Source organism: Esox lucius, chromosome 13, assembly GCF_011004845.1.
Source record: "Esox lucius isolate fEsoLuc1 chromosome 13, fEsoLuc1.pri, whole genome shotgun sequence".
In the NCBI taxonomy this organism is placed as follows: Eukaryota; Metazoa; Chordata; class Actinopteri; order Esociformes; family Esocidae; genus Esox; species Esox lucius.
Genome location: NC_047581.1, coordinates 3,926,804 through 3,998,892, shown reverse-complemented (window position 1 = coordinate 3,998,892; position 72,089 = coordinate 3,926,804). Strand labels below are relative to the sequence as shown.

The 72,089-nt window shown below is 39.7% G+C and overlaps 1 protein-coding gene across 1 annotated transcript; it reads right to left on the bottom strand.

Annotated features, from left to right (window-relative positions):
• Positions 1 to 22,618: 22,618 nt before the first annotated feature.
• On the bottom strand, positions 22,619 to 68,180 carry LOC105030200 (far upstream element-binding protein 3). The gene is made up of 18 exons (XM_010903910.5): positions 68,052 to 68,180; positions 61,903 to 62,014; positions 52,296 to 52,329; positions 51,834 to 51,883; positions 51,669 to 51,740; positions 49,869 to 49,926; positions 43,600 to 43,762; positions 42,558 to 42,656; positions 42,146 to 42,250; positions 41,945 to 42,047; positions 41,413 to 41,513; positions 39,054 to 39,195; positions 35,767 to 35,927; positions 34,344 to 34,414; positions 34,162 to 34,247; positions 26,092 to 26,160; positions 25,617 to 25,738; positions 22,619 to 24,271 (listed from the first exon to the last, which is right to left on the bottom strand). The coding sequence occupies exons 1-18, from the start codon at positions 68,145 to 68,147 to the stop codon at positions 24,263 to 24,265; spliced, it is 1,653 nt and encodes a 550-aa protein (XP_010902212.1). The 5' UTR covers positions 68,148 to 68,180; the 3' UTR covers positions 22,619 to 24,262.
• Between the last annotated feature and the right edge of the window lie 3,909 nt (positions 68,181 to 72,089).

Genomic DNA, 72,089 nt, shown 5'->3' with positions numbered 1-72,089 from the left:
CGTTTCGCTTCATTGTGGTGTTAATGTGAATGGATAATGCATGCTGGTTCTCATCGCTTTGGAGTTTATCATATCAAATGCACTTTAGGTTGCTGTCTGAATAAAAGACGGTGTCTGCTACACACGAGAAACGAGTGCACAATAAGCTCCCTGGTCACTTAAATTATCCCCCCAGCTTTTGTGTCACACCTCTGAATACAACACAAACAAAAGGGTTTGAAGACCAATCACGTGCTGAAATTAGTGCGGAGTTAAAATTAAATAAGGAGCTCCAAGGAAATGTTCAAGGAGCATTTAACTACTTGCACCAAATCTAGAAATGCTTCAGAAGGTAATATCTGGGTAATCACAGTTGGCAAAGTTGGTAGCCTTTTAATTTCACGTTTGCGTAAAACGAAATAAATTTTACACAAATAATGAATTGTTGGAGACATGAGTAGAAGGCACAATATAAATGTGTGTATGAATTATATTGGCTGCTCGAATAGTTTAAATGTATGCATGTTAAGCCTAAGGAAAAATTATCTAAAGATTTACTATAAAAAAAAAACACTTGAAACAATATCCTACATTAGTTGGATGATTGACATTACCATGCAACAGATAATGCGCCCCAGAATATATGTAAATATAGAGCTAGGACATTAATTCCCAACCAAGGTAGCAACCTTTATGGTAATAATGCATTTATTAAATGAATCCTGATGTTTAATATAAAACGAAAACCTTTTTATGATTGCTCAATGCAATTAACAGGTGTGGTGCGTATCCTCGCCGTTTGCACCCGTACCTCCTGAACAAAATCAGACAATCAACTGATCAGACATCGACTGCAGATCCTTAGCAACCGTGGAGGTGGCAAGACAATATTTTTTTTCGGTGGATAAACTTTAAGGACTTTTAACTATACTATAAATAAACATAAAGCCAATCAAATTAAAGCTAATATTTACATAAATGAAAAGGACGAAATAGCCTAAGCTACACACATCACACAACTCAGCCTAATGACAATGACAACCAAACACACTGACCTGCAATAAGTAAGGTTTGTACTGAAAAGTGCATGATTCAAAATACATAATCACCGCAGACAGATTTACGATTTCTCTAAAATGTATAGCAGATTCCTATATTATGTCATTACTTGGCAGCTTACCGTGCACAGCTCTATTACAAATAAACACTAAACTCTACTGCAGCATGTCTGGAAAGGCAGATGGTTAGTAGTGACCAGTAAAGAAAGGACTAACAAAAGCTTTTTTTCCTATTTGTACTATTCTGAATTTATTTCTGAGATATGTTCCTAATTTGACTTTGACTATGTGAATTATGAATTCCATTTTTTATAATGTTAGAATGTTAGATCTAATTATTATTTTAGAAAGTTTTTGTAACTGCACACATTTAACGTTTTTTAATGGGTACAGTTATATTTTTTTTAGCCCATGCTGTGTTTTTTGGTGAGTCCATGGATGATCTGCATGTAGTGGTGATACAGTATGAAAGGAACCAGCCAACGAAGCTCAGAAATGGAACAAGGACCCGGAATAAATTGTGATGCTACAACATCAAACAAAAATGAATACATAAGGTTAGGGTTGTGTATTGCAGTATTAGTGTTAAGGTTAGGGGTTCTGTATTATGGTTAGGAGTGCATTCAGGATGATTTAGGGTTATGGTTTATGGAAAGGCTGTAAACAAACCAGGGAATCTTTTTTTCTCTCTGTCACTCACTATGGATTTGAACTTTCAGCCTTTGAAGTCAGAGGGGTTGGCTTTAAATGCCCATCCAACATCACCATCCAAATCACTAGTCTATTTTAACATATTAATGCTTACCATTGCCCCTACTGGTTGTACCTAATGTAACATGTAATACAAATGTCAGTGTCCTGAATGTATGTATACTATACTGTATCTAGTCTAGCACACTAAAATGACAAAACATTTAAACTGCATCTTCCCTAAAGATTATTCAAAGAGGCAAATGTGGCTGTTCACTGTAAGTGAACTTAAAAACCTATAGGTATCAACAGGCCCATAGGCGCATGTGAAAAGTAGGGGGTGATAAAAAACAAGTGGAGGATTTGAAAACAGCTGCAAATAATGTCAGTGGGGGCCATAAAGGAGCACTACAGGGACCAAACTAATGTCCCCACCTCAGCCAAGGAGGGGAAATGACCCAGCTTCATAACCAGGGATTTAGCAAATCCATCTGACACATTTTACAAGGACAGGGGCAACACCATCAAGAGGGTATAGAGTTTCCAACCTGCAGAAGCAGACAAAGAGTTTGAATGCGACTTTAGCTGGCTCAAAACTTCTAACAACACAACAGTGTTATCATATGGCACTCACCTTCTTCCCTGGAATATCTGGGGTTTGGATAAAGTTTAATAAAAAGCTATTCAATACAAAGGCTAAAGGCTACCTGGGGCTTCAATATGTGAAGATTCTGGGTGGCGTCAATTAACAGGATTTTAAGTCTGACACATGGATCTGCAGGAGCTTGGTGACATTCCAGCTTCTGATCTTCCAGATTGTCTGTGACTAGAAAAAGACTTACAAGTCTGTAGTCTGGGAGAGTCTAACTCATGTTATAAAAAGTTTCATGAATAAACTATTACACTTAAATGTGGGCAGTCTCCAACAGGTCAAGATTTAGAAGGTAAAATTCAATTTTTTTTTTAATTAACCTTTATGTAGACATGAAAATCAAGCTGTGACTAATGTCTCTTTTACGATGTCTCTTTTTACAAATTGTGAGTAAAAAAGGAATGAAATAATTTACAAATCTCATAAACTTTTATTTTATTCACAATAGAATATAGATAACATATCAATTGTTGAAAGTGAGACATTTTGTAATGTCATGCCAAATATTGGCTCATTTTGGATTTCATGAGAGCTACACATTGGGACAGGTAGCAATAAGAGGCAGAAAAGTTATATGTACAGATAAGGAACAGCCGGAGGACCAATTTGCAACTTATTATGTCAATTGGCAACATGATTGGGTATAAAAAGAGCCTCTCAGAGTGGCAGTGTCTCTCAGAAGTCACGATGGGCAGAGGATCACCAATTCCCCCAATGCTGCGGCGAAAAATAGTGGAGCAATATCAGAAAGGAGTTTCGCAGAGAAAAATTGCAAAGAGAATCTGGAACAATCTATGTGCGTAAGGGTCAAGGCCGGAAAACCATACTGGATGCCCGTGATCTTCGGGCCCTCAGATGGCACTGCATCACATACTGGAATGATACTGTAATGGAAATCACAACATGGGCTCAGGAATACTTCCAGAAAACATTGTCAGTGAACACAATCCACCGTACCATTCGCCGTTGCCGGCTAAAACTCTATAGGTCAAAAAAGAAGCCGTATCTAAACAGGATCCAGAAGCGCAGGCGTTTTCTCTGGGCCAAGGATCATTTAAAATGGACTGTGGCAAAGTTCTGTGGTCAGAATCAAAATTTGAAGTTCATTTTGAAAAACTGGGACGCCATGTCATCCGGACTAAAGAGGACAAGGACAACCCAAGTTGTTATCAGCGCTCAGTTCAGAAGCTTGGATCTCTGATGGTATGGGGTTGCATGAGTGCATGTGGCATGGGCAGCCTACACATCTGAAAAGGCACCATCAATGCTGATTGTTATATCCAAGTTCTTGAACAACATATGCTCCCATCCAGACGTCGTCTATTTCAGGGAAGACCTTGCATTTTCCAACATGACAATGCCAGACCACATACTGCATCAATTACAATGTCATGGCTGCATAGAAGAAGGATCCGGGTACTGAAATGGCCTGCCTTCAGTTCAGATCTTTCACCCATAGAAAACATTTGGCGCATCATAAAGTGAAAGATGCGACAAAGAAGACCTAAGACAGTTGAGCAACTAGAAGCCTGTATTAGACAAGAATGGGAAAACATTCCTATTCATAAACTTGAGCAACTCTTCTCCTCAGTCCCCAGACGTTTGCAGTCTGTTATAAAAAGAAGAGGGGATGCCACACAGTGGTAAACACGGCCTTGTCCCAACTTTTTTGAGATGTGTTAACGCCATGAAATTTAAAATCAACGTATTTTTCCCTTAAAGTGATACATTTTCTCAGTTTAAACATTTGATACGTCATATATATTCTATTGTGAATAAAATATAAGTTTATGAGATTTGTAAATTATTCCATTCCTTTTTTACTCACAATTTGTACAGTGTCCCAACTTTTTTGGAATCGGGTTTGTAAAATAAGAGATACATACACTGCTCAAAAAAATTAAGTTTGCATACCCTTGGATAATTGGTAATATATGTACCATTTGTAAAGAAATCATGAGTGACCAGACAAAACACATTTTATTTCTTGTGGGAATCATATTCAACTGTAGGTTATAACAGAATGGCAGGATCATAAAACAAAACATGGCAACATAGAAAAAAAATTACTGAACCCTGTTCAAAAGTCTGCATACCCTTAGTTCTTAATACTGTGTATTGCCCCCTTTAGCATCAATGACAGTGTGCAGTCTTTTGTAATAGTTGTCTATGAGGCCTTGAATTCTTGCAGGTAGTATAGCTGCCCATTCGACTTGGCAAAATGCCTCCAGGTCATGCAAAGTCTTTGGTTGTCATGCTGGAAAGTCCAAGAGCGTCCCATGCGCAGCTTTGTGCAGAAGAATGCAAATTGTCTTCCAGTTTTTTCTGATAACATGCTGCATTCATCTTGCCATCAATTTTCACAAGATTCTCTGTGCCTTTAGAGCTCACAACCCCCCAAAACATCAGTGAGACACCACCATGCTTCACAGTGGGGATGGTATTCAGTTCACTATAGACCTAGTTGACTCCTCTCCAAACATAGGTTACGCCCACTGATGTTTGCCATTGGTCAGTTTAAATGGGGTTTCCTGAATATTAAGTTACGCTCACTGATGTTCGCTATTGGTCAGTTTGGGGACATTTTGGTTTGACACACGGTTTGACGCTAGTTGTCATGTATGGGTATGACGTCATTATGTTGAGTGTGCTAATGGAGGAAGAAGAGTTAACGTTACAACTTCATCTCAGAGTCCATGTGATTTCATTCAATATCTTATGTCAAGATATAACACAAGGTTCAAGCATTGATAAAGAAAACAAAAGTGTATTTGCTTTGACTACATGTTGAAAAAGCACTCTAGTCTGATTATGCTTGTATCAATTATGTAAAATTAAATGGTATTTTCCAAGTTACAGTCTGAGACACTGGCGGTTTAGAAAGCTGCTGAGTGCAGTTATAATACAGACATATGCATACATACACATGCACAGGCATACTCACTATGCCTGCCATTGTCAGTTTTTTTTCGAGTAGCCATAGCTTGGTAATATGTGATACAGTAGAGGGCCATCATTAGGAGGTTGATGGTTGAGAATGCTCCTTATTGCAGTTACAATATAGTTGATCTGAGCTCTACATGTTACAAAGTGAAACAGGCCGCCTTTGCCGAGACCTGTGGGTTCTGCTGTGTAGATCTCACCAGTTTTCATACAAATCATTGTAATGGTTTCTCCTTCCTTTGACTTGCACTGTTCAATTTAACAGCATTGTTCTAGAAAGTTGAAATTGGTAACTGGAAGGGTTGAATTTTCTATAGCCTGTTGCAGAATGGTGGCAAGTTTCAATTTGCATCATGTAGAGGTCAGGTCAAAATCTGTTTACAGAAATATAAATCTTTCCAGGGATGCCTGAAACAAGCACATTTCTATTCTAGAGTAATGATGTGGTTATGGACTTATATTCCTCCCAACAATGTTTTAATTGTTACACTTGATTATCTGAAGTCCAATTTAACCCTTATCCTAAAAGTTTATTCAATAACATGAATTACAAGTAGAACAGGTCCAAAAGAGAACATCAGACCTTACTGAAAGTCAATTAACATAGTTCAAAAGCATGAAATTAATGGCATAACCTAAAAATACAAAATTAAATGATATGCCAGTTAAATAATTAAACATTTAATCACCCGATCAAATAATCAAATTACATTCCAACACTGACAAAACTAAACTATTTCTTTATGTACTGTGTATTTAAGCTTTGCCCAGATTCTGTAGGCTTTGGTTTCATCCCATCATGTTGTATGGCCAGGTGAACACTTCCAAAATACTGTCCAGTTTACTCTTGCTAAACAACTGACGTTTCCTGTCTCTTTGTCTCATCAAACTATATTGTGTTTTCTGGAACTTGTGGTTTTTGTTGTGAGGAAACCAGATTTGGTGATGGTTTAAAGACAGCTAATATGTAACCTCATAATTATCACTGAGTCCTCTTTGGTCCATTTCATCCATGAATGTTTCAGTGTCTTCAAAATTATTAAACAAAAACATGAATGTGGAGAGAGCTTCTTGTTCTTCCTCTAGTGCTGAGGCCTCTCTGAGCATCTGCACAGCATCCTATATTTCCTCATCATTCAGGGGTGAGGACTTGTACCCGGTCTCAGAAGAGGTCCGTGTTGGCATTTACCCAGGCAACAGCATCCCCCAGGTCAACAACGCATCTTGGCAACTGAAATGAAAGATCATAATCGCAGAAGTAGAGGTGTACAAAGTACAAAATAAAATAACTCAACTGTGTTCGGCTGTGTTCAACACTTTAGGGAAGTATCTATTTAAGATCTAAGTAACCAGGTAAAGGGAGTTCAAAACTTACCAGTGATCAATAAAATAAAAAGGAAGAGTGTAAATGATCAATTAAGGTCATTGGTTAGTTATGAACTCTGTTTAGGTTACTTTGCTCATCCTAACAAACTTCCAAAAACTGGTGAACACAGCAAAATACTTTACACCACTGCATAGAAAATGGCATTTTTTTGTTTACATTTATAAATAATGACAAAATAGTGTATGTGAAGCTAAAAAAAAAATGGATCTGTAACGAGGACGTGTGTGGAGGACGCGCGCCACCCCTCCCGACGTGGTGTTCGGCGCGCGTCATCGCCGGCCTTCTAGCCACGCCGCTCCTCCTCCCACGGCACTGTCATGTCTTGTTATTGCACACACCTGGTGTCCATTCCCTCATTAGGTTGCCTATATTAGTTCCCTTGTTTCTGGGCGTCTTTGTGTGGTATTGTTCTATGTTTGGTGTTTGTAATTGCAAAGCTGTTGCACGCTTTTGCGCGCTTGTTGTTACGCGTGCCATTTTATGTTATTAAGAAAGAAAGAAGAGTAACTACCTCCCTGCGTTTGGCTCCCTTATTCACACACCTCGACACACCTGTGACAGGATCTTGCCTGCTTGCATATAGTGAGAGGTGCATCATGCATCTTTAGCTAATTAAAACATACTCTAATTGACTCACAAGTAGCCTACCTCTTCACATAGCTAGCTATCTAAACGTAGCTATAAGGGTTGTCTTGTTTTTTGTGTTCTGTCACTGGAAAGCTATTCGAATCTCAGATTCAAAGAATTTAGTAGATAAGAGATCTTAGTGAACACGTTAACTGTCCCTTAATATATAGCTAGATGTTTTCATATGGACGCACTTACCGAAATCTTCGTCTTTGACCCTATAATTCGTCCTTCATAAACGCATGCACTAAATCAAAACCGTGGAAACCGTGAATGGGCGTAACTTAATATTAAGGAACCCCCATATGCAGTTATACCCTCTTTGAAATGTCCACTTCTTAACACATGAATGAAATATATTAAAGATCAAAATCTTGACTGTACTATGTGTAATACGTTGAGAATAAAATGACATAACAACGGTCAATGGCTGAATTCAATTGAAATTACAGGCTTTTCCAACTTGGACAGTCTCATGGACAGTCTGGGGCACTACTTGGCAGCATCGGATGCACCGATGCATAACGTTCCAGAGGTTCTTAATGTGAGGGCCAGTCAATGGCATCAATGCCTTCATCATCCAGGAACTGCCTACACACTCTGGCCACATGAGGCCGGACATTGTTCTGCACCAGGAGGAACCCAGGACTAACTGCACCAGTGTAAGGTCTGACGATGGGTCAGAGGATTTCATCCCGTTACCTAACAGCAGTCGGGGTACCATTGGCTAGCACATGGATGTCTGTGCGACCCTCCAAGAATATGCCTCCCCAGACCATCATTGACCTACCTCCAAACCAGTCATGCTGGATGAAGTTGCAGGCAGCATAACAGTCACCATGGCATCTCCAGACTCTTTCACATCTATCACAGTCACTATGAACCTGCTCTCATCTGTGAAGAGAACAGGGTGCCAATGGCAGACCTGCCGATTTTGGGAAATGCCAATCGAGCGGCATTGTACTGGGCTTTGAGCACAGGTCCCAGTAGAGGACGTTGAGGCCTCATGCCACCCTCATGGAGTCTGATTCTGACAAATTGGTCAGAAACATGCACACCAGTAGACTGCTGGAGGTCATTTTGTAGGGCTCTGGCGGTGCTCCTCCTGTTCCTCCTTGCACAAAGGAGCAGATACTCCTTCTGCTAGGTTGATGCCCTCTGTTACGCATGCAGGTACCCTTGATCAAGAACTGGAGATGCGTAAGCTTGACCAAGAGTTGCGTAAGATGGAACTGGAGTCAGAGACAGCGAGGGTAGCCTCTGCTAATGCTGTGCCTGCTAGTGAGCCATCCTCACCAGCAGGGTCTTCTACTACTTTTGACATTAGCAGATAGATCACCTTGGTACCAGTGTTCAGAGACTCAGAGGTTGACTCTTATTTTAGTGTGTTTGAGCATATAGTGGTAACATTGAAATGGCCTGAAGAGGTATGGTGCTTATTGCTCCAGTGAAAATTGACAGGCAAAGCCCGTGAGGTTTTGTCAGCACTACCTCTTCAAGACAGTTTGAATTATGATGTGGTCAAAGCAACTGTTCCTTGTGCCTACACACTTGTTCCTGAGGCATATCGACAGACATTTAAGTTCTCATAAAAAGTCTAGACCCAGACTTATGTGGAGTTTGCTAGAGACAAGGGACATCTGTTTGACAAATGGCTCACTGCTTGTAAGGTGACTGATTTTAATTTTCTTCAAAGTTACTCTTGTTGGAGGAGTTTAAAAATTGATTACCTGAATGCATTGTTGTTTTCCTAAACAAACAGAAAGTGCACTCACTGTCGGAAGCTTCTGTATTGGCAGACTAATTGGTGTTGACGGACAAGAGCGTATTCTTGGCTCGTACGCAGAGTAAGGCTGCGGAGCCACTGGCTCCTAGCCCTAGTCAACCAACAGTACATCAAACTCAGCCGAAAGATGTACGTCAATGCTTTTATTGTCATCAGCCAGTACATTTGGTTAATGAGTGCTTCCTACTGAAACGTAAACAAGGGATGCCTCTGCACACCAAGCCGCCAACAGGTGTTGGGCTAATTCGTACTGTTGTTAGGTCAAAGAATCGACAGGAGCCACATGGTAAATGTGGCTTGAAGGTCCCAGTCCCAGATCGCAGTTATGAACCATTCATACTTGAGGGATTTGTTTCCCTATCAGGTAATGATGCATCTCAGCATCCGATTAGAATCCTTAGAGATACTGGTGCGGCTCAGTCATTCATCCTATCTGACTTGTTGCCCTTCTCCAAAATGACATACTGTGGACAGGGACGCCGACGGGAATGACAAGGCCCGGGACAGTATTTAACATTTAGGACCCAAACCATGGGCAAACAAATGAATTAGTAGTAATTAAATGACTGTCCAAAAAAAGTCATAAAATGTTTATTGTTTAATGCTTTAATTCATAACTAGGCCACATTCAAATCCCTTTGTTTTCAACACAGGTAATTAATTATGTCATATCATTTCAATTCATAACCTACTCAGTCCCAATCAGCTATTACTGAACTGCTAAAAATACACTCACCTAAAGGATTATTAGGAACACCTGTTCAATTTCTCATTAATGCAATTATCTAATCAACCAATCACATGGCAGTTGCTTCAATGCATTTAGGGGTGTGGTCCTGGTCAAGACAATCTCCTGAACTTCAAACTGAATGTCAGAATGGGAAAGAAAGGTGATTTAAGCAATTTGGAGCGTGGCATGGTTGTTGGTGCCAGACGGGCCAGTCTGAGTATTTCACAATCTGCTCAGTTACTGGGATTTTCACGCACAACCATTTCTAGGGTTTACAAAGAATGGTGTGAAAAGGGAAAAACATCCAGTATGCGGCAGTCCTGTGGGCGAAAATGCCTTGTTGATGCTAGAGGTCAGAGGAGAATGGGCCGACTGATTCAAGCTGATAGAAGAGCAACTTTGACTGAAATAACCACTCGTTACAACCGAGGTATGCAGCAAAGCATTTGTGAAGCCACAACACGCACAACCTTGAGGCGGATGGGCTACAACAGCAGAAGACCCCACCGGGTACCACTCATCTCCACTACAAATAGGAAAAAGAGGCTACAATTTGCACCAGCTCACCAAAATTGGACAGTTGAAGACTGGAAGAATGTTGCCTGGTCTGATGAGTCTCGATTTCTGTTGAGACATTCAGATGGTAGAGTCAGAATTTGGCATAAACAGAATGAGAACATGGATCCATCATGCCTTGTTACCACTGTGCAGGCTGGTGGTGGTGGTGTAACGGTGTGGGGGATGTTTTCTTGGCAAACTTAGTGCCAATTGGGCATTGTTTAAATGCCACGGTCTACCTGAGCATTGTTTCTGACCATGTCCATCCCTTTATGACCACCATGTACCCATCCTCTGATGGCTACTTCCAGCAGGATAATGCACCATGTGCATCATTTCATATTGGTTTCTTGAACATGACAATGAGTTCACTGTACTGAATGTCCCCCACAGTCACCAGATCTCAACCCAATAGAGCATCTTTGGGATGTGGTGGAGCAGGAGCTTCGTGCCCTGGATGTGCATCCCACAAATCTCCATCAACTGCAAGATGCTATCCTATCAATATGGGCCAACATTTCTAAAGAATGCTTTCAGCACCTTGTTGAATCAATGCCACATAGAATTAAGGCAGTTCTGAAGGCGAAAGTGGATCAAACACAGTATTAGTATGGTGTTCCTAATAATCCTTTAGGTGAGTGTATTTAGACGTTCTCTTTTAGATTTGTCCTTCCATTTCTGTGCTCCTAGTTTTGGTGGCATGGTGGCAATGTTTTAGCCAGATAGCTACAGTTCTGTAGTTAGACAAATTTGTTTGGTTGAATTAGAGCTCCACTGTGTAGGATTTTTTCAGTAAAAAAAACAATTACAGCATTTTGCAATTACTCATCCGTCAGAAAGTGATTCTGCACCAATGCCCGATAGCGAATCACGTTCCCGAAAAATAAAAAATGAAAAATTGAATTAACTGTTCCAAAAAAAGCACTAACTCAGAGTTCGATGACGTTCTTCTTAGCCTTGCTAATGTTAGCTTAGGGTTTCTGGTAGCTAGCTACAGAGAGTTGGTCTAAGCCTTCTTTCGGTTTGCGATTTTTGTAGTGTATGTTGTAGTAGACAAGGGAGGAACTGACGGTTTGTCATCCTGGTCTCTAGCTGCCATTATAGTTTCTTACAGTAAACAAATTTCTCCCCTTACGGCAGAGGTGTCAAACCGGTTCCACGGAGGGCCGAGTGTCTGCAGGTTTTCACTTTCATGTTGTAGTTGATTGATTAATTAGATCACTAATTGGTTGGTTTCTACCCTCACCTGGTTGTTTAGGTCTGAACTGGGAACCAATTTAAAGGAAAAACCAAAAACCTGCAGACACTTGGCCCTCCGTGGATCCAGTTTGACACCCCTGCCTTACGGCATAGTTATGCTATATATAATATCATCCAGGTAAAATAAGCCAAGGAGGAAAGCCTGCCTCGCAGAAGGCGATTGGCTGGAACAGGATTGGCTGGGAAGTAGCGGCATGCTCCAGAAATGATAAAATGACATTCCACCCGCACTTAATTAAAAACATTTTTACTGAATAAATCCTATCTAGTGCAGCTTTAACAAAGTAATGTTGGCACTGGTGTTTAGGGTATCACCCTGATTGGCTGTTGATGTTAGGGTCTCACTCTGATTGGCTGTAGGTGATAGGGTATCATTGATTGGCTGTTGGTAGAACAAACTATTTTTACAGAAAAGGGTTTAATCATAATGCTGTATAAAAAAAACAGCAAAGAGTAAAAAACATGAATCCCTTCATCAATGCAATTCTTCTGTTTAAAAACTGTTAACCTTCTCGACAGTACTGAATACAACACTGACAAATTAATAACTATATGTAATCCAACCAAATGTGCCCGCCCCCAGGCCTGGGTCCGGGTCAACATTCACGGTTGTCCCCCCTCGTCGCCGTCACTGCTGTGGATCCAGTGTGTTAGTCCAGGGAATTGTCCCAGTGCCATTGCACTTTGTGAACGTACACTCTGAGCTAGTCAATGGTTTGTTCAGAGTTGGAGTACGTCCTATGTTGCAAGTAAAAGGGGTGACGTTTGTAATGGGCAACGATATTGCCAGTGGAAAGGTGATACCCATATTGGAGATGTTGGATAAAAGTGATCAGTCTCTTTTGTTGGAGCTGGCACAGAGTCATCCACATGTGGTCCTTGCTTCTGCCGTCACATGTGCTCAGGCACGACGAATGGGTGACGTGATAGAATTGTCGAACACTATTCTGTCTAGAGAGTTTGACCAAGAGGACAGCTTGTGTGCTACCTCTGGTAAACTGGTGGGGTCTGAAAAACAGCCCAGGATCGGGAAGAAGAATGTGGACCATGTTGCTGATGCAATACAGTTACCAGTAACTCATGAGCAGCTGATTACTGACCAAAAGGGTGACAAAAGCCTTGCTTTTTCCAGTGTTTTCTCAGTGGAGGAGCTTAAGAAGAAAAACATGGCATACTTCATTGATGGTAATCTTCTCATGCGGAAATGGACATCCCATGGTGACGCCGGTGGAGAATGGAATGCTATTTACCAAATAGTGGTTCCTACAGCCTTTCCACAAACTGTTTTATCCCTTGCTCATGATCACCAGTGGTCCGGTCATTTGGGAGTCACCAAGACTTATGACCGGGTTCTGCAACATTTCTTTTGGCCCGGTTTAAAACAGGATGTGGCTCAGTACTGTCAGACATTCCACACCTGTCAGGTAATTGGAAAACCAAACCAGGTTATTCCTCCCGCTCCTCTTTGTCCCATACCTGCCATAAGCGAACCCTTCGAACATGTGGTTGTTGATTATGTTGGACCATTACCGAAAACATAAGCCGGTAACCAGTTTCTGTTGAGGATTATGTGTGTGGCCACACAATACCCAGAGGCCATTCCTCTGAGAAGGATTACTGCTCTGGTGGTGAGCAAAGCCTTGATTAAACTATTTTCTGCAAACCATAGTGCTGCTTTTCCAATGAATTTTCCTGGAAGGATAGAGCAATGGTCCATTACCACCACCTGCAAACACCCACCTCACCAGTGCACCTTTTGTCACATTCATTTGCACCAAAACAGGTGACATTGATTCATAATCACTCATGCTTCTTAACTGGACACATTGATATCCATGAAGTTCAAGCGATCTGGTGTTATACTGTGATCACATGTTCTCTTAATTTTTTTGAGCAGCGTATATAAAAAAAACCCACAAAGAAAACATGGAGAAGCATACAGATGCATCAAACTTAAATTAGCTCTGAAAAGCTTTCCAAAGAATATCGGGCATGGTAGTCAAAAGCAGATTTACCTAATTTAAAATAGGACCTCTGTGGCTCTAGTTACTAACAAGTCTTGTGAACATGTCTGATAACTGCTGCTTTTCCAATGAATTTTCCTGGTAAGACAAAGTTTCTGCAAGCCCTGTATGCAAACATCATCCAATGTCTGACCTAGGCAATCAAAGACTATAGTAGACAGTGATGTGTATGAAAGTTTGTACCAGTAATAAAATGTGAAGATGCATCATAGACTGAATCCACGGGTTTCAATACAGAAGCAATAGCATGCCAATAAAAAACATCAACCTAATATAATGCTGTTATAAACGTGTCTTGCTAATTCATTTCTATGCTGAAAAAAAAAAGACATACATTTTAACATTTAACTTCTTAACCAGTTTAGAAATGTTTTAAAAGATTGTATTACCTTGCAAGGTATTTGTTTAAAGGAACAAGGTCTGTAAGAATACTGTCCAGGGTAGTCTTTTTGAGATCATCCAAACCCATGTTTTGGGAACTAGTGAAAAGCATATCTTTTTCATACTTGCTCTGCAACGCATGTTTCCCAGGAACTGGTCCGGACTCCTGAATTAAACATAGCCGCAATTCATTTGACTTTTTATTTTATTGACGTATAATTGTGCTTATTCTATGATATATGTTATATAGTGGTTTTATGTGCAAATACACAGTTATTGTCCAGATACATACAGTTGTGCTCATAAGTTTGCGTACCCTGACAGGCATTGTGAAATCTTGGCTTTGATTTTCACTTATTAAGATGTGTAAAATTCAGGGATTACTTGATACTAAGCCAAGGTCAGGTTGGCCAAGACAGATTTCAGCCAAACCTGCCAAAAGATTTGTTTGGGATACAAAGAAAAACCCAAAGGTAGCCTCAGGAGAAATACAGGCTGCTCTGGAAAAATACAGTGTGGTTGAAAAATACGACAATACTTGAAAAAAAATTAGCTGCATGGCCGAGTTGCCAGAAAGAATCCTTTACTGCGCCAATGCCACACAAAAGCCCGGTTACAATATGCCCAACAACACGTTGACATGCATCACAGCTTCTGGCACACTATAATTTGGAGTGATGAGACCAAAATAGAACTATATGGTCACAACCATAAGCGCTATGTTTGGAGAGGTGTCAACAAGGCCTATAGTGAACTGAATACCATCCCCACTGTGAAGCATGTGGTGGCTCACTGATGTTTTGGGGGGGTGGGCTCTAAAGGCACAGGGAATCTTGTGACAATTGATGGCAAGATGAATGCAGCATGTTATCAGAAAATACTGGCAGATAATTTACATGAAAGCATGGGACATGGGACGCTCCTGGACTTTCCAGCACGACAATGACCCTAAGCACAAGGCCAAGTTGACCCTCCGGTGGTTACAGCTGAAAATTATGAAGGTTCTGGAGTGGCCATCACAGTCTCCTGACCTTAATATCATTGATCCAATCTGGGGAGATGTCAAACGTGCGGTTCATGCATGACGACCAAAGACTTTGCATGACCTGGAGTCCTTTTGCCAAGACTAATGGCCAGCTATTCCACCTGCAAGAATTCGGGGGCCTCATAGACAATTATTACAAAAGACTGCACACTGTCATTGATGCTAAAGGGGATAATACACAGTATTAAGAATAAGGGTATGCAGACTTTTGAACAGGGGTCAGGTAATTATTTTCTTTGTTGCCATGTTTTGTTTTATGATTGTGCCATTCTGTTAAGACCTACAGTTGAATGTGAATCCCGTAAGAAATAAAATATGTTTTTTGCCTGCTCACTTATGTTTTCTTTACAAATGGTAAATATATTACCAATTCTCCAAGGGAATGCAAACTTTTGAGCACAAATTTAGCTGTAAGCAATGTCGTCTTGTGGCCTAAGACATTTTCAAAGTATTGTAGGTCCTGAGTACAAAACATCTGTTGAGGTAGATAGATGGAGTCTATTTATCAAGGTTTTTACTGTTTTCCAGAATTTGGCCAGATTCCCACAACACCCCTATTGTGTGTTTACATGATAGTCTGATTTTGCTTTTCTGACAAGGTTTACACAGAAATTTCTTAGTGGCTTCAACTTCTGCCAATTTGTATAAAATGTGGTATTTCTAGCCAATGCAAAATTAATCTTACATTTTGTGTCAATTATCTCCGAATTGAATCAGGGGTTGGATTTGTTTTTGATTGTTCAATTAAAACATTATATACAACAGGTTTAGACATGTGCTACATGCCATTCAATTTCACACATCAAACACGTTTCTATATTAGCCACCACTCATCTGTAAGGCAGACTATGTTTAAGTATTATTAAGACAACTGGTAGTGAAAGATTGGCAAGTTGTTCCGAATTATTGAACATCATAAACCACAAACTCCAAGGGGCACTCACCTTCCCTCAAAAATAATATCTTTATTTTCTGATTTTTACATTTGGGCCCGCCTTATAGTGGTCTGGGGCACCTAGATAAAATCTGAGTGCAGAATGTGTAGAGTACTGGGAAATTGCTTTAAAACATTTCTCTAAGCCTTATAAATATTATATATATATACATTTTTGTTATAATTTATAAATCCACCATGGCATAAAGTGTGATATGGTGCAGAATAGCATACAATAACAAACATTTCTGTCGGTGATGGACATAGTTGTTGATAAAAGTCATGAAGCTGGTTGATAGAGTGCAAAGAATTTGCAAAGCTCTCATCAAGCTTCTTTACGTTTTCGTGTTCCTCCGGGAATATTGATACTGGGGTCTTGCCAGTGTAGATTTGTTCACATTTGTGAAGGCTACTTTTGTCAAGCAGAGGCGACAAAGTTATTTTTAATCAACAACTCTGTCCATCACTGTTGTAGTCTACTGGAAAGTCAAAATGCTGTTGAACTTGAGATTCAAGAAAAGCAGGAGGTTTTCAATCAATTACATTTATTTATAAAGGCCTTTTTACAAAACACCACTGAGTATTGTAAAGAACTAACAATTCCTCTGTTGTATTTCTTACAAAATAACAGTTTAAAAAGTGCCAACCATAGTAATTTTGATTATGACACATTTTCTTATTCATAGCCTTTTTCCAATGCAATCAGATGTATTAATTTCACAACGTAGCTAGCGATTTGTTTTATTTATTCGCTCAGATTCAAGTGTACCGCAATGTGGCCCCGGATATGGTACTGTCACAAATATTAGTAGTGTTACAGCTGTTCTAGAAATGTTTTATCTTCACTCCGAAGTTGTACCAAGGTCTTTTTATTTTCTTATTCATGGGAAAAGTCAAAATTACAGTCATACAGAAATGGCTGAAAATTCAGCAGTCAAATTATTTGGATGCAACAGGCTGGTTTTGTATGCCTGTGCGATCGGACTGCACCCTATAACTGCATACATTTCCGAATACAGTAAAAACATACATACACCACTCTCCCTATTCTTATTCCTTAATATAGAATTTACAAACTATTCATGGTATAGTATAAGGTAGCAATATAGAAAAATAATAACAGAAAACAATACAACAGAAAAACACCACTGCCAACTTTTAGGGCAGCATTATTAACAACAAACTTTCATACTTTGGTTAACATGTTCAAAATTCCACCACACAGCCCTAAAGAAGTCAACCGTGTCCAGCCTGAATGACTTCCAACTAGTTGCACTCACCCCCACAATCATGAAGTGCTTCGAAAGACTAGTTCTGGCCCACATTAAGTCCAGCCTCCCCCCACACTGGATCCCTACCAGTTTGCCTACTGGTTGAACAGGTCTACAGAGGATGCCATCTCCACAGCTCTACACTTTGCCCTGACCCACCTGGGTCAGGGCAAAGGACAAAACCAACACCTATGTGAGAATGCTATTCATAGACTTCTGCTCAGCTTTCAACACTGTCACCCGTCTAGGTTGGTCAACAAACTCTATGACCTGGGAATCAACCCCTCTCTCTGTAACTGGACTCCTAACCAACAGACCCCAGTCAGTCAGGTTAGACAACTTCACCTCCTCCACCCTGATCCTGAGCACTGGTGTACCACAAGGCTGAATGCTGAGCTCTCTCATGTACTCTCTCTTTGCCCACGACTGGGTTCCTGTATACTGTTCCAACACGATCATCAAGTTCGCAGACGACACCGCGGTGGTAGGCCTGATTAGAGACAATGACTAGTCAGCCTACAGGGAATAGGTCATGCGCCTGGCGGCATGGTGCGCTGACAACAACCTGGCCCTCAACGCTAAGAAAACCAAGGAACTCATTGTGGATTACAGGAAGTCTAAAAGCTGCAGCAATTCCCGTGTCCTTATCGAGGGTACTGAAGTGGATCGTGTGTCCAGCTTCAAATTTCTGTGTGCCCACACATCCGAGGACCTCTCCTGGACCCTCAACACCTTAGCTCTGGTAAAAAAGGTGCAGCAGCGCCTGTACTTTTTGAGCCTGTCTGTCATCCAAGATCCTTGTGAACTTTTACTGATGCACAGTCGAGAGCATTCTGACAAACTGCGCCAAATTGAGGTTTAGCAGCTGCTCCATAGCCAACCTGAAGGTCCTGCAACGGGTGGTGAAAACCACCCAGCACATCACTGGTGCCCAGCTTCCAACAATCACAGACAGGGCACGCTGGATCATCAGGGACCCTTCACACCCATGCTACAAACTGTTTGCCCCCCTACCATCAGGCAGGCAGTATAGGTCTCTTCGGTTCTGCACCATCAGGCTCAGGAACAGTTTCTTCCCATCCACTGTAACCCTGCTAAACTCTGTGACCCATCACTTACCCCCCCACCTCTCAGGGACCTTGTTGCACTACTCCCTTGTACTATGTCACTGCCTTGCAAAGCCTGATAATGGAAGTTTTCAGTGGTTACAGGTATATGTCTACCTCAGGAACCTCACCGCTACTATCCTTGCATTTCAGTTGCACATGCATCTTGCACATTCAATTTGCCCCTGCACATTTAGTATTGCCATTGTATTTGCATTTTTACAGTTTTTATACACACGGCTAACTCAAAGACCTTAGTGCTGCTATCTCTGCATCATGGTTGCTAATGCTACTACAGTACTTCTTTGTTTGCCTTGTTTGCACATCTTGTATGCCATTTAGAAATGGCCATTTGTACCTGAACAACTGTTACATTTGCCCACTGAAAAAGAAATGATCAGCCTATAATTTTAATGGTAGGTTTATTTGAACAGAATAACAAAAAAAAAATCTAGAAAAACGCATGTCAAAAATGTATAAATATATATATATATATATACACTCACCTAAATGATCATTAGGAACACCATACTAATACTGTGTTTGACCCCCTTTCACCTTCAGAACTGCCTTAATTCTATGTGGCATTGATTCAACAAGGTGCTGAAAGCATTCTTTAGAAATGTTGGCCCATATTGCTAGGATAGCATCTTGCAGTTTTCTGCCCTCTATTTGCACTTCTGGTTAGATGCCTACTGCATTTTGTTGTACTGTACTGTTCAATGACAATAAAGTTGAATCTAATTAATACTCTGCAAGCAGAAGCTGTATCACATCACCCAAAGAACTGCCAAGAAAAGGCTGTCCCTCTGATTTCAGCACACAAACTAGGAGACTTATGAAAGAACCCACAGAGGCCAACAATTTATTTAAAGGAGCTATAGAGTTCAGTGGCTGGGAGTGGAGAAAGGTTGTACTGGTCAACAATATGCGGAGCTCTGGTTGAAACTGGCCTGTATTTGGAGGTGGCAAGAAAGAAGATATTAATAAAAAATACCATTATGAGTGACTCAGCTGCAATCTTGGAAATGGTCTGATGAAACCAAGATTCTGGTAACAGAAAGTAAATCATATAGAAAATAATTTAAAATAGCACTAATTTGTAGTCATATTAATTACATAAAAAATCATGAGAAATGCAATTCCCCCATGCAGAAATGGCATAGCTTCATGTTAGGGTGTCTTGTAACTACCTTTCAATGCATTACATTGACAGGGATGAATGTTGGCCCACTTTCTAACAGACGTGCTTCAACTGTGTGATTTGAGCGTTTGCTTGAGTGATTTGAATAATCATGTTTCAACATCTTTTTTCAAAATCCACATTCAGGTTTAGCTTTTTGACAGATGGCCATTCAAGTATTTTCTAGTACAATGTTGAATTTGTGGTTGACTAAGTTATAGAAAATTGGCAAGGCCCTGAAGCTAGAAAGAGATATCAGCCCACATAATCCCGCGCCACATAAAAAAAACATACAAAAATGTATGTTTTTTATTGCCCAAACGTCTGGCATTTCGGCATTTTTGCATGTGAAGTAAATTATATGTCACCGTGTGGGACTGTGGGTCATTTAACCTTGTCGAAGCAGGTGCCCTGATTCTAGTCTGTGAGCTTGGCAGATTACTGTCCGGGAAGGTATCTCCACTGGAAGCCTGAGGTAGGGAGAGCGGGAGAATCTATCAAATAGCACACCTCTAACTTTGTACAGTACTAATGCACTTAGTAAAATCAGTAAAAGATACTGATTAGTAAAATATACTGATACTTAGTAAAAGATACCAAATTAACCACAATTAATTCATAATACTGTGAATATATAGTTTTACAGACATTGTTGCATTTTTTCTGGTATGTGCAAAATCCTTAAGAATAATATAAAACAGTCAGCACACCACCACGGTCAACTGGTTTAGTCTTGACTCTTGGTTGACTGAGCTAGGGGATGGGAAATGAATTGATGCTTGAGTGCTAAATCAACACAAATGGATAAGGTCTAAGCCATCAGGTCCCAAGTTTAGGTAAAAGAAAAAAGAGAAACGCACAAAAGATAAAAGTTTGCAGCTATGTCAACTCTCTATGACTATAATATTGTAATGAAATAGGCTAGTATAACACTTGTTAGTCTATGTTGCTTGCAACGCTATTACATATAAGGCGACAATATTAAATTTTCTGTCCAACTGTAACGTTGAAGCACAGTAGGACACAAGCACAGGGAGAATGGAGGACATTTAATAAAGGAACTAAAACTATACAAATACAAAACTTCGGGGAAGCTGAACTTAAATAGGCTCTGTGATAAGGGAAAGCAGGTGTCTATGGCTGAAATTGATACCAACTAGCTTACATGACATTGGATATAATTTCAACTTCACCATTGTGTGAAGATTGCAGCAAAACGATTACAACCTAAGGAGCAGAATTTTTATTTTGTTAACTTTCATTGAGGTGACATCATAAAGGTTTTCTGTGATTGGATTGACTAGGTCCTGAGCTCAGTGTGGAAAATTTTCAATGCTATATGCTAACTTAAAATGCTATTTGGTATCTTTTGTGATATATTGATTATTTTGTGGTGTCTTACGCCTAGAATAAGCCAAGTAGGTTGTATGGTTCATTTGGTTCCAATTCTAAAAGTTTGATAAATTGTGCATTATGACATTTAATTGTGCAACAAATTTAGGTCGCATACTGTATTTCAATGCACATTTAGGGGCACTCCTGAAAGATTCTGGAGCACTCTCCGGCACCGGCCAGGACAAGGAGCTATATAGGATTTGTGCAGTTTAGTTTCATTTGTATAATTTTTGTTAGCAATAGGGTAATAGTGTAACAGCCGGCATGCAAAGGAAATGTTGCCACCTCAAGATTCAAAGCTGGGTCAGCCACTTGAAAGGCGGTGTCATTAACCACTACACCACAGAGCTGTACATTTGCTGGGTGTCAGTATGGGCTCTAGTCTCTATCCTGAACAAATCCTCTTTTGCCACTGGCCGTTTTAATAGTTAACTGGTCATTTGTGAATGACATTGAGTTAAACTGACTAACATTTCTTACTAATTGGTTTCTATGTCTTTGAGGTGTGACTTTTTGATATTGATTTGCCTTTTATGTATATATTTTTATATTTATATGGGGGGGGGGGGGGGAGTGGCACTGAACGGGGGGTTTGCCCAGAGAGCCATATAATCTAGAACCACCACTGCTTACAAGGTTGCAATTCTGTTCATTGAATTTGCATTAGACCGATGTCAGACAACTGTTCAGGCAGTTTACCTCTTCACCTCACTGTAAATGGCTCTCATCCAGCAAGTTACATATTTAATCTATGGTCAGCTACCTCAGGGGCACAGACAACATAAATGCAAGCTCATCTTTACTTACAACTCCACTTAAAAGGTTTCCCCTAATATCGCTTTTATTACTTCTGGCATCACTTGCCTACACTCACTACTCAATTAAGGAACACCTTTGGGGTCATTATGGAATAATTACTCATTTGTTATTGATGCCAAATGTGCTTTTGGCATAGGATCCACTGTCTATTAGCACAGTGCAAGTGCAGCAAAGCCGTGCCAGCAATTCCCCCGCCGACAGCACATGCAGCAGATCCTCTTGGCTTCCTGTCTCCAACTTTTAAAATGTCCATTTAGCGCCCCCGTTCTGATCGTCAATTTAAAGCAGGTCATCTGATGTGTAATTACTGGAAGGCTTTAAGGGGTTGACGTCACAAGTCAGCCCCAAATGGGCCCTATCCCCTTTTTAGTGCACTACTTTTCTTACCAAGTTCCATTGGGCTCTGGTCAGATTTAGTGCACTATGTAGGGAATAGGAGACCATTTAGCACACACACACTTTCTCTTTCATAGTATGACCATCTGGGGCTTGATGGCAACAGTCATCAAGGACTAGGCCACAAGTCGACAGACTTCCACAACTATGTTTGCTAATGCGTTTTACTGCATAAGCGAGGGGATGGAGCATGCATTTCACTAATGGACTTAATTAATGACAGCGCAGCAAACACATTGCACTTATAATATTTTTTTTTAAAGCAGAAAACAAGTTATTAAATTTGCTGTTCACATACATGCATCATCTGTTACTCGATATCTGAAATGTCACACATTTCATACAACAGGATAATATCACAATGATGCATCTTAAAGAAGAGGTTAATTCATACTTAATCTTTTAGTTTAGATTTTAATTGAAGCAGGGTACACAGCAAAACTGGTAGGGAGATTGACAAATCATTATACTTCAGACCGGTGCAGTTAACTTTTTAACAGTACAAAAATAAAGATTCTATATTTTCACCACAAAAGCAATTGTGGCAAATTACTTTGAGTCAAACAGTAAAGAAAGAATAGAAATGAACTAGTGAGAATATATATATTGCCTCTATTCATGTTTATGGCATATAAAACTTTACACTTAAGGTATCTAAATCCCACTGTATGCTACAGAAAAATGAACTTGTTAGTCCAGTGATATGGCTCTCTGGGTAACTCTGCAGTGAAGCTAATTTGCCATTGAAAAGGCAGCAAACATTTCAAAACAGGAATGTGCTTTACAATAGCCCAAATGGTATCAACTGCCCCAGAAACAAAACATTTACTTGACTTTTAAATACATGGTTATCTGTGCACATGAGAAAAATTTCCTAAAAATCTGAGGTTACAGTATGTCTTGTCATTAGAAAATATAGCAGATCATGTAATCATGTAACAAATCATAGCATACATTCTTGCTCACACAAAGACAATGTTCGCGAGTAACAGAGTGTACTGGTTGGGATGTGGAAGGAAAGGGGGTACCAAAAAAACACATTTGCCACACAAAAACAAGCATTTTAAACAGAATGAAACAGAGGCTTAGCAATCTTGAGCACAGAACACATATACTGGGTATACATTTGCACTTGGTGAGAGATGCAACATCAAATTTCGAAATAACATTTATCATATTTGAGCAGTGAATACATAAAATTGGGAGAGCATTCATTTGAAATGTACACAAATAATTCTTATTCAACAAATATACTTAAATACCCATGTACAGGAGGATACATACATAACAAGATTAAATCAAACTCATAATAATATCCCCACTCAGATCATTTTGAAAAGCATTTATTACACATAGGCTTAAAACTAAGATTTCTAATATAGGAATAAGAACTAATATTTGCCAACATAATTGTCTCAAAACCGAAATGAGATATTGCACCTCCCTGAACAGAAAACTAAACAAAAAGACAATGACACAGAATAACAAGATTAAATAAGAAATTACTGACACCATACCAAGAATTTAGTACAAAAGAAAACCTTTTTTCAACAATAATACATTAAATTTCAATCGCTCAACATTAAAAGTGTTCTACATAAAAACACAAATCACAGAGCCAAACACATGCTTAAAACATTATCTTTCACAAAAACAAAAAAAAACTGTCATTAAACTCAGTCCTCAAGACTGCTAAGCCAATACCATTTTATTGCAAAAAATACTAAACAAAATAGATTATACTGCATTTTGTTCAAAGCCACGGCACATTAAGTTCAAGTCTGATAAAAAAAGTTATTCTCAAGACCAGAGTGTATCCCAAAATTGCCCAGTAAAATATCAGTTAAAAAACAAACAAAAAAAAACAAAAAAAACTTGATTCATTGTTATTTTAAATTATTCTACAGCGAGTGCATTACAAAAAAGGAAAGGTAAGCCGCAAAGTGTTGAAAATATATTTTAGAAACCTCAATAGTACTGTTAATAGTTCTGTTTTCGTCTCAATGATTCCAAAATCTTCATTAGATGGGTGTCAACTCTAATGCTCCTAGAAAATAAGAAATGATATTTAGATTAACCATGAATTTATTCATACCACATCACATACCAATACACCCAAAAAATGTAATTACACCCAAAATAGTGCCAAAATTATTGTATCCTAAAAAAACACATATGGAAAAACTTTTCAATGGAAAATATTTTCATAAACATGTCAGCCCTAGAAATTCTTATGAACCAAATCTAATATAAGTATCATCACATAGATATATACATTATTTATTTCAAGGTCATTGGCGTTATTAGAAACTCTTAAATGGTCATCCTGGACTTCCTGTTTCACTGGGTTATAAATTAGGTGACCTAGATGCCCAACTCAAATCCAGTTAGGTTGTTGACCTAAATTAGGTAATGGCAATAAAAATGTTACACTAGAATACTGATTATTAGGGCTATAATTATGTTTAAATCAACCTAACCTAAGCTGTGAGAAACCTGCTTGACAGAGGATCCAAGTGCATTTTGCCGGATGCACATTGAGGATAAAATTTGAACAATTCCAGAAATTAGGTGAATGCTGGGTTTACCAAGTCTTCATAACTACAATAATACACCACCTTCATGTAAAAATAACTATTTGTAAATCCTTCCAAAAGAAACCCTATCACTCTTATCAAGACCAAAACGGCAATGCCCTGAGTTTGTCATCGGAACTTTGATTGGAACCAGGTTATGTGAACAGCTTTTTTGGCCAAACACCAGAGGTGGATTTTGCGTTAAGAGTGATAGTCATCAGTACAAAAAGGCAGTGGATATGTGATGCTGTGGAACTGATTAGCTTCCAAAGGAACCCAGAACATTGTTAGGGATAAATGGCATCATATCTGGACATTTTAGACCAAAATCTGTCTCACTCCGCCAGAATGCTTAAACTTAACCATAACATTCCTCCAGATACAAACAAATGTCCCACTGACAACAGAATCACATTTTTGTAATGGCCGTGCCAGTCCCATAGCCTAAACCTAATTGGAAATGTGGGGTGAGCCATAGAGGAGAGCCAATAAGCAAGCGCCAAGGACTGAAAGATCTGGAGAGATTCTGCATGGATGAATGATCTCAGATCCCTGGCTATGTGTACTCTCGCAAATTTCAAATAAAGTTACTCAGTGCTGTTATCTTGGGAATGGGAGGGTAAAAATATTTTGAGTATATTTTTTGAAATGTATGAGAATGTTTATTTTAATCATGTTACCTCAAAAGGTCAGATTTCTTATTTTTAGAGTGTAAAATCAACCTTTTAAACAACCATAAAAAAACAAAAAGAGAGGTATTTCGAGCCTGAGGATTGAAGCCACTTTCAGTATACCCACAGCTGTGCTGTACATTACCTGAAGACCTGGGCCCTGGGTTGACTGTGCACCCGGCCAGAGGTATGCTCCTTGCTGCCTGTAATACTCTGCCACAGCTGCACTGTACTCAGGGAGTGAGCTCTGCTGCGGAGTTGTCTGACCTTTTGGGGCAAAAGCAGGAAGACATTTTGAGAAAATTGTACCAAATAACATGAATTGCATTCTTTGTCTAGAGACAACAGACAAAATTACTTTGTCTATGTGGTTACATTTTGTAATTTAATTTTTACAATTCTCCCATGCTTTTTTCTATTAATGGACAATACATTATGCTTGGGTCTTTTGGTCTGAGCAAGGGCAGTTACATCGTGGTGGAATTGGATAATCTATGTGCCAAATGTATCAGATAATTTGTTAGGCAAAACCTCTGGTGGCGTAATTCCGAATATTACATTTGGTTTAAGAATCATGTGGGTATGACAAGTTATTTTTTTAACAGTCTTCAAGTACTTGCCTAGCTTTTTATAATACTGCTCCCATGCCTTAGAGTAGTCCATCTGGCCAGCCTGGGATCCGTTGTGACCTGTACCCAAAATAACACAACAAGTTACATGTGACAAGATAACCAGTGGATTTAATATGGACTCTTGAGAATTTGGGAGTGTTTACATGTCATATAGACTTTAGCACCAACCAGTGAGAAGGACAATTATTGGGGAATAGCATCATACCAGTTTTGTTTAAAGCTGTACAGAAGGCTTTCTGGCAACTGTTTTGTGTAATTTGTGGCATATTTCTTGGTTTCTCTAAAGTCACTAGTTCACGTGATAGTAGTCAAATGAGTGGATAAGCTAACCTGTACCAATCTCAACTGGGCAGCAATATTTATATCTTCACAGCAAATTAAAGTTGAACATGTTGCTACTAAGAGTTACTAAGGCCCACCCCCATCACCAGGCAGACAGGGAGGTTCATAACTAGGGATATGGTCCCATGCAGTTTTCACTAAAGCATGCCATAGTACAAACAAATGTGTCCAATCTTGTTAAAAACATTGTAACTTCCTAATAGCAGATACATGTTTTTTTTACTATTAGATTGTATCTTATGTCCTGTTTATACCCAGAACGAAAAATCCATCAAGCTTGGCCATATTGTCTACTCTATGCTACACCTGGAGGTTGATATACTGGGGTATTTGAAGGTAGCCTTGGATGGAACTGAAATACTTGATCGGGGCTACTTTTTCACGAATTACTGCATCAATGTGGCGTGGCATGGAGGCAATCAGCCTGTGCACTGCTGAGGTGTTATGGAAGCCCAGGTTGTTTTGATAGCAGGGTTCAGGTCAGGTAATTTGGCTGGCCAATCAAGCACAGTAATACCATGGGCAGCAAACCAGTTACCAGCCGTTTTGTCACTGAGGGCAGGTACCAAGTCCAGCTAGAAAAGGAACTCAGCAACTCCATAAAGCTTGTCAGCAGATGGAAGCATGAAGTTCTCCAAAATCTCCTGGTAGACAACTGCATTGACTCTGGACTTGATAAAATACAGTGGACCAACACCAGCAGATGACATGGCACCCCAAATCTTCACTCACTTCAAGCAACTTGGATTATGTGCCTTTCCACTCTTCCTCCTTCATTTGGGACTCTGGGACCTTGATTTCCAAATGAAATGCAACATTTACTTTCATCTGAAGAGATGACTTTGGACCACTGAGCAACGGTCCAGTTATTTTTCTCCTTCGCCCAGGTAAAACACTTTGACTCTGGTTGAGGAGTGGCTTGACACTACGTATGTGACACGTTGCCCATTTCCTGGACACGTCTGTGTGTAATGACGATTGATGCACTGACTCCTGCCTCAGTCCACTTCTTGTGAAGCTCCCCCAAGTTCTTGAATTGGCTTTGCTTGACAATCCTCTCAAGGCTGCAGTCATCCCTGTTGCTTGTGCACCTTTCCCTACCACATTTTTCCCTTCCAGTCAACTTTGCATGAATATGCTTTGATACAGCACTCTGAACAGCTAGCTCTTCTCAGGTTGACATTCCTGTATTGTAAATGTTTATTCTAATATTTTAAGGTACTGTTTTTTTGATTTCCATGAGTTGTAAGCCAAGATTGTATCAAAAAAGGCTTGAAATGTTTCACTTCATGTGTAATGAATCTAGAATATATGAAAGTGTCACTTTTTGATTTGTGGGCAAAAAATGAACTTATAAAGAACCAAAATCAAAATATTTTTTTAGATGCACCTGTATTTTAATAATGTTTTATACCTTATTGGAAAATCTGGAATGAGAGAGTTCTTGATGAAAAAGCAGTGGTCTGGATATGAACCCATGCAGCTGCAGTATATATGTACCAGATACAGAAACTGATGACTGGACTCTAGCCCAGGAACTTAATTGGAATCTTCTAAAAATCTGAAAATATTGTCTAGTAGCCTGTGTTCCATTAAAACCAGAAGCACTATTTAAGTGCATAATAACAATCGCCAAAAATATTTACACATATCTGCATTTTACTCGTTATGCAACACAAGTGTCAGTCCTATAAATTATTTACTTATTTTGCTGTAATTTCTACACGAGTAGGCTTTTCATGTTTGATGAGTTTAGAAAGTTGTCCCAATAATTTAAGCTGCAACAAAGTCATTGTAGCCCTGAATTTTACTTGGCATAAAACCAAGAGACAAAACACTCCCTCTTAGCAGTCCATAAGAGCAAAACATAAGGTACAAAACTCACTGTACCCCAGCTGAATTAACAAACAGAGTCAATAGTTTTATGTGTATACCAAATTATGTTATGGTAACAATTAATGTGTGATGTTTGTATGGATGTTAACCCCAACACGATGTCATCGTCAACAATTAACAACAGTACAGCTATCACGGACTATCACCACTGTTTTTGGTATTCTAGCTATGCTACCAGCTTCTACAAATGGAACCTAGCCATAAACGCTTCAATTAAGTATTTTATGGATTTCAAAATGAACAGTGAAAAATATGAAAATAAAACAAAAGAATAATTGCATAATTTCAAAGGAATAGGTGTGTATTTGCATTCTAGAAATGGTCAAAGATGGAATCAAATCTAGACACACTGCAGAGAAAAGATTTTCATTGACTTGGTGTTAGGCCAAAAATGTTTTGGTAGCTTGCCAACTGTTAGAAATCTCATGGTATAATTGTAGTATTTGGCTAAAACACAGTGTGTCAAAACAACCCATTTACATCAAAATATTTTTGTACCTGGATGGTGTTTGTGATGATAACATTAGCTAGTCACTACTAACTCATCTAATTTAAGTTCTACTTCGGAATAGAGTTATGCCCTAGGTACAGATCTAGGATCAGCTTCTCTTACCCCAATGTCAATCATAACCATTAATAGGGAAAACGTGCAACACTGATCGTGGTTCAGCACATGGCTCGAAATTAACAGCGTCCCATCATCCCGAGGACGATAAAACGTATGTCTGGGACAGGTCAACACAGACTTTGGGATGATTGCAGGACGATAGACCAGAAAATTAAAAAATATTTCACCAGTGGTTCCATACAAGCATGTTTAAACACAAGGCAAATCATCATATTTAGCTTAAAAGTTCATTAACTATGAATAACTAAATCACATTAAATCACAAGTGCGGCAAAGTGTTCATTAGGTAGATGGCGGCACATCCACAGAACACCATTCTCAAATGCGCACTTGATATGAGCAGTTTTTGCAATGTGACAGATGTATATATAGACTAGCTAATGGGGGAAAAAATGAAAGAGGGAAGATGCAACTATAGAATTGTGCCTTACTGTCTTTACACAGTCCAATGTTTTGTAAACCAAATAGAAAAGAAATGCAGGTTTCAATGGTAAATCAGGAAGTCTTCAAAATAATCAGCTTTTTTTCTATGGTTGGATTTTGCCTATAGGCCGAAAGAAAGCTAAGACAGTAAGTAAAACATTCAGGTTTGAAACAAGGCATTGTTATGCAATTATTTAGGTTATGTAAATGCATTATCATTATTATGAAGAAAAGCATTATACTGTTGGGCATTCAGGCATATTAGAATGTGAATTTCTGCAGACTGAGGGTGCGTGTTCCAGGAGTTCCTAGGATAATTCTGGGAGTCGCTATGGCAATTTTGATCTGTATCTAGATGACCAACCAGTCTGAGTGTAGCTCGCAAACGTGAACTAACAAATATTGTTGGAAATATGAATCATCGGGAAAAACCCAGTGTATACATATAGTATAGAATGCCACCCGCCAAAGTGGCTACTAAGTGTGATTGCGTTACACGCCACAGCCAAACTGTACCCGCATTTGGCGGGTGGGCGGATGCCAATGTCAAGCCCTGATATCAAGTATTTGATATAATATGTGGGGCGTCTGGTAGAGTGCGGGGGTTGGGGTACCACCTTTGCCTAATTTTGAGTGTATGGATAAATAAACATAACAATTTTTCAAAATTGTAGTCTCATTTCAATGAGTGACACAATGAGCTACGTCCCTACAACTCTCACGAGCACTACCTGCATACAGTGTTTTTTTTCTGGTCCATTTGTGTTAGGCCTATTGCCTTGCACGCCAGTGACCGACAGCGTGAACAAGACAGGCTATGTAGCACACCATAGTCAAGTTATCAAATAAAATGTAATTTCGCAAACAAAGAAATTGTGTCTATGGAAAATGCTGAGCAGCTAGTAACTTTGGAAAATCACTAGGCACAGTGGCTGGTGAGCAAAAAAGTTAATGTCAAGCACTGACTATAAATAATAATGAAACAAGGAAAGGAACCTAGTTTGGGCGGCCTGCGATTAGAAGGGATGCATGTTGTTGCCCTTGCTGGATTTGAATCGGGGTCTTCTATGTGACACAAGCATTGTGTTAAACTGACTAAAGTTTGTTATTAATTTTACTTTCACCACAAATAGCATCTATGAACTATATGCCTTTTGCCACTGGCTGCTTTAACAGCTTATTAGCCAGTAATAGACTTACTAGTATCTACAAAGTTACTATTTTGAATAGTCATAAGAATTGAGCAATTTCTAGCAAGACTGAAGATGAACTTTAGATATTCAATTTCATGGCACAACGTTTGTTTTTCTTTCATTTGTCAATGACATTGATACAATAACTACCAATATAGGTGACGATAAATGACATTTTCATCAAGTGAAAAGACGAGAGAATCGTGGAAACACCTCTTTTACTGCGCAAGGGGTTGTGATCTATATTACCCCAAATTCATGCATGGATGCATACTACGAATATCCATCAGATAATGACACCATATAACCATAAAAAGTTTTTTTTCGGACATACTATAACATAGGTACTGAAGGTAGTAGCCAGCAAAGTTTTTGTCTATCCTGAACAAATCCCAATGAATAATTTGTTTTAACTACAGCAAGGCTCAAACTCTGGTCACCACCATGGCAGTCCACATCGCTAACCCAATCAAATTCAATCAAATGTATTTATAAAGCCTTTTTTACATCAGCATACGTCACAAAGGGCTTTTACAAAACACCTGGCCTTAAACCCCAAGGAGCAAACAACAGTAGTGTTGAATTTCAGTGGCTATGAAAAACTCCCTAAGAACGCCAAAATATAGGAAGAAACCTAGAGAGGACCCAGGCTCAGAGGGAAGACCTGTCCTCTTCTGGCTGTGCCAGGTGAACATATTAAGATTAAAAGTGTAATAATTAATAAATGCTTATGGGCTGGGTCTAGAGAACTTAGTCCAGGTCGGAAGCATGACTTGATGGACAAGGAAAGGGACAACACGGGGGAGGTGTCAGCACAGTGGCAGCTGAAATCGTCAGGCATCGTCTTGATCTGCAACACAACCAGGAGGACCTTGGACAGGGACAGCATCGGGTCCCCCAAGCCAGGTACTCCGCAGATGTGGGTCAGGACCTCATGCCCTCCTAAGTTCAAAACGGGAGGAGACTGGGAAAATTCAGAAAATGCATTCCTCATATCAACAAGGATTTATAGTGGAGAAGGAGAACTTAGTGGAGAAGGAGTACTGACCCTACTCCCCCAGCACAATAATATAGCAGCGTAAGACCTTGGGACTGAGACGGGGGTCCAGCGACACTGTGGCCCTATCTGGGGGAGGCCCCGGACAGGGCCCAACAAGCAGGAAATCAATCCACCCACAACCAAAGAGACACCTACCAACTGCAACCACCCTGAATGAGGGCAGAGTATTGATAGCAGAGTACAGCCCAATTGCACAAGTGCGCAACAGAGTGACAACAACAAGCCAGTGACTCCGCTCCCGAGAGGCATTGGAGGGAGGGCATCCCAATGGCGATGAGAGCCCACCTGGCAAGACAGCAAGGGTGAACAGTATCAAGCCTACTGGTCACCTTCACGCCATCGGGCCAGGCTAAACCTAATCATAGGCTGTGCTGTAGAGATGAGTCTTTATTAGAAACTTGAAAGTTTGCACTGAGTTTGCATTTCTAACCTTAATTGGCAAATCGTTCCACAGTAGTGGAGCTCAATGAGAAAAGACCCTGCCTCCAAGCTATTTGTTTAGAGATTCTTGGTACAATTAAAAGGCCTGTATCTTGCAATCGTAGGTTACGTGTAGGTATGTATGGCTCGATCATTTTAGCGGGGTAATTAGGAGCAAGTCCATGTATTGATTTATAGGTTAACAATAAAACCTTAAAATCAGCCCTAACCCTAACAGGCAGCCAGTGTAAAGAGGCTAGTACAGCAGTAATGTGTTCAAATTTTTTTGTTCTAGTTAGGATTCTAGCAGCCGTGTGCAGCACTAATTGACGTTTATTTATTGATTTGTCAGGGTAACCGGAAAGTAGTGCATTGCAGTAATCTAGTCTAGATCTACAATATCTATTTCTCGTGACAGGACTAAATCAAAGGTGTGATTGAGGCAGTGTGTTGGACCGGAGACATGTTGGATAAAACTGAGTCAATTATGGCTTCCATATGAATATTGAAATCAGCAAAAATTTTAATACTATCTGCCATGACTACAAGGTTAGACAAGAATTCTGGAAAATCATTGAAGAACATTGTGTATGGCCCGGGGGGCCTGTAAATAGTAGCTATGTAAAACTATTTATCAGCCTGGTTAACTTTCATTAGTAAAACTTCAAAAGAATGAAACTCAGTGATATGTTTGAGAGTACATTTATATTTACTGTCATAAATATTAGCAACACCCTCTCCTTTTCGGGATGCATGAGGGATATGATCACTAGTATAGCCAGGAGGAGAGGCTTCATTTAGGGCAGTGAATTCATCCGACTTTAGCCACGTTGCACACAAGCCAATAACATCATGTTCATGATCAGAGAATAATTAATTCCCCGCAACTGCCTTTGGAGCAAGGTATCTAACATTTACGAGTCCCATTCTGGGATGCAAAGTGATAGTCATTTTTATTTGTGACTGAGGTGGAGGAAAGCTTTATCTTAATAAGGATTCTATTGTTAGCACTACCTTGTTTAACTTTTCCCAGCCTGGAACGAGTCACTGTGGCAATAGGTAAAACTGTACTAACCACTGGCTATGCTATCAACAGACTCCACTATGCTAGCAGGCTGGCTAACAGCCTGCAGCCTGACCTGCATCTCATGGTGAGAATATAGGAGTGAGACTCCAGTCAATGTTCCTAGATAAAAGAAGAGCTCCACTCCAGCTAGCATGGAGTCCGCCGCTCTTTATCAGATCAGGCGTGGCACTATTTCTGGGAGTCCCAAAAAGAGAGCCAGTTATCAACAAACTCTACCTCCTGCGACGGGCAGAACTCTGTTTTCAGCCAGCGATTGAGTTGCACAAGTCTGCTGTAGAGCTCGTCACCACCCCTAGCTAGGAGGGGGCCAGAAACAATTACCTGATGCCTACATCTTTCTAGCTAGTTTACACGCTGATGCTACGTTCTGCTTCGTAACCTCTGACTGTTTCATCCTAACATCGTTGGTGCCAACGTGAATAACAATATCTCTGTACTCTCTATACTTGCCAGTTTTAGACTTCGCTAGCACCAACCCCAGATTTGCGGCTATGTCGGTGGCTCTGCCCCCCGGTAAACAGTGTACGATCGGCAGCTGATTCTTTAGTCTAATACTGCGGGTAATGGAATCGTCGATGACTAAAGCCACCGGTATGAAATGCCTGCCGATCATTCGCCGAAGGCGTCTCGGGCCTTGACTCCGACTCCAGTGGGGAAAACCTGTTGAAAATCTCAGTTGGCTCTAGCAACAACTCAGGTTTAACTGGTCGACGACATTTCTTCCCAGTGACCAAGAGAAAGTTCTTGCCCGTCATTGAGGCTGCCTGGCTAACCACTATGCTATTTAACAAGGGGTAGTAAGTCAGTCACTCAGTAAGATACATTTGCTCTTCTTGACCGGCTCCCACTTACGCTGTCCGGCAAAAAAAGTTGGGAAATAAAGATATTGCTTTTACCCTGGTGGAACCAGTCGTGTTGCTGAGCCCACCGGATAAGGCTGGTTTCACCAGGCTAGAAGAGTTGAATATTCCAGGCTGTGTAGAGTAACTATAGTGCTACGGTGACTTACTAGGATCCTGCTGTCCTTGAGGCTGCCATGTTTGATAGGCAGTCCCCCAACCTCCGGTCATAAAGGTTTGGGCTCCACTGCCACAACTGATCAAGACAGAAAGCAGGGAGTGTTACAGTGCTAGAAAAACAATGCATAACAAACAGTTAAAAGGATGGTAATGAATGGAAGGTGTGCCTTACTTTTGATGAGTTGCAGGGCCTTGAGTGAAAGGGCTAAAGCCAAAGCCACCATTGCTTACTATTCCTGAGCCCTAGGGAACAGACATTTCCCAGTGTAAAGGAGAGTTAATATACATACATGAGGCTTCAAAAGTGTGCAGTTTCAAAACGCAGACCCTCTAACAATCAGAGATTTAATCAAATTTGATATGCATTCTAGTTATATTGAAATGTATTACATGGATCCATGTGCTGTAAAATGCACCCAAATAAATGTGGCATGTGGGACAGCAGGTGCTATAGAAAAGTTAACATTGGCGATTAATTTAAAAAAACGTAACTTCGTTGTTGCTGTTAGCGCATATTTCCTTTTTGAGCCTCAGTGCCATCCATAGTTAGAGCTTGACTTTAGCGGGCGCTGTCAGGATCGCATTACTCACAAGCACTTGTTTATCGGTAACTTTATTGGCGGTTGACTTGACCTGAGAGCGTCGCAGGCATTATTCCCCCCAATATATCAGTGGAAACTAGTTTAAAAACAACAGCCTAAAAACTTGTTATCAGGTTACACATTCATTAGTACAACAGATGTGAGGAAATTGGAACCTCTCTCTTTGCGTCCCACACCCCAGTCTCATTCCAAAAACCCATAAAATGTGAATGCTGGCTGTGTCTTGGCTAATTCTGTTGTGTGAGTCCCATTCTAACCACATTTCAGCCAAACTTAGGTGTGATTCAGTGGGTTAAATGCCTGAACACGCTGTAGCCTGCACATCCTGTCTCCTGATAAGAAGAGCTGATGTGTGTTTTAGACAGAAGCCTAATACAGCTATTATTGTCCTTGTTGCGTTAATTAACAAGATCATAGATCAGCAACCTTCTATTTAGATTCACATGGCCTACAGTTCATTGGGGCAAGTTATTGTGGTAAGTTATGGACTGACATTTAAGGATTGTGACAACTTGCATTAACTTAATTCCAAGTCAAGCACTATTTATAGTTTGCAATAAAACACAGCATGTCTTTAACATAATGCACTGCTTTTTAAACAGAAAAGTTTGTATTAAGGACAACATTTGAACACATTCTATAATTATGATTAATCGCAATTAACTACAGAAAACTATGCAATTAATCGCAGTGAATTATTTTCAACTGTTTGACATGCCTCATAATAAATCACAAATAAATTAACACTGGTTTAAACGTAAGAACAACTAGACTGTTTATCAACACTTAATCCATTTTATTTGTGGATGAACATGGGATATTTAAGTAAATTTGTGAGTGAGGGAAAATCTCTGCAACACAAACTCACCCTAAGTGACAATGGGCAGGCAGTGTGGTTTGAGCAGATCATTATAGACCATTGTTACAGTATCAGCCATATAAATTAATTAATAATTACATTTTGAGGTATCTTTTTTTAAAACAACTACTCACTCCGATCTTATCGTCAATGAGCTGGCGCGCTAGCTCCATCTGCTGCGGGGTGCCTCGGATAGAGAAGATACGAACATTGGGGTCGGTGTTGGGAGGGGGGTTCCTCTGCAGTTCCACATGGGCTCCAGACTGCTGGTTGATGTTCTTGATGGTATCTCCGCCTTCACAAACACCACAAAATCCCATAACAATGAATAACACAGGCCTCACCATCCTGTTAATCACAGGTTGTGAATAACAAAGGCTTCACCATCCGAGTACAGAACCCTTTCTGGTTTTGTACACATGCCAACCACTTCTTGATTTTCTTAGAACTGTTGACTATGAAAACTGAAAGGTATAGTATGACCATCTCGTACAGTAGGATCATGGCACGACGCCAGGTTTGTGGTTTTGATTCCCACGGAGGCTAGTATGCGCTACAGGGTGAGAGAGCTAGCGAATAGACTCAAATGGAAATGTAGGACACTTTAGCTTAGTTGATTAAAATCATAAGATTAAAATGGCACTTGTGTTCCTTAGTACCACTGAGTTTCCTAAAACAGATGTACTTCATACAACTGTGATACGTTCTTGTATCCCTGAAATCACCCAAAATAAATGTACTAAACGCAAGTTACTCTGAATAAGAGCGTCTGCATTAAATAATAAAATGTCAATGTAAATAATTTGTTAGTGGTGTTGTTTTCACACAAAGAATTGGAGGTGGTGCTGGAGCCCCATTTCTAATATCCTGATCAATAGCAGAGATGTCTGGAGTTTGTAATGAGGTGCATTTGTGGTATAAGTGAATGTTGGATGTTAGTTAACCAAAAGCGAAAGCCAAACAGAAACATATACCCCTTCCTTTTCACGTCTGAATTTGCCCTTTACATCCGTGAAAATTAGCGACAAAAATGAAGAGCACTTCCCGTCGGCCGGGAATAAAGGGAGACTAATGAGTGCCACCAGTTTGTGTGCCGTGTGGGGAGCAATTACATGTCAGGCCAAACAGAACCATTACGGCTGGGGAGTGAAAAAATTAATTCAACCGTATCCCCTTTTTTGGGGTGGGGGTTTGCAAGTCTGTGGCTCGTGAGGCTGAGGGCAGGCATTCACAAACCCCCCCCCCCCCCCCCCCCCACCTCCCGTGCCAAGTTGTCTCACAGAGTCCGGACGGCCACCAGTTCCTTCCACCTCAACTGAAAAGAGCTGGCTGGCTTCTCGAGTAAGGGGCCGTTGATGTCCGAACATCAATTACATGTTTGTTCACTTTTTGGTGACACACCATCAACCCCGCTTGACCTCGGGCTGAAAGGGCTGCAGAAACAGTCTCCGCCTCCCGCTGCCTCTTCGCCGGTGCCAATAGACTACCCAGGGGCCATTAACCCATTGTCAACCAAATGAAACTTCTGCATTAATGAAGCCATTATGAGGTCTCCAGTCAGAAGGATAGAGGAATAAAGGCAATGACTATTCAGTGCCATGGAGTGGGCCACAGTTAGTGGAGATAATAAGACCCTCTCAATGAATCTCCTGGTTCAGGCTTTTAGAGTAAGAGAGGGGGAGATTCGGACTTAAGGTTCATTTATATGGGGGAGACGCAGGACCACTAAGAAGCATATGTAAATATGAGTTAGGAGCAGTCTGACCCAGAGAATTTTGTCTTTCGACCTGCTATCATGCTTCTTTCGTCACGGATGTTGTTTATTGATTCAGAGGGTTAATAAAAACAATAACATGCAGCTGTTATCTGAGCAGTGGAATTTGAGACGTCAAAATTTGGAATCTATGAACGTTTTAGAGCATTTTCAGAAAGTAAATCAAGCTGTTGAATTAGCATTTCTGAAAAATGCAGTAAACAGCATAGGAAGGTCATGTCATTCTTTCAATGTTGTTGTGATAAAACCCTTCATACATTTACAACTGATTCACATACCCGATACCAGGATTTAGCAGTATGTTTAGATAATGGTTATACTTTCAAAACTGTATTCAGTTGCCAGAAAATATAATATATAATATTTATCTGACAAACAAAATAAAACTAAGAACCCCTTTACTATTGCTGTGTAGTATTGCAAATTGTATACCCTAGGGGATTGAGAATGAACATAGCTAGTTTTTTAGGATGGCCCCATCCTCACCGCTGGAATTTGGAATTCAGGGGGTTGATGTAGGTCTGACAGAAGGGCGAGCTATGGCACTGGCTGCTTGTGGCATCGTAAAGACATTAATCACTGTGGCCAAAAGGGTGCTGTGACAGGGCCCAGACCGGGCGCCTTCCATTCCATATTGGTCCGTTTCTTATGGTAATGTTGAGGACGGGGCCCTATGCAACCAGGTTTATTTGTCCCATTCACCTCTGCACAGAAGGCACTTGACATTTCTATTGCTGTTTTTTTTTTTTTTTTTTTTATTATTATAGGTGGATCCCACCCATCCATCCATCCACACCCACCGTCTAAACACAAATACCCCTGCCACGGCTTGCACACTCGCGGCCAATCGCTAAATGGTCAATGACTTTTAAATAGCTGGCAATAGAGTAAGCATGAATAGCAAATGAGCTAATTCAACTCTGTCACTCCTTTATTCGAGTCCGTCGGCTGGCAAACGGCTCTCATTAGCTAGACCGGGGCAATCTGCCATATGATTGAGGGCTGTTATTATGGGACTCAAACAATTAATGTCACATTACTTTACACGCATTATCCCCCTCATTAAGCACTTTACGTAGGCACAGAAAGCCATATATACACAGGAGTGCAGGGCGAGTGAGAGACTGAGTGAGAGTGAATCCATGGCCACCCAGGTGCTTCTGGCACATTAGAAAAACTTAAAAAGACTCTAATAGAAATGTGCAGGATAATAAAAGCCTAAACAATTATTAAATAATAATGCATTTTATACATCTCCTAGAAGTTGAATTTGACCGAGGACAATGACCACATTTCATATTATGATCTTGCATGTTTCAAATAAGGTGTTTCAAATTAGCTATTTCTTTTTGTCCCAGTGAGTCAACTTCAGTTTGACAAGGTAAAACCTTTAAGATACCAACCATTTTAAGTCCATATCAAATCTATAATGGATGTAAGCTACGACAAACATAAATGCAGCCAGTAGTAAAAACACATTTTTCATAATCTGGATTAATGACATAAATGAATGCCCAATCTGCATGTTCTAGAATGGTGTGATGCCACTAGTGTAATCCGGGGTTCTTCGTGACATCTGCAGGCGCATTTATAGCTTTGAGGTTTTGACACTGTACGATGTCTTCTTTGTGGACTGAGCTGCTATACCTTTGCCGATTACTAAGCCACACTTGTCAGCCGGTATCGTGTAGGTGACCTCCTGCAAACCCCCAGGGGAGCCCATGCCCCAGTCTCCGCGGCCTCTTCCCCTTCCTCTTGGTCCTCCGGAGCCCCCGAAGCCATCACGCTCCTGTTCCAATCACACATAAGACCTTGGCCTTTATTACTGCCACAGATAAATGTTGTTTGCATACATGATAAATGTTGTTTGCATGCTTAACCCAAGTATGGAGTGACATTTATTATGGTTGTCCTGCTAAATGTGTATTTCAGTATATGCTATTTCAATTAGTCTATTTTGTGTTTTTTGGTACTTTCAAATACATCTAAAGTGTAAAATGTTTATATTCTAATGGTTATTAATAAATGTTTTTTCAAATTAAAAAATTAAATACCCAAGTGTACGGTCAATGGGAACCAAAACCAACCAATTAAGCGCTGAATTCAAACTCACAACGAAAATCTAAGTAAACCACTGAAATCAAAGGCTGTTCCAACTTGAGTGATTTTCATCACGGCAACTCAATGTGACTCAGCAGTGTATGGCCCCCAAGTGCCTGTATGCACTCCAAACGTCTTAGCGTGCTCATGATGAGATGGCGGATGGTGTCATGGGGGATCTCCTTCCAGACCTGCATCAGGGCATCAGTGAGCTCCTGGACAGTCTGTGGCGCTACTTGGCGGCGTCAGATGGACAGACACATAACGTCCCAGAGGTTCTCAATTAGATTCAGGTCTGGGGAACGTGAGGGACAGTCAAAGGCATCAATGCCTTCATCATCCAGGAACTGCCCGCACACTCTGGCCACATGAGGCCAGGCATTGTCCTGCACCAGGAGGAACCCAGAGCCCACTGCACAAGCGTAAGGCCTGACGACAGGCCTTAGGACTTCATCCCGATACCTAACAGCAGTCAGGGTACCATTGGCTAGCACATGGAGGTCTGTGCAACCCTCCAAGGATATACCTCCAGTCCATCACAAAACCAGTCATGCTGGATGATGTTGCAGGCAGCATAACATTTACCATGGCATCTCCAGACTCTTTAAAATCTGTCACAGTGCCTGTGCTCAGTGTGAACCTGCTCAAATCTGTGAAGAGAACGGGGCGCCAATGGCGGACCTGCCAATTCTGGTGTTCTCTGATGAATGCCAACCGAGCTGCACAGTGCTGTGCTGTGAAAACAGGTCCCACTAAAGGATGTTGGGCCCTCATGGAGTTGGTTTCTGACAGTTTGGTATGCACACCTGTAGCTCACTCGACATACGTTTTTAGGGCTCTGGCAGTGCACCTCCTGTTCCTCCACACACAAAGGAGTAGATACCGGTCCTGCTGCTGGGTTGATGCCCTTTTACGGCCCTGGCAGGCATGAATGTGCCATCCCGGAGAAGCTGGACTACCTGTGCAACCTGAATGGGCTGAAGGTACTGCCTCATGCTACCAGTAGTGACAAGGACACCAGCAAAATGCAAAACAATAGAAGAATCAATCAGGAAGAATAAGGAGAGAGCAGCTTTCTGTGGCAACTACCTGCGAAACCATTCCTTTTTTTGGGGTTGTCTTGCTGTTGCCACTCCAGTGCGTCACTTTCTGTTGTCACTTTCATTTGCACCATAACGTGTAACATTGATTCACAATTGCTTATGCTTCCTAACTAGACAGATTGATTCCCCTCAAGTTAATTGACTTGTGTTATACTGTGATGATTACATGTTCCCTTAATATTTCTGAGCAGTGAATATCACATTTGTAAGCAGTATTGAAATACAGGTTGGAGTAACATTTTTCAGGTCTAAAATGGCAATGAGCGATTAATAATAAAAAACCACAGCAACATGGGTGGAGATTCACACAGCACCCTATTCCCTATATAGAGCACTCCCTTTTGAACCAGAGCCAAAAAGAATTGACTGCAAAATAAGAAAACTAAATAGTATATGCGCTTCCTTGGTGTTTTCTGTCCCAATTGTCTTTGCTTGCTGTGATGTGTGGGCACTGTGTATGTTCTTTACATCAAGTGTTAAATAGGAACAGCCACACGATCACCCTATTCAAAAGGCAAAGCTCCCCCCGAAAACAAATCACTGTCCTTCAAGTTCTCTAAACTATTATAAAAGTGCCCTCCGCTTCTCTCTGACATAGTGTCCCCAAACAAAATGAAGTTCAAATGAGCAGAAGAACAGCAGGTCAGTTTCAAGAGCCTACAAGTATTTGTCACTCAGTTTTTTCTAAAACCAATGACTGATTTGCATGATGGGACATTCAGGTAGGAGATTTCAGATGGATGATCATGGGGACTGTTTTCCCCTTTTAAATTGGGAGTCATTCATCCATTGTTTGTGAGTACCTGTGCTGTTTGGATGAGGTCGTTGATGAGATGGACAGCGTGCTGACATCGGTCTGGTTGTCCCATCACTTGGGCAATGCGCTCAGGGCTGATGCCGTCATCTAAGGGTGGGCGGAAAGGAAAGTCAGTCGACACTGGCTGACAGCAGGCATGGCAGCACAACAACACAGAAGCAAAGTCACCATTTCACATGCATACTACGAGCAGGTTACAGTTTCATTCCCAGATATAACAACTATTATTTCTCTTCTTCTATTAGAATAGTTTTTTTGCATTTATCATTAAGCAGATTCACTTATCCAGAGCGACATACAAGCGCAATTAAGGTTAAGTGACTTGCTCAAAAGATAACAGATGTTTTTACCTTGTCATTTCTGGCACAATGGTCCTAGGACTCTAAGATCAAGTGCTACCAAAGTATCATACTACATTGCTTGTCAATAGAGAAAATTGTTTTTGTAATTCCTAAAATGTCTGGGAGTCAAGGTTTTATTTTTAATAAATGTAGATTAAAACAGACACAAGCAGGCACCTGGTTTAAATTGGATCCTCACTCCAGAATCCCCCTGGATCTTCTTGATCATCTCCCCACTCCTGCCGATGACAATCCCCACAGCAAATCGCGGCACAGCCACCTTCAGGGAGGGGATTGGCCAAACACATTTGAATGAAAACATGAAAGATGTGTTGTGAAAATCACTTAGACATCCTGTGTAGTACATTGCATTCTTACATCCAAAGTGCTTCCGCCCAATCGTGATGCAAAGTCATTTCGGCCGCTGCGGAAGTCTCCCTGGTCTTTGTCACGGATGATCTCAATCACCAACTCCCGCGCTTGCTGTGAAGAGGAGGAGCAAATGGGATTCACATGGCCTAGGTGGGTCCGGCGGTTTAAGCTGTTGTCTCCAGTGCACACGTACAGCTGCAGCATGGCTAAAACCCATCATGCTGCTCTTTCAGTGAAAAACTCCCTCCTCTACCACTGTCAAATTAAGCTTCAAATTGCTTGAAAAGAAATTATCTAAAAATGTTCTTCTGCCCTTGTTCAACAAAAAACTTTTTAACCATATACTACTGTTTTTTGTAGTGCTAAACTACTATTACAAATCCCTACTGCAAAACCCTCACACCAGGCCTTCACTCACCTGGACTTTGTAAGGATCCCCGGTGATTCTTAGGGGTTTGTCCGCCCCGGTGGGCATGGGGCCATCTTGAATCATCATCATCTTCACTCCTATTCTCTCCTAAGAGAAACGTCCCACGAAAGACAGTCAGACAGGAAAGTTCTTTTTGACTTTGGCAACGCATGGAAATACTCTGAATGAACATGTTGTGCAAGAAATGTATTCTGAGGTCAACTGAAAAAAGAGCATTTCATAGTTCACGAAAGGGTATTTGTTCTGAATAAAATCCCAAAGAGCAGCTTCTGTGCGACATGATAAAATGGTCTCTACGTATTAGATATTACCATCCCAAAACAAGCCATGTAGTACTTGTTAGTTTGTGAAGATTCAGCACAGAATGACGGGGAAAAACAAATGGTTCTCTATAGAACATGCACTAATTAATCTGGCTCCCTGAAACTTTCCTGAACTTTCCAATGACACTGATGTATAATTACTTTGAACTAACATTTGTCATTATTATAACGGCGTTAGATCCTGTGAAGCTCACATGGTCAGAGCATGTTGCTTGCAATACCAGGGTTGTGGGTTCGATTCCCACTGAAAGCCAGTAGAGGGAAAAAAGTATAAAAATATATGCACTCAATAGTCTAGTTGCTCTGGATAGGAGCGTCTGCTAAATTACGTAAATTAAAATGCATTTTGCAAATAATGTACTGATCATGCAAAAGCACAGACAACATGTATTACTGGAACATGTATGAATTAATGTCACTGTTTTCTAGCCACAACCCCTCAACAGGACAGACACAAAAAAGTGTCTTCCTAAGAAATATTAGTGAGTCATTGAGAGAAGATGGAAGTAGGGTGCAAATGGAGAAACAAATCCTGTGCCAACGAGCCTTGTGTTATTTTTAACAGAGATAAACAAAACGGTGAACACAGCAATTCATAAATGTTAAAATGACAAGCTTTAAAGGTAGGGATTGGAAGAGAATACAGTGGAAACAAGAAAAGGATGGTTCTAAAGGAAATGTTTGCACGTTTGCATTGTTAAACCTACCTGCAGTTGTTTAATGGTATCCCCACCCCTCCCGATGACAAGGCCTACTTTGCTGGCTGGGATGAGCATCTCCTGGACTGAGCTATTGCCTTCTGTCTCGTTGTGAAACCCAGGGCCATTCCTACAGCGGTCCACAATTTGCCCAAGCATTCTCTTGGCCTGCCTGTTGGAGAGCAACCGGTTAAATATGAATGTAAAGATTCCATACCGAATTATAGCCAGTACCGATAAAAAATGTAATTATAGTTGTGTTCCCTTCCTGGCAAACATACACACAGACAATGTAACTCCTAACAAATTCTCCCAAATAACAATTAAAAATGTTAGTGAAATAATTTTGTTTGATATTTTATTTTAAAACACTGACCCAGATTTATTGTATGGCAACATTGAAAATAAGTATTCAACCACTGATGTGGAATCTCTCATTTTACAGAGATGTAAGATATTGCCTCCAACTGTTAACCAAAAAAGGGTGTTCTCATATCATTGTTCAGGCTATGAAATGGAGGAAACATATAAACTAAGAGCATTCAACATGTTAGAGATGAGGTAATAATAAATAAGTCAGGAAAAGGGTACAAAATAATAAGTGATGGCATTTGGATAAAAAGGATGTGTAATCTGCGTCACACCACCCAGGAACACCCAAGAAATATCTGTACTTCAAAATCAGTGCGGAGACTTATTACAGAAGGCAAGAATCACTTTGAAAGAGCTACATAGCTGGGAGCGGAGTAATAGGGCACCGATCAATCAAAAACTCTGCATGCAATGGGCAGGAAAGAAGCGGTTATTCAAAAAGCACCATCTGGGTGCATGATAGTAACACAAGATGTGATGAGAGAAAAGATTCCGTGGGCAGCTGAGACAAATAGAGATTGGCCAAAGCGCTCTGTGCGGCCCAATCCCAACAGTTCCCATTCTCCAGCACACACCATCCCTACAGTGTATGGCGGGGCCAGCATCATACTTTCTCTCCTTAACAGCAGGGACAGGGCATCTTATTAAAATGAAAAGAATTAACGGAAGAAGCAAAATAATGCAAAACACTGTGATAGAACATGCTTTAGTCCGCTGAGAGACTGAAGCTTGGAAATAAATTCTACTTTCAGCAGGACAATGATCCCATGCACAAGGTCAAAGCAATATTGGAGTGGTGCAAGAAAATAAGTTAAATGTACTCCTGTGGCTCAGTCAAAGCTGTGATCTTATCTCACTGAGAATGGGCAAAAATCACTGACATTGTATATTATGGGTGGGACGATATGAGAATTTCATGCCATGACTATCCTGGTCAAAATTATCCCGATTTAGGATTTTATCCCGATTAATAACAATCCCAAAAACAAATACTGGTTTCTAGCTCAAATCGGCTGACCAGATGTTCTTCCATAACATAAATATTGTTCTTGTGCATTTAAAAAGCCATTACAATAAAACAATATCAAAGGTTGTAATAATTAACTAACACTCTAAAAACATGTAAATATCTAAATGTATATGGTTGCCAGCTTCATTGACATTGCAGAGGATGTTTAGTGGCATTTAGAATTGCCATTTGTACTGCATTTGCCTTCATTGCACATCTATACATTGCACATCTGTATGTCAAATCTGTAACATACATTATACTTATAATACTTAATTAAAAGTACATTTTCTGCCCTCTTGTATTCGCACTTCTTAGAAGTTAACTGCATTTTGTTGTATTGTACTTGTTCAATGACAAAGTTAAATCTAATCTAAAATGTAGATGCACTCCACCAGTTAAATAAAACAAGTAGTCAGGAATACTTTGTTGACTGGCAAAATATTTTTCAAGTCACTTATCTGAGGATCGGGGTAAAAATGTATTAAATATCTAACCAGTACTGACCTGTGGGTGCATGCACATCCGTGCGCAGTTGATGTGCCTTATTAACTAAGGATAGGCCTATTTGATGTGTCGATTCTTAGCTCCCCGTTATGTTGTGCACATCATGTATTGTGCAGATCATGCAGATCGATAGTTATTTTTGCCTTCGAAAATGATATTCTATTTATCTTTTCTTTTCATTTTCAGTAGGAAAGCATTAACAATTAGGCTACAATATAAACAAAAGTATAATTAGAAAGAGATATAAATAGGATATACATTATACATATATTTCCTACAATTTGAATTTTAAGTTTTTTTCTGCATGCATCGTAGCAGCATGTTTTCTAGGATATCATTGGTTTTTTTTGAGCTCAACATTGTTTCAAGAGCTTATTTTCCATGGTAAGGGAATGGACAGGTATTTGTATATAGCGGGACGTGGAGATGTGATCAGAAACTTTTTTTTAAGACTAGTATGTGTAGTGGTTAGACTAGTACCTATAAAGGAATTGGAAAAATAATGTATTCTTTTATATCATACAATCCCAACTCATAATTACACTTAAGAATTTAATTTAGATTTTTATTGTAATTGACAATATTATTTTATTTAAGCGAGCAGAGCCATTCGGCTTCATTGACCATACATGGCAGAGGATATTTAGAGGCGCAACGTGAGATGAGATGTGCGCTCCACTTGTAAATACAACAAGCAGTCAGGGAAACTTCAGCGACTGGTAGAACTCATTTAATACTCAATTAATACTCATTGTCTATTGTACCATCCCTACTGTAGATATATATAAACAAAATGTGGCTATACGAAATATGAATTTGTTGGGGTTGAATACTAACTAAGCAACATTATTTACGTTTTCTGGCAGACTTTGGATGCTGCGGCATGTGGGTGGTTCACCTTTTTTATCATGACACATGATAAAACTGCGGTGTGATATGGGCTGCTCGAGAAGTAGTCTTGCAACATATATTACATCCTCAAATCCTCCCTGATATGTCACCTGAACTGTGGCCAGTGAAGAGGGCAGGTTAGCCAATGACAGGAAAGATCCCAACTGTGATATTGGGACAAGCTAAGACTGGCAAAGTCGTGCATCTGGTCACAATCCACAATATACAGTGGGGAGAACAAGTATTTGATACACTGCCAATTTTGCAGGTTTTCCCACTTACAAAGCATGTAGAAGTCTGTCATTTTTAAAAACCAGAAAATCACATTGTATGATTTTTAAGTAATTAATTAGCATTTTATTGCATGACATAAGTATTTGATACATCAGAAAAGCAGAACTTAATATTTGGTACAGAAACCTGTTTGCAATTACAGAGTTCATACGTTTCCTGTAGTTCTTGACCAGGTTTGCACACACTGCAGCAGGGATTTTGGCCCACTCCTCCATACAGACCTTCTCCAGATCTTTCAGGTTTCAGGGCTGTCCCTGGGCAATACGGACTTTGAGATCCCTCCAAAGATTTTCTATTGGGTTCAGGTCTGGAGACTGGCTAGGCCACTCCAGGACCTTGAGATGCTTCTTACGGAGCCACTCCTTAGTTGCCCTGGCTGTGTGTTTCGGGTCGTTGTCATGCTTGTTTTTATGACACACGCTTCTTCCAGCTCCTTCACATGTGTTAATTGTGTACGTGTGTCAATCAAACCAGTATTGGTGTGGTGACCCACTCAGTCAGATTGACACAATATACACTGACGAGCCAAAGAATTATGACCACCTTCCTAATAACGTGTTGGTCTTCCAAGGGCTGCCAAAACAGCGTTGACCTGCCGAGGCATGGACTCCACAATCCTTTATGTCCTGTAAATTACCGCCGGGGATTGGACTGGTTGGTCCAGTGCATCCCAGAGATCCAGGGAATTTGGAGGCCATGGCAAACCTTTGATCTCTTCAGCATCTTCCTCAAACCATTCCCAAACCACATGTGCAGTGGGACAGGGTGCATTATCCAACTGAATGAAGCTACTGCCATCATGGAATATCACGGCCATGAAGGGTCGCACCTCATCTGCAGTGATGTTTAGGTAGGTGGCATGTGTCAAACCCACTGTCAGTAGGTACTCACTATGGTGGGAGCATCCCACAAGCCTTCCCATTTCAGAGATGCTCTGATCCAGTCATCTGGACATGACAATTTGTCTCTTGTCAAAGTTGCTCAAGTCTTCACTCCTGTATCTTTTCCCCAGCATCCAACATGTTGACTATGAGAATTGACTGTTCGCCTACCATCTAATCCACCCAGACCTTGACATGTGCCCTTGTTAGGTGATTCACATAGCCTATTAAATCCTTGTTGTTGTACCAGCTGTGGACTTGGTTTAATTTCAGTCCAATTTGCAATTAACAATCGGTCTTAGTATTTCAGTGTCTGCGGTTTTCCAGCAGAAGCTGACAGCGGCCCTCTTGTATGCGGCGGTGTAGCTACTGAAATGAAGACTTGCTGAAACAAAAACTTTCTGTCTAGTTCTTCTGCAGGGGTTAGTCAAGGAAGGAGAGAGGAAGGCTTCATTCTCGCACTTGATTATCTTTGTGTTAATATCTAGTTTTGTAAGCCATTCTCTATCTTTCTGCTGTTGCTTTGATAAGTATATGTTTGATTTCTATTCCTGTCTTTTCCTCCACTTGTCAGCATCTTAGACTCTCCCCTCCCTCTCATGCAAACCCTTCTAACCTGCCCTTTCCTACATGTACAACCCATGTGAATCCCTGGCATCTGGCAGCCTCTGACATTGCCAATCTGCTGTCAACAAAGCAGACTTCATCTCAGCTGCTTTTCAATCACTTTACTTTTTGGCCCTGATGCAGACATGCATCAACACGCTTTTTCACTCCTTTCCTCCTTTGACCTCACTCTCTCCCAGTCCCCTTCCACCCACAAGGCAATGCACAGGATCTCATCCTCACGAGATGCTGTAACCCAGTTGATCTTACTGTAACTCCACTCCAGATCTCTGATCATTACTTCGTCTCATTCTCTCTCCCTGTGTTCTAACCCTGCTAACTAAACTCATTCCCAGATAGTAATGCATTGTCGCAATCTTCATTCCCTCTCTCCTTCTACTCTCTCCTCTTCTATTTTATCATCTCTCCCTTCTACAGCCTAATTTTCCCTCCCGTCTCCTGAGTCTGCCTCCTCAACCCTACTCTCCTCTCTTTCAACTACCTCTGTCCGTTGTCCTCTCGGCTAGCCCGGCTTTCCCCTCCCGCTCCATGGCTGACTGACTCACTGAGAGCTAACAGAACAGGGCTGCGGGCTGACAAGCGGGTCATTTTTTCATTTGCTTCTCTCTACCTTCTCTTTCTCTGTTTCAGCTGCTAAAGCCAATTATTATCACTCTAAATTTCAAGGATCTACCTCACACCCCAGGAAACTCTTTGCCACCCTTTCCTCTCTCGTAAACCCAACACCTCCATCTTTCACATCGGTAGACAACCTTGCCCACCATTTCGAAAATGAAGGCTGACATGATTCACTCCTCTTTCACTCAACCTGTTTAAACAGCAGCATAAATAACAACAGAACAAAAACAGATTAACAAAAATGAAAACACATTGAATCCGAGATCGCTGGCTGTAGGCTAACGAAAACATCCACCTCCTCTGGACTCGGCTAATTAATTATCAAAAACAACCAACATGTTTAACAAAACAGAAACTTAGTCGCATTTTTCAGACCTCAAAATAAAAGAAACAGGGCAGGCCTACCTCAGTCCTCACCATAGCGGACAGCTTGTCTGCTAATTTGTATTCAGAAATAGCAACATGCTGACATGTTGCAGGGTTAGTCTGGTGCGCAGTCTGTTAACTGGGACCCGCGGCAGAGAATACCCACTTAGATGGTAGCAATGTCCCAGGAATACAGAGGTAGCGCCTCGCAAGAGTGGCCAGCCTCGGGAAGCATGTCTGATTGGCTTAGTCTTGAATCAAGCATAGGTACTTTTCTGTGCTGAAGATAAAACTGACGCTGGAATAGCAGAGGCAGTCCTTGATTCTATTGCCCAATAGTGGTTTACAAGTCATAATATGCTTGTCATTTAATTGTTCAATTGAATATCCTTTCTGGACTTCACCACCAGTTTATTACAGGAAACACAAGGATAAGTAAAATCTTTGACTTACCAAATCATGGTTTAGCAGCCTGAACAAAATTTCAGTGAGGCGCACAAATAGAACATGCAGCTTGCATCAATGACACCAAACTTATTTTTTTTTATTTTTTTTACACAGCCAAGCAAAATTTTTCAAAAACAAATCAGAAGGCATCCAATTGCCAAAACAATGTTCTTTCTGAAGTAACAAGGATGTCGACAGTACTTTGCTTCTAGATAGAACAAGTCCAGAAACCAAGTCATGATCGACCATCTCAATAAAGAACTCACTCAATGCTTTCTGGGGTTCCAGTGAGGGAGCAGGCTCTGTCCATCATGCCGCCGCTCTCTGTCACGACACAAACATATATTCAAGTCAGTTTCACATACAAAAAAGCTTATATACAAATCAGGGTTCATACACATTTTGCCCAATTGAATTTCATGACTTTTGGCCAAATTTCCATAATAAATGATTTCGTGCCATTTACATAAACATAAAATGACATTTTAAAAAACATGATATTTAAGTCCCACTATTGCAATACTAATTAATAACTATGGAATTACACTAATAGGTTGATTGAAACATATTTAATACATTTTAGATAGAATTAAGCTACAATAGCAGTATTAATAAGTACAATTATAAATATTTATACAGTACCTTCACAGATTTAACAGTAAGACATTGAGGGGCAGACAGGGATTTCTCAGACAGGGATAAAGCCTAGTTCTAAATTAAAATAACTGTAAATGAAGAATCTCCATTGAAATATTTTTCTATTTATTAATGCTCTGTTTTTATGCGGAGTCCACTGTTCTTTGCATTTTTTTTATTTTCTATTTATTTTGCATAAATTGTTGCACTAATGGGCCAGAACAAATTCCTTGTTTTTTTGCGAAACTCTCTTGGCAATAAAACTCTTTCAGATTCAGATTTTAGTCTTGCACTAGGCTTAATCCCTGTCTGGAAAACAGCCCCAAAATGTAAGTACTGTAACAGGTATTACAATGCATGTGATGAGGGTGAGGATCACCGCAGCTGCCACATGCCTGATGCGTTTTTTCCCTCTCATATGGCTTGATAATGCAGCCTCACCCATATTTCAAATGTCTAACACCCTCGGTTTGGACCTTTGCCTATCTACACCGAGTATCTACACCGGCATGGGTAGCCAGAAAGAGCATTTTTCCGTCATTGCTTCTTAGCAAGTTGTAGATAGTGCGATGGCTACATTCTGTTAGCGGGCTATAATCGGAGTTAGGTACAACCTATGTGAGAGGTAAAACATATGACAAGCTTGAGTTGATCACCTGAGACAAACTGTGGTTCAGCAAGTACACAAACATGAGGCATTCAGCCCACAAGATTAACTCCAGCAGTTATCAGAGGCAAGGTGCACAAGGGACTCAGCTTCAGTGTAACGTAACAAGCTCAAGCACAAGCAGTGATACATGTTCAGGTCCATTTTTTATTAGAATATTTATATTAAAGATACAAAATTAAATAAGAAATTGAATTAACTTTTCTATGACTTTAATGATTTTAGATTTTTTCCAAAACTTTTCCAGGCATGGAAAACACACATTTCAAATTCCATGACTTTTCCAGGATTTCCATGACCATATGAACCCTGTACAGTTAAATTGATAGTTTAGGATCTACTCTACTGGATATCTACATCTACTCTCTGGATATCAGAGTGACAGTATTTGAATGCATCTTCGTTTAGTTTAAAGGAAGTTGCATTAACACAATCAGAAACTAGCAATTACACAATGACTGGGAGAGATTTGTGAACTGCTTAGCATTGGCTCGTAGTTCTACCGCTAACTTTGTTCATACTTGCACATAAATAAAATTATTATCCAAGGGCACAACTGAATCTGTGGCAAAGGAGAAATTTCCATTGAACTATTGACTTTGTTTACAAACACTGAGTAAGAACAAGCATTTTGGATTTCAATCAGGTCACAGTCTAAGATCAAGAATCACAAATCATATATAATGTGTGCTTCAAGAATCAATGGGTATACATCTTTCATTTATTATTTTAAACAAAATTGAAGATTCTAGTCTGCTTTTACCTGATGCAATTTGAATCTTGCACCCAGACTCCAACTGGATTCTTGTAATTTGTTCCCCTCCTCTGCCAATGACTGGTGGAGAAAGCAGTTCAATTAATGTGTCTGACTAAATAAAGACATCCTCCAAAATTATTTAAATCCAAGGTCAGAATAACATGTACTTACTGAATCCAACCATTCTGTCAGGCACTTTAAAGTCTTCTGTCATAACAGCCCTGTATTACAAGATGGTGGATTGAAAGAGACAACATAAAACACAAAAAAGACCATTTCATATCTGTTTGTGGATGGTAGCACGGACAGAAATAGCATAGAAAGGTCAGTGCTCATGTCAATACAATGATTACATAGTATGCCTAAAGGCTTACATCTACAATGGCTGTGCCAATGCGGTGTTAGAAAATATAAACTATACTGCACTTTCAGACTTCTCTTTATTTGCAAACAAATCATCATCTGGTATAAGTACTTCAGTGCTATCCCGCTGGGAATCCAGTACTGTGTCTTTGGGTTGGATAGGGAGCTAAAATGAAGTGGAGGAGGGGGAATCATCCCAGATAGCTCAATCAATACGTATTTACAGTCTGTCAATACAGTGGGGTAAATTGGCGCAGGCTACAGGCTTACCTTTGATGTACCATAGCTCCTAGCTGGTTACCCACTGTGAGGCAAGAAAATGAAACATTAGTAGAGGGAACCTTTGTTAAGAAAAAAATAAAAATACAAGACCTACACTTTGAAAAGAAATGCTTCAATGGCCTAGATCAGTTGAGTGGTCTAAGCCACTGAGTATGGTTTGAAACCCAACCTTTTGCTCTCACTACTTTTTCAATACAATAAATCCCTAAAAATATATATCTTTCAAAAGATTATTTATTGTGGGATCGTTTAGGGGGCTTCTCACATTGACGATAAGTGAATTTTACAGATTTCCAGGTAACATTTCCTCAGATTATTACAAAAAAGTGCCCCCTCAAATCAACCCCAAAAGGGTAATCAAAATGTTCATTGAGAAAGCATTAATATAAATGGTTGTTCGAGTTGAGATAAGTTATAAAATAACTTATCGGGGTTCCACCCACAGTTTCTATTTGAAGAACCCCTTTTCATGGAGCGCAATAGCAAAGAGCGTAATAGCAAAAAAAAAAACAATACTGGCTGCACCCATACCAAAGAGCCTGATTGCAGGAAATATACATCTACAGAGGCTTAAGATGGAATGAGATGGATTGATCAATATTTTCTATATCAGACACAGCTTGATGGGCATAGCTTAGTCCATGTGTGTGCGGTACACTATCACGTTAAGGGACAAGAACGCGGCAGGAATAAAAGTTGAGCGGGCTAGCTAAGAGCTAACCCCCTCCCAGCACAGAGTAGGGAGCAGGCCGAGTTAATAGCATGTTAGACAGACCTCCTCCAGCCAGTGCCCAATGTGGCAGGGGACGAGAGCGCGGCATGAGGCCGGAGTCCAGCTATTCTTTCCTCATTTACAGAGAAAATACGACACAGAGAAAACAACTAGAAGGGAAGCAGAGTGGGCTCGTCTGAAATATAGTTTGTCAAGTAAAGGGCCAACTGAGTAAAGGCCACACCAACACAGGGCTTTGTACAAAGACCCATCCAGAATGCCTAAACAGAGTAATGGTTATGCTATGGCCGTCTTGTAAAAGCATTAACGTCTACATGAACCACCAATACATCATATTATTCTGTTATATAAGACTCAATATCAACTCAGAGTTTTGTGAGCCAAATAAAAAAGCTAGGGTAATCAAATTTAAATTGGTTAAAATTACTACCCATCACAAGCAACCACAAAAATACTGTACCTTCTACTACGGGAAAATATAATACACCCCCCTGGAATGTTGTCTTTTCCCTCTTCATATTGAGACACATGGATACAGGAGAAATTCCAACCACATTAATTGATAACGTTAACCCAAATTCACTTTGAAGCCATTTGCAATTATTCAGAAATGTAATGTCCTATTGAAGACAGAGTTAGTCCACCCTACTTTCCCCATTGTGCCTAATTCTTATTTTAAAATGGCTAAAATTAGAATCAGACGCATCAAAACAGATGCAAATGATTGAAAAATAATTATACTGTACAGCGCTTGATATTAACTTTTTTGTTGGGGAATTACGTTGGTGTTTTACTATGGTGTGCTACATCTTAGCCTATATTGTTCACTAGTTCAGTCACCATTAGGCAAAGGTGGTACCACACTCTACAGGACACCCCTCTGTGAAATACTTGATATAATGTGGCTACACACTTGAAACTATTATAGTGGTAAATCTGCCCTGTTGTACATGTCCACTTGTGCAGCTAATGCACTCTATAATGTCCTACCTAATATCAACCAAAATATGCAAGCAATATATATATTCTTAACATAACCTAATACTATTAACATGTCATTTAAAAATAAATATGAAATCACCCATCAGCTTTATAATTAATCGCAGTCAATATTATTGCTGTCTATTTTTGTTATAGACTTATATAAAAAGGTTATTTCCCCCCCCCCATCTTTGCCTTGACACCACATCGTTAATCTCCCTCAACTTCCTTCAGCTGTACCAGGCTCTGCTGCAGACACTGATCCAGCGTATTTACGTTCATATATTTATATTGTTAGTAACTTAAGTTAATAGTTTTTTTACTCTATATATTGCATATATAGCCTAAAGCTTTTTTGTGATAGTACATACCCTAATCTGATGGTCTTTTCACAGGTCATCTTTATTTGTCTCGCGATCTCTCTTTAAAAACAAATCTGTAACTTTTCTAGAAGTCACCTGAAAAGTTAAAAAAATGCTTAGATTAGATGTAGTTTGACGTTATTACGTTTTAATGGAATATTTTGACATGCTTGGGTGTGAAAGAAAACTAGGAACCACTTGTTTTTACGACATTACTTATCTCCGCGTAATCTGGACCTGTGTGGTCCTGTATGCAAGGTTGCCAGATTTCATTGACCATAAACTGTATTCTGCTGCTGTCTCCAGAAAACAAATCGACTCGCCCAAGCTCATTAAAAATAGCCAAATTGTGTAGGAAACACACTCCACCTGGCAACATTCAATATGGAAAAAGTTTTGTCCTACTGTCATTTTAGCTGCAGTGTTTCGTTGGTATTTTATAATATCATGTTTGTAAAATCATGTTTTACCATGCCAACACACAGAGGCGGTGCGAGATTTTGGGAAGGCTGATGCCTATGAGCTTTGAATTCAGGAAAAACCCTGTATATAGATATATAGAATGCCACCCGCCAAAGCGGCTAGTAAGTGTGACCGCGTTACACGCCACAGCCAAATTCTATCCGCATTTGGTGGGTGGGTGCCAATGTCAAGCCATGGAACTGTAACTTGGGATGGTCCATCTTTCAATAAAGAATATAAACATGTTCTGGCTTGGTAATATCATACTAAGATAGAAAGACCTATTTGAAGATGATTGACGCCTATGTGTCTGGGAGGGGTTAGAAAGCCATGGAGGCAGTAGCATTATGGTTTTGGGGTGGTATGCTGCCACATGGCTAGGCCAACTTGCCATCATTGAGTCAACCATGAATTCTATATTATCCTAGAGATGTCTTCAGGAGAATGTTAGGCCATCTGTCAAAAATGCCCAAGCTGAAGAGAAAATGAATCTTGGGAACAGGACAATGATCCAAAAAAAGATACAACAACATGGATCTGTTGAAATGGAGGAATGGCAGAATCAAAGCCCAGATCTTAACACTAGGACCGCCAAATGCCTACGAGAATTGGTGTTTGAGATAGTAATTAAAATAAAACTGCCATTTTGAAAGCTACACCCTCCACCTTCCATGACCTTTCCAAAATAGGCATATATTACATTCTTCTGTGGTCAGAATTCTAAACTCACAAATGGAGACTATTTACCGGTTTGTTTTTTTTTAACCCAGTTTTCCGTCTTAAATCAGCCAACATCACATGGAACTTAGTGTTGGTACCAAGGCAGGCCGCTAATGTTACCCATGTCCAAAACTGAATGCATGACCTCAATGGACGAATGTGCGATACTCCCAGATGACTGATAAAGTCTTGATTGAATTTGAATGAACTTACAAATGAAATACAACAATTCAACAACATTCAACAATTTAAGTAGACCATTATTGAAACATAATACAAATGATATAGGCTACTTGAAAATTCAACATATGTATCACGTTACCGTTTTGCAATAGGAGATTCAGCTCCTAATTTGGCTAAATCATCAAATGTAAATCTAAATATATTTTTAAGAAACATAATACCAAAAATTCTATCCCAATAGCCAACTACCAATTCAACAAATGTTTTACACATTACTGTTTATCTTAGGAGAGAAAGCATACACATCGCATACACATCCTATTCTCTCCCTTTGAATTATCCCTGCTTATTTTACTGAAGTTTAAGATTCTTCAAATGTGTTATGCTAAATAATTATTCATGAAACTAAATACCAACTATCACCAACAGTGTTGGATATTTAATTTAAGTAATCCCTTACAATTAATGTTTTCAAATAAATAATGCGTTTCTCAATTTCCCTCAGTGCAACCTACGAAGCTTAACATAGCATTACATTTCTCTGATAGCAAGTGGGACGCAAAGATGGACGCTACATAGGATGCAAAAAAAGGTAGTACCAGCTCTCCCAGATAAAGGACATGATACATACACACACACACCAAAGCCACTCGCCCAGCTCCTATTCATTTCAAAACGATAGGTAGCATCAACTAGCGATTTGTGCAGCAGAAGGCTGAGCCTGGGTGAGCTTTGCGATCCCGGCTTGGAAAGCAGTTTACTATTTTGACTACATCGTTATTACCCTTGCATTATAACCAATCACCGTGGCCGGTGTTTTGCTGGGATCAACTCGCCTGTTGGGAACTCGCCTGTTGGACAACCAAAGTTCGATCAGAAATCATCCTCTGTTGGACAACCAAAGTTGATCCCAAAACAACCTCCATTATTTTGGATTTATTATATCATTATTATATCATTGTTTAATCTGAATGAACATGTAGCTGCCACTTCAGAGCTATATTAACAACAAACGATTAAGAGGGCACTTAAAAGTAATAGGGCTTTCATTTTTTGGGGGATTAACAAAAGCATACGTTATGTAGCCCACACGGTATTGGTATATGGGAGGCGTTAATAGTGATCGTTTATATAAGCAGGGAAACATTTGCTATAGTATATAGTAAATTTACATCTAAATACATGTTCTGTTTCTAAACGTGATTTTTCGGAATCATTTCAAATACAGATATAGTAATTATTCATCTCTGAATAAAGTCATAAAACATTAATGGATAATACACACTATTGCAAAGAGATTTCAGAATGCGGTTTTCTTTTTGAGAAGTTGAGAATGCTACAGTTGTTATTTTTATTCCTCATAGATCCATTGTGGTGAACAATCTGGTATTGAAGTCTACACATATAGGCTGTATAATAAGCCTGGCCTAAAAATGTGGAGGCACTTGCAATACAAAATAATGTATTGATTTAAGAGATTCTTGATCAAATAACTAAACGCAAATATTATTTGGCATTATGGTATATAATTACTTGAGATAATAGGATCGGTCACTCTTGCTGTTTAATGATTGATAGGCTAGTGCTATATGCAGTTGAATGAAACTGACTATGTATTACACAACGTCCCATTAAATATCTGCCTTTTGGGCATAAGTGACCAACACATGAATATAGAATCAAAGGACTTATTTTACAGTAACTAAGTAACTTAACGCTTTACTTTCTACAGAAAGTAACTAAGTAACATAACTAGTTACTTTATGGGAACTGAAATTAGTAACTGTAATTAGTTACTAATGTTAGTAATGTTCCCCAACACTGATCACCAATTATCAATTCAGCAAATGTATTACACATTACCGTTTACATTTCTATATTTTCATGTAGGCTACAGGGGGTAAACATTTTATATAATCTGAACTCTGGGAGCAAGTATATTTAGAATTAGTATATTTTGAATATTTTGAAAAATTAATAATTACATTTTTTTACATTTGTAGGGCCTAATAAAATAATGAAAATACTATAGTCTGTGTTTTTAGAAATAATTGTTCAATGTATTCTTTTTTTTATTTTTTTGTATGATAAGACCTTAAAAAAAAAAATCATTCTAGTATTTTTCATTAACCATTTAAAACATACAAATTCTGTAATTCATACGCATTTTCATTAAGTTAGATTGTAGCCTACTATTTTCAGGTGGCACATTAAATAGTGTCTCGCCTTCAGAGAATGACTTACAGGGTGGTAGAACATGAAAACGCAATTGCATTGCATTTTCATTGAGTTAAGAAAACCGCGGTAGACCGTGGAAATTAAACTACAAAGGATGGCGCTGTTTCTCACTTCTCACATTTGAATTAACATTATAATTTTGTTAACCACAAAGCGGGGCATGACTTTGAAAATGATATGCATTAACATTTTAATATTGACAGTGAATGTGCAAACCAGTACATGAAAATTCAAATGCAAATCACATGATTGCATTTTAATTTTCATATTGACTGAAATAATGCAGGCAAAAGTGGAAAATGAAAATAAAGTGCGGGATTGCATTAACATTTCAATTAAGTTAACTACAGTGGGGAGAACAAGTATTTGATAACCTGCCGATTTTGCAGGTTTTCTCACTTACAAAGCATGTAGATGTCTGTAATTCTTATCATATGTACTCTTCAACTGTGAGTGTCGAAATCTAAAACAAAAATCCAGAAAATCACATTGTATGATTTTTAAGTAATTCATTAGCATTGTATTGCATGACATAAGCATTTGATACACCAGAAAAGCAGAACTTAATATTTAGTACAGAAACCTTTGTTTGCAATTACAGAGATCATACGTTTCCTGTAGTTCTTGACAAGGTTTGCACACACTGCAGCAGGGATTTTGGCCCACTCCTCCATACAGACCTTCTCCAGATCCTTCAGGTTTCGGGGCTGTCACTGGGCAATACGGACTTTCAGCTCCCTTCAAAGATTTTCTATTGGGCTCAGGTCTGGAGACTGGCTAGGCCACTCCAGGACCTTGAGACACTTCTTACGGAGCCACTCCTTAGTTTCCCTGGCTGTGTGTTTCGGGTTGTTGTCATGCTGGAAGACCCAGCCACAACCCATCTTCAATGCTCTTACTGAGGGAAGGAGGTTGTTGGCCAAGATCTTGCGATACATGGCCCCATCCATCCTCCCCTAAAGACGGTGCAGGAGCATGGAGCCCCAGACTGAGGGAGACTGACCGTCCTCTTGAACTTCTAATCTAATAAGTGCGCCAACTGTTGTTGCCTTCACACCAAGCTGCTTGCCTATTGTTCTGTAGCCCATCCCAGCCTTGGGCAGGTCTACAATTTTATCCCTGATGTCCTTACACAGCTCTCTGGTCTTAGCCATTGGGGAGAGTTCGGAGTCTGTTTGAGTGTGTGGACAGGTGTCTTTTATACAGTTAACGAGTTCAAACAGGTGCAGTTAATACAGGTAATGAGTGGAGAACAGGAGGGCTTCTGTGAGAGCCGGAATTCTTACTGGTTGGTAGGTGATCAAATACTTTTGTCATGCAATAAAATGCTAATTAATTACTTAAAAATCATACAATGTGATTTTCTGGATTTTTTTTTGATTCCGTCACTCACAGTTGAAGAGTATGATAAGATAAGAATTACAGACCTCTACATGCTATGTAAGTCTGCAGTGTATCGAATACTTGTTCTCCCCACTGTATATGCTTCCATATCATTGTCCCCCAGATACCTGTTAAATTAGTTTACTGAAGATAACATATCCTGTCCAAATACACAAAAAAATACAACATTGCTGGGGTGCAGTTTCACACTTGACTGTAACTACAGACATTAAGAATTTAACACAGCGTGTTTCTTAACTGTTATTATTCTTTGTCACTTCGTCATATATTAACAAAGAAATATACTACTTGATAAAGTTGTGCTTCCAGTGTATGACACTGCTAGTCAAACTTTGCAATATTGGCTGATTTTAAACTGAAAATATTCAACAAGTATCAGAAAGAGCCATCAATTACACACGGCATGTGCTGACCTAGGTTTGGGCGATAATTCAATAAACATTTAGTCTTTTTTTGAAATAATGCAATAATGAAAATAACATATTATAATAATAATAATAATACATTAAACTTATATAGTGCTTTTCCAGGACCCAAAGACACTTTACATCAGATACAATACAAACAACATCCAAGGAGAGCGATTGGACAATACACAGACAAACATAAAGAAAAGGACTCAGACTTATGGAGAGATGCAGAGTTGATGCCAGAAAGAAGAGTTGCAATAGTCTAGACGGGAGGAGATTAATGTACAGTATCTCACAAAAGTGAGTACACCCCTCACATTTTTGTAAATATTTGATTATATCTTTTCATGTGACAGCACTGAAGAAATGACACTTGGCTACAATGTAAATTAATGAGTGTACAGCTTGTATAACAGTGTAAATTTGCTGTCCCCTCAAAATAACTCAACATACAGCCATTAACGTCTAAAACGCTGGCAACAAAAGTGAGTACACCCCTAAGTGAAAATGTCCAAATTGGGCCCAATTAGCCATTTACCCTCCCTGGTTTCATGTGACTCGTTAGTGTTACAAGGTCTTAAGTGTGAATGGGAACAGGTGTGTTAAATTTGGTGTCATCGCTCTCACACTCCCTACTGGTCACTGGAAGTTCAACATGAGTGAGTGTTGGCACAGCAGTGGAAGTCAATTTTGAAGTGACGGGGATAAGACATGATCAAGGGGCCAAGAACAGAGGCCAGGGGAAAACCCTGTGTGACTGCAGCCGAATCAGAGCTATGACCATTGAAGGAGATATAGTGGGTACGTTTGGTGAGCTATGCGTGTAGCCAGGAAAGTGCGATTCCCTCAACAAAGCCAGTGGAGGACATGTGAAGCATCCGTCCTCATGCTCAGTTCTGCACTGGGGGCCTTGCATTCCTCTTTCTATTCATTTTTTTTTTATTATCTTATAAAGGGCAGTTACTATAAGTAGGCCTATATAAAAATAAATGTATAGTACATTTAATTTTAAGATCATAAAGACAGATATACAAATTAAAATACCATCAGTAATATTGTATTGATGAAAATTCTTAAATATATCATGATGTACATTTTGGGCCACATCGCCCAACACAATGCTGACCTTTAATTAACACACTGCACCATAAAGTTTTAATCCATATATTTGTGCCACAACCTGTTTGGGAGTGTGTAGATGGAGCTAAAAAAAAACTGTCTACCCCCAGCTGATGGGAACTTTTACAGTAGCAGCCTCACAAGTGAGGCAGCTTAGGCCTAAGTGCTTTATAGAGGGTTTCCATTGAAGCAAATCAGCAGTTGTGGATTTCAAAGTCTTTTTGTCCTCTCCCTTACTCTGACAGACAAATAAACAGACTGTAATCCAGTTGGGTGTTGCTGGCTCCGATATGCTCCTGTTGGACCCATTTTAAACAGTATTTAATCATTCGACTCAGTATGGCTCTTCCCTCGATCAGCCATACAGGCCAACAAAACCAACACACAAAACAGAATGACTTAGGGGAGCCAGCGGGATAGTGCCACCACAGCAAACAATGGTATGTCACTCAAATTCACTAACTTTCCTAGGCTGGCTGTTTAAGACTGTCCCTCACCACAGGGTAGGGCGTCCAGTGCGGGAAAACTGTCCAACTCGAACTCATTTTCATGCCGTTCTGTAGTCCATACACCTACTGTGCTGGCTCTGATATTTTCTATTCAAGTTGTACTTTTTGGCATGGTTACAGCAAGGATGGTGCATGCGTAACAAGGTCAGCGCCGTAAAGCTAAGTCACCACTGAAAAGTACTCCGGATCGAAAACATTTCCTTTCTGCTCCATTTGACAACTCATGTTTTTATCCTTTGTATTAACAAGAAAATTTATAAAAGTTTTGCAATGGTTGTCCTTGTGTTGTAGTAGTAGTATCAATGTTGGATTGGGCAGTGGATTATTGATGAAGAGAAATTAAAGCTGTACCACTGAAGAAATGCCATTGGATCCAGACAGATTAGGGACCACATTTATAAAATTGGCACATTTAACAGGAATTGCTTCTGATGATTCTGATTAATTTCAGATGCTAAATAGTAAGCAGCTTACCTCCGTCTTCCACCGGACGCTTTTGGCCCCCGTAGCCATACATGGATGGGTCCACACCAGGGGGTGAACTGTTTAGGTGGGACATCTGATCACTCCCCATTTTTACTGCCATCTGAAAGGTAAGGGGAAAATTTACATTTAAAGTAATAGGTATACATAGGCTACACAAAAATTATATATAAAGTTATAGTAAATAAGTACTGATCTAACCTACGGTCATGGAAATTGTATTAGTTAACGCCGCGTAAAAAGCAAATAAAAACAGAATGCAATAATGTGCAAATCATATATCCCTATATTTAATTGAAATTAGTACAAAGACAACATATCAAAATGTTGTTTTATTGTTTTGGGAAAAATACATGTCCATTTTTAACTTGATGCCAGCAACACGTTTCAAAAAAGTTGGGCCAGAGGCATGTTCACCACTGTGTTGCATCACCTCTTCTTTTGACAATACTCGTTTTGGAACTGAGGGGATCAAATGCTGTAGTTTTGAAAGTAAAATGTATTCCCGTTCTTGCTTGATTTCTGTTACCCAACAGTTCGGGGTCTCCTTTGTCAAGCTTTTCATTTCATAATGTGCCAAATGTTGTCAAGGGGAGACAGGTCAGGACTGCAAGCAGGACAGTTTAGCACCAGGCCAGTTCTTTTACAACAGAGCCAGTCTGTTGTAATACGTGCAGTGTGTGGTTTGGCATTGGCTTGCTGAAATAAGCAAGGCCTTCCCTGAAAAAGACATCAACTAGATGGCAGAATATGTTGCTCCAAAACCTGGTTCAACATTAATGGTCAGGACTGTACAGTGCAACATATGTTGCAGGTGCTATGAAAATCGGTCTGTACGATGAATTAATTTACCGCAGCATCACCTGTGCGATAAAGTTTTACGTGTGTATGAGAGAGCTGCTTGTTTGTGTGAAGTGAAGGTTTGTGTGCTTATTTGTGTGAGGTGAATTGATGGCGCAACGCTTTTCATCTTGGTGGTTGCAGTCTAATGTGCGATTAAAAAAAATCATGTTTTGAATAGAGTCCATACATCCAACGCCAAACCCCACAATTCCTAGCGAACAATCCCAGTTTCCTCAGTGAGTCGAGCCAGGTAGCTAGATGAGAAAATGAAAAGGTATTTTCAAGTGCTAGACCAAAACCCCAAACAAGCCCACAAGGAAGAAACTAAAGGACCAATGCCAAATGAAATAAAGGGAAAATGTGCACATTTTAAGAACGCCGATTGGAAAAGGGATTTCCCTTGGCTAACTTTTGATGTGAAACAGCAGCTCTTGTTCTGTTGCTGGTGCAGGGAGGCTCCAGAAAAGATTAGAGTAGACAATCCTTATGTTCTGTAGTAGGAAACAGCATTTTAAAAAGGGTTAACATAAAAAAAACTTCCCATTAGTGATTTACACACTTTCATAATTTAAATAATGTTGTATGTATGATGATATACATTTAAATTGAGATTTGCACTTCTAATATGAAGCGTCATATATTGATTTTCTGTATACAGTTGTTAGGTCCCTGCAAATAAAACAGTTTGGATTTTGTGTGCCTTTTAAGCAGCATTCCATGTCCTTTGCCAGTCACATACCTGTTTTAGTGATGAACTGCATTATTTGTGGTCGTTTTTAGAGTAGGTAACAGACGTTTTATACCCATGCCATGTACACTAATGAACCCCCACCCCATCACGGTTGCTGGCTTTTGAACTGTGCGCTGAAGAGAAGGCTGATGGTCCCTCTCCTCTTCAGTCTGGAGGACGCGACATCCGTGATTGCCAAAAAGAATGTCAGACCACAGGACAGTATTCCACTTCTCCTCAGTCCATCTAAAATGACCATGGACCCAGAGAAGGTGGCAGCAGAAGTGTTCCACTACAGAACTGTGTCTGTTTTTAATTCATGAGTAAATTATATACACATCATTGCATTCTGTTTATACATTTTACGCAGCATCTGAACTATTTTGGAAACAGGGTCATACATACAAACTTAAACTAAAAGGTAATTACACATAAAAAGCTCTCCAATTTCTTCCCAGGCCCTTCAACTTGTCTCCTGATGTGGTTTAAGCATTGTCATATACATATAACACCTAATCTGGTTGTTTGTAAATCTTAATGTTATTATCATAATTTATTGAGAGTGAAAACACTGTGGGAAAAACGGAAACCAAAAAGTACTTTGAGTTGCATTAGACATTTTTCCTAGGCAATTATTGTACAAGAGAAAGTACAACACAACGTTTTCACGAATGTTATCTGCATTCTTCCTGGATTCTTTTTAGGACACGGATCAACTAATATTACAAATACTCGGGGGAAAAAAATATGTTTTTGAAATGATGTTCTAACTCGGTTTACGTTTGCCATGTTGCAGGTACAATTGTTGCATTAAGGCAACGTTTAAGGTTTGCACATAGACAAGCCCATTAGCTCCTGAACCCCACAGAGCAAGAAATATGCTGAAAATGTATTCTCCGGACATTCTGTTATGTTTGAGTTCAAACCAGCAATGGCTTTGGGATAGTTTCAATGATGCAAGGATAGGAGCTGAATATTAAATGTACTTTAATCAATTAACCAAGTTATGTCAGAATCAAACACAGAATTCCCTAAGGTAGTTCCACCCTCTGCCTATGTTACGATTGTCTTGTTGAGTTGCGCATTGCATTATGATATTAGTAGGTATATATGATTACTGACTATTAATTTAAACAGCAGAAACACTAAAACCGGTTAGTTTTCTATGTAGAAATTGGTAATCGTCCATGTGCAAAAATGTAATACTATAAATGTATGCACCTACATACAGTTGTGCTCATAAGATTGCATATGCTGGCAGAAATTGTGAAATTTTGGCAATGATTTTGAAAATATGACTGATTATGCAAAACAAAATCCTTTTGTTTAAGGATAGTGATAATATGAAGCCATTTATTATCACATAGTTCTTTAGCTCCTTTTTAAATCATAATGAAATCAGAAATTACCTAAAAGGCCCTGATCAAAAGTTTACATACCCTTAAATGTTTTGCCTTACAGACACACAAGGCGACACACAAAGGCGAAAATGGCAATTAAAAGGTGAATTTCCCACACCTGTGAGTTTTTCAATTGCAGTTTGTGTGTGCGTATAAACAGTCAATGAGTTTGTTAGCTCTCATGTGGATGCACTGAGCAGGCTAGATACTGAGCCATGGGGAGCAGAACAGAACTGTCAAAAGACCTGCATAACAAGGTAATGGAACTTTATAAATATGGAAAAGGATATAAAAAGATATCCAAAGCCTTGCAAATGCCAGTCAGTACTGTTCAATCACTTAAGAAGTGGAACATTCTGGGATCTCTTGATACCAAGCCAAGGTCAGGTAGACCAAGAAAGAAGAATTGTTCGGAATACAAAGAAAAACCAACAGGTAACCACAGGAGAAATACTGGCTGCTCTGGAAAAAGACAGTGTTGTTGTTTCAAGGAGCACAATACGACGATACATGAACAAAAATGAGCTGCATGGTCGAGTTGCCAGAAAGAAGACTTTACTGCGCCAATGCCACAAAAAAGCCTGGTTACAACATGCCCGACAACACCTTGACACGCCTCACAGGTTCTGGCACACTGTAATTTGGAGTGAAGAGACAAAAACAGAGTTTTGGAGAGGGGGACAACAGGGCCTATAGTGAACAGAAAACCATCCCCACTGTGAAGCATGGTGGTGGCTCACTGATGTTTTGTGGGTGTGTCAGCTCTAAAGGCACAGGGAATCTTGTGAAAATTGATACTATTATTCCATGTTATCAGAAAATACTGGCAGACAATTTGCATTCTTCTGCCCAAAAGCTGCACAATGGGTCGCTCTTGGACTTTCTAGCACGACAATGACCCTAAGCAGAAGGTTAAGTTGACCCTCCAGTGGTTACAGCAGAAAAAGGTGAGGGTTCTGGAGTGGCCATCACAGTCTCCTGACCTTAATATCATCGAGCCACTCAGGGATGATCTCAAATGTTTTGTTAATGCAAGAAGACCAAAGACATTGCATAACCTGGAGGCATTTTACCAAGATGAATGGGCAGCTAACCCACCTGCAAGAATTCGGGGCCTCATAGACACCTTTTACAAAAGAGTGTCATTAATGGTATAGGGGGCAATACACAGGGTTAAGAACTAAGGGTATGCAGACCTTTGAACAGGAGTCAGTTCATTTTTTTTCTTTGTTGCCATGTTTTGTTTTCTGATTGGCATAAAAGAATGGCACATTCTGAATGTGAATCCCATAAGAAATAAAATAAATGTGTTTTGCATATGCAACTATTGTCGAATATTCGATTGAAATTGTCGCAATTTTAGATTGTCCAGTGAGTGAATTTGCCCTGATATGTTGAACTAGGTCTATGTGACTTCCTGTCTGGAAGAGCAGTGTGAAAAAGACAATGGCTAAGCTGAGAGGCCCAAGGGGAAGGCCTATCATGATTTTCAACTTTCCAAAATCCATTACAAGTTGTTGAAATAAAACAAGGACCTAAATACAATTGGATAAGACAAAATTGGGGAAGGGATAAAAAGTGGGCAAAAAACAATATAGATTTACAATACACAATGTGTGTACATTTACATTGGATTACAACTTGCATCTGTCTCGACGCCACATCAAGCCAGCCTCGCATTGCAGGTGAGCCATTACAAGGGGTTAGGTTTACATATCCATGAAGAAAACTACATTTTCTGAAAACTCAGCAACTGAGAAGAAAACATGGGTCTACAGCATGGTAAGCAAATACCTTGTAAGTCACGGAAATAGGTTGAATTCACTTGGTGGGAATTTAAAAGTGACAAATATACACTAGCTTGTGTCGCTAAAGTATTGTATGATTATAATAAGGCCCAAGCAGTGTGTTAGTGAAGAAAGTGATGACTGCAGTTTTCAAAATTTCTACAATGAATAAATGAATTTAAGTCAAAATTTCAAAGAAAACTAATTATCACTACCCCCACAGGGGATTCAAACTTGCACCGCAACAGTTAAAAAGTATCAGGAACTAAGCATGCTTTTACAGTGTGGTCTTATTTTCCAAACAGGTGTTCAACTCCTTCCATAGAGGGCAGAGTATCTGATTTAAGATGTGTTCAGATCAACAAGATTAGTGATCCTTCTTGTAAAGAATAAAAATTCAGATCCAAATTATCAATCTGACTACTCACATGATCAACTGTGCATGTAACCATACGCAATGTGAGTAACATTTTTAAATCCTTTAAAAGCCTGTCTTCCCACCTCTATACATATTCTGTCCAAATATATAGTTGGTGAGCAATCTGTCTAGCAGAATAAAAAAAAAAAAAATGAAGCAATGTAATATCTAACTTCACCTTAAACTTCTACGTAGCCCAAATAACTGTCATATTAGCCTAGCGGTAGAAAAAAATTGATGTCAGAATATAATTATTCTTACGACGTACAACAACAAAATACTGACAAATTATTTTTATTATTATTATTATTATTATTATCTACTCCTTTAAATCGGTTTCCCTACCCAGACACACCCCCACCATGTATAATGGTAGTGCTTGCTAGTTACATAATAAAACCTAGCTAATTACAAACTTTGACACTGCCTCGATGGGGGAGGGAGGTGGCAATTGGATCAATGTTGGTCACAACAGGGAAACGCTGGATAACTACCTGTTTAAAAACATGTGGATGGGTTCGGAACCTTTGCTTACTTGTCACTGATTATTATGGGGTTGAGAACAAGGCCACACAGTTCAACCCCAAAACTTAAGTGCCTGAACAACAGGTTGCATATGGACACGTGTGGAAAACGTATTTAGCTAGTTAGCTAGATTGATTAACATGCATTTACTTGGACACTACATGGCAACAACACGATTAACTACATGAAAACGCTGCTTCAAATCGTGCCTTGTTTCACCCAAAATGAACAAGCACGAGTATCCATTGCAAACTCGAAACTATTGTGGTTGTCAACTAGCTTAGCATGCTAGTTAGCCAGCTGGCTAGTGTGTTTTTCAAAAGCGCATAGCACAAGCTGGAGAGGTGGCCGAGTTAAAATAAAAGTGCTTCATCGTCATTTAAAGGGTCAAGTTCAACCTCAATCGATTTCTTTGTGAGTTCCTCTACTCTTATTACCTGTCTAGCCCGATGTAAAGCGTCGGCGAAGCCGTCAGCTTTCATTCCGGGCTGAGCCACGGCCTGTCCCTGCACCAACTCCGCCATCATCATCATCCCCAGACTTCTCAGCTGTTGTCTGTTCAATCCGCTTCCGCGTTCAGTCACATGGTAAGCTTCCAACGCTTTGCTCGGACTGAGTGTATATGCATCGTGTGGAAGTCTGCCAAATCAGTGCAAAAAAAAAGACACAGTAGGCCTACTGGACAACTGACATTGTATTTTCATTTTGGATTTCATGAGATATTAGGTATATATCAATATACCAGGACACAGTAGTCTAAAAAAGTGTGTCTGGAGCAGCTGTTTCACAAGCCTTTTTTTAACCTAATCATAAGGATATGTTCAACCGATGAGTTCCAGATACAGCAGGTCATACCTACACCAAGTTTGGGGTCAGTCCCATTTAATTCCAGTCAAGGTAATTCCAGTCAAGCTTCCAAGGTATTGCAATTAGTTATGTCAAAATTGTACCCTTTACCTTTCAGAATTAAAACCGACCCTCCCCTGCACACCAGTTTGAAATACAGCATTTTTGTTTATCTTCATTAAGTGTTGGCACACCTTCTCACCTGACATTATAGACAGACAATTCTTCAGTGTTCAATAAACACTGACATTTGGTCCTGTGGGTAAATGGACCCAAACTTGAATGTCTCATCCATCAGACTCCTGTGGACAGAGCATGTGAGTTTGCCACAACAACCATTTGAAGTTGCCTTTAGAGAGTGATACTATTATTCTATCTAAGTGACCATACTGAGTAATGCATGGATTTGGATTTTAACAAATCAAAACCCTGTGAGGCCTTTCTTCAAATTCAGTCGCTTCTGACATTTGATAATTTAAACATTATCATAAGGTTTACATTATCAAAGGCCAGAAATACCACTCAGTTTGGAGCCACAACTCACAGCATTTTGAAATTTAATCAGTACAATGTCTTTTAAGAGAGCTCACCAGGGTTGTATGATCAGCTGTCAAACAACAACAACATTACAGCATAGGAACGAGATTAGAGTTGAATGAAACCTTTGATTGTTGCTGACACTTTCATACCTTCTCAATTTAGTTATTGATTAAGACCTCATAGTGTAGTCTGTTGTATTGCAGTAAAGTTCCAGGCCTAACCAGAACTAAAGCCTCTCTCTATTTGAGATTGGGGTTCAAATCCCTGCTTCAAACTGTCCCCCACATACCATTATTAGTCATGTCACTGGCTCCATAAAGTGTAACACCTCATATAGTATTAGTATTCGTCATACCAACAGGCCTAGTTTTACTTTAATTGATCATCCTGAAACACATGGTTTACTATAGCTAGCCAACAAATTTAAATTCTAATTGTTGGATATCTTAAGTCAGGCTGGATATCAACAAGAATGATTACACATACATTAGCAAGCTGCATCATTTAAGATTCTGGGTTAAGGATTCTGTGTTACTTGTTCATTTCCTTCTATTTACAAGAATATTTCAATAGGGATTTCTGTAAAACCTGGGAATTATTGTTTTGGAAGTCACATTATTCTTGCTAGCAAATGTACTGTATGCGCAATTCCTATTGAATTCCTATTACATTTAGGATATCCAACAGTTGGAATTTGGATTTACTCAATGCCTGCATTCTGAATGACTGCCAGGGTTAGCAACTAAGAGACTACTTTGAAGACATTAACCTGAAAAAACATTTACAATAATAGTTGAAAAAGCTGATTGGAATAGTTAGAAACATTTTGTTATTTATATTTTAGTGGTGAGTTACTTTTCCTAATTACCAGCAAATAATATTTTTGTTGAAACAGAAAGGAAGCCAAGGAATACCTTCAGCAACCAATTCTAAATAAAAATATATTTTTAACAAGATAACTGAAAGACACTCATGTTATTATAGTGTTTATTAAAGGTTGTCAAACCCCCAGAAAATAAGACTGAAATCAAGACTGTCGTGGAAAAATATGTCTTCTCCCCAAAAAGGATGCAACAACTCAAAAAGATGCAATAACTCAGGAGTTTGTGGATTCAAATCAGACTTTTAATGAGCAATCATAAAAGCCGAGTTGACCTGCAGGAACAACTGTCTTGTCAACTCGGGACACACATCTTTATACAGTGATATCTTGCATAACCTTCCTGGCCATCCCCTTATGCTAATTCTTGGGCGGATCTCTCTCTCCATCCACCACCATTGTTTCGCAAACGTCCAAGATCCGTTCCCTGTTAAATATTGGTGGCGCAGGCTTGTAGAATGTGTAGAAAAATAATAGAGCCATTAGGGCCCTCTGTGTTACTTGCCCATTATACCTGATTTACCCATGAATTTGTCATTACACTTGAGTACCTTTTATTAATGTGCATCTGTGATCCATGATTCGGTGAAGATTATATTGATACATACACTCACCTAAAGGATTATTAGGAACACCATACTAATACTGTGTTTGACCCCCTTTCACCTTCAGAACTGCCTTAATTCTACGTGGCATTGCTTCAACAAGGTGCTGAAAGCATTCTTTAGAAATGTTGTCCCATATTGATAGGATAGCATCTTGCAGTTGATGGAGATTTGTGGGATGCACATTCAGGGCACGAAGCTCCCGTTCCACCACATCCCAAAGATGCTCTATTGAGTTGAGATCTGGTGACTGTGGGGGCCATTTCAGTACAGTGAACTCATTGTCATGTTCAAGAAACCAATTTGAAATTATTCGAGCTTTGTGACATGGTGCATTATCCTGCTGGAAGTAGCCATCAGAGGATGGGTACATGGTGGTCATAAAGGGATGGACATGGTCAGAAACAATGCTCAGGTAGGCAGTGGCATTTAAACGATGCCCAATTGGCACTAAGGGGCCTAAAGTGTGCCAAGAAAACATCCCCCACACCACCAGCCTGCACAGTGGTAACAAGGCATGATGGATTCATGTTCTCATTCTGTTTATGCCAAATTCTGACTCTACCATCTGAATGTCTCAACAGAAATCGAGACTCATCAGACCAGGCAACATTCTTCCAGTCTTCAACTGTCCAATTTTGGTGAGCTTGTGCAAATTGTAGCCTCTTTTTCCTATTTGTAGTGGAGATGAGTGGTACCCGGTGGGGTCTTATGCTGTTGTAGCCCATCCGCCTCAAGGTTGTGCGTGTTGTGGCTTTACAAATGCTTTGCTGCATACCTCGGTTGTAACGAGTGGTTATTTCAGTCGGCCCATTCTCCTCTGACTTCTAGCATCAACAAGGCATTTTCACCCACAGGACTGCCGCATACTGGATGTTTCTCCCTTTTCACACCATTCTTTGTAAACCCTAGAAATGGTTATGCGTGAAAATCCCAGTAACTGAGCAGATTGTGAAATACTCAGACCGGCGAGCCTGGCACCAACAACCATGCCACGCTCAAAATTGCTTAAATCACCTTTCTTTCCCATTCTGACATTCAGTTTGGAGTTCAGGAGATTGTCTTGACCAGGACCACACCCCTAAATGCATTGAAGCAACTGCCATGTGATTGGTTGATTAGATAATTGCATTAATGAGAAATTGAACAGGTGTTCCTAATAATCCTTTAGGTCAGTGTATATATTCATAAACTGTGAGTTCAGTGTTTCAGAAACATCCTATGATAAACCTCTTATCTCTTTCAGAATTATATTTATCATAATATATATATTCTATGAGACAAATTGTCAGACCTATGTTCATTTTTAATAAGACCTTGAAAACAACCATAATTAAGTAAAAAACTAATGGTTAACTACTCCTAATTATAGTTAACTGGTTAACTATGACTAATTATAGTTATAACTAGTGATGTGTTGTTTGTATACATGTGCACAATTATATTTGTGGAAGTACTTTTTGTGGAAAAGTGACTTTAAATGTAACTTTTTGGCAGGGGGCAGTAGGTTTTGGACCTAAATCTTTTCATATTGGAAGAATTCCTTGTCCTCTATGTCCTGACCAGAGCCCATGTCCCTGCTAATGTGAAGCAGCCCCATATCA

Coding starts and splice junctions, on each gene's coding strand:
- LOC105030200 (XM_010903910.5), bottom strand. CDS start 68,147: ATGATGATGATGGCGGAGTTGGTGCAGGGACAGGCCGTGGCTCAGCCC. Junction 41,514..41,944: donor GAGGATCCAATTTAAACCAG/GTGCCTGCTTGT, acceptor GCCCACCCTTAG/ATGACGGCATCAGCCCTGAG. Junction 39,196..41,412: donor ACCTCATCCAAACAGCACAG/GTACTCACAAAC, acceptor TGATTGGAACAG/GAGCGTGATGGCTTCGGGGG.